The following is a 72,089-nucleotide window of genomic DNA, read 5'->3' as shown; positions in this document are numbered from 1 at the left end:
TATTCTGATGTATGAAAGTGTGTGTAGGCATGAATTCACGCATGTTCCGTTTGTACATCCGACTGAATGTGGAATTGAGCGTGGACCCAAAGTCCTCCTTGGCCACGTCCCATTTAAATATGCAGTTTCATGTAAATAGGCCCTTTGAGCAGGGATTCCCCACGACGTCACATCAGACAACATGAACACAGGAAGGAAATGATACTATATATGTCTGGAAATTACATGGAGACAGCAGGGACAGTTTATTCGGTATGCTGTTAAACGGGTTAATCATGAAACTGGAAAAATGTTTGTAGGAGTTACAGAATGTGTGTGTGTGTGAGAGAGGCCGACACAGAACAGCGCATACACACTGACATTAAAAAGGTGAGGCACGCCTCCGTTGACAGTGTGACATTCACAATTTACACACAAGTTTATTGACAAATACTGAACACAAGAAGCTTGTTAAAAAGCTCTGCAGCTCACCATCAAACAAAAATAAAAAAGCCTTTAATAATAAAAACATATTTGAATGTGTACATGCCCAAATGTGTCCACGCTGGTTTTCGTTTGGAACAATTACACAACTAAACTATTTAAACACAAGCTCCCCCCCTCATTGCGCACTGTGCCGCCTCCACATATGAATTGAACATTGATGGAATGAAAATGTTTCCTATTAATAGAAACAAATTCATCATGTGATGGCGCCTTTAATAGCTCTGATTAAATTCTGGCTCTTGCTGCAAAATGCGCTGTAATGTTGGAATGTACCTGATGATATTTGGATGATTGTGGCTCAGCGCAGTGTTCGCTTGACTGATCAGCCAGCTCCCACTGGAATGCCCCTGATGCCAGGAAGCCCACCCAGCATGGTCAGCACCTGTGTGTGCACACAACCCTTGGCTCCTTGCCATATTGGTCCACAAGATCCTCTAGCAACACCACTGTTAAGCTGCGTTTACACATAATGACGACAAGTCACGAATGCCACGAAGTACACATTCTTGGCCTTTATTTTTAATGTGACAGAGTTCAAGGGTGATCTTGACACTGTCAGGAGAACTGTTTGTGTACACACTGTGGACATACCAGAGCGCTGTCAATATTTTGTCAACGTTATGTCAGATTATTTATTTATTGCCCTCCAACAGCCTGGCGTCCGTCCAGTTTGTACCCCGCCTCACACCATATGACTGCTGGGAGAGGCTCCAGCTCTGTGTGTCCTGATCTTGGATAAGCGGTTGAAGATAAATGACACCATCTCATAAAAAATCAGATTTAAAAATACAGGCAGTGTTGCAAATCAGTGAACATCCCATCCATGAAATTTTACAAATTCATATAAAATAAAACATCAACTTTATAATTAAATTTGTCGTGTAAACATTGTCTGGTCTGTTTGTGGCAGTAAGGTACACCAATCGTACAGGGGGCAGCACTTCTCTACACATGTGGATCATATGCTTTTAGATTAATATTTCAGATGAAAATGGTACGTTATCATGATGGGGTTCTGGGAAATCTAGTATTGCATTTTGGAGGTTTTAGGTGTGTTCTTTTAAATCTTGTGTCTGTGAGCCGCTTTGAAATATGAATCAAAGCACTTGTCTCTGTGTTGTGGACACCCAGCAAATGGCAAGAGCAATGGACACGCCCACATGTCACCGAGGTGGTTACTTTTGAGAGGTGGTGGTTTCCCTGGTTGCACAGTTCCACATTGTGGTGGATGCAGCAATGTTCTACACAAACACGTGTTCCCAGAGTGTCTGTAATTCCTTCATACAATAACGCTGCTGTAATGCTGTAATCAGGACAAACACCACACTCTACTGATTTATTTGTAGGACAGTGAATGTTGTTCCTAATTTTATCCTTTGAACTACTTCATTGCAGACATGCAGCAGCTGTTAGTGAGTAAAGAAGTTGTCCTCCCTGAGGAGCAGGAACAGAATCTGAGTCTGGACCAAAAGGCCTCTCACCACCCAAACATTAAAGAGGAACAGGAAGAACTCTGGGTAAGTCAGGAGGGAAAGCAGCTTCCTGTGCTGGAGGAAGCTGATATCATGAAGTTCTCTTTCACTTTTGTCTCTGTGAAGGGTGAAGATGAAGAAAAACCACAGTCATTCCAACTTCAAAGCCAACGAGATGAGAGCACAGAGGTGGAGCTTCTTGCCAGCAGCTCGACTAAAGATGCAACAGTGAAGACAGAAGCTGATGGAGACTGTGGAGGATCACAACCAGTCAGTAACTCAGATCCATGCAGTCATTTAAAATCCGAAACTGATGGTAAGAGTCCTGACCTTTCTGACTGATGACATACAGAGTTAATGTAATGCCTAAATCCTAAAGTCCCCAGCTGAGTGCCGATATTGTGGAATATTCCCCAGTGAAGGAGAGACCTGCCTCAATGCAACTTCAAATCACAGAGAGGAATCTAATTTGTTTGTGCCTGTGTACCCAACAGCAGTTCAGCATACCAAGTCTCCTTGGAGACTCTTAAATCCTGGTCCCACCAAATAATGAAGGATGAACAGTGAGCCATGCAGCATGTTTTTTTTTTTTTTTGCTACAAGAGGGTTTCTTCAATTATTGTGGGAAAACAGTGGCTCTGAGAGGCTCTTAGAGGCATTATCTTCAGTTAACGAGGCTATCAGGCTCAATAGGCGGGATGGGCTGGACGCAAATGCACAACGCTGGAACACAGTTTAGAGGAGACGAAACATTTACTTGGTGAACAAGCTGGGGTCGGTACACAGAAAGGCAATCCAAACAGAGCAACAGGATCAGAAACATCAAGCGAGAAAGCGTGGTCAGAGTTCAAAGGCAGGAAGTCAAAAACACCGATGAGGCAACAAAACAAGGCTAGAGAACAAGAACAAGGCTGGAAGTGAAGGCACAAGGTGGCGAAGGACAGAGACAAACTCTGAGGCTTATAAGGCACCCAGGTGATTAATAGCAAACTCAGAACAGGTGTGTGGAGAAAGTCCCAGAACCAGGGTGTGGCCAGACAGAGAGAGACACCCACCAAAGAACCAGGAGAGAGAGGCAAGAAACAAGAAGACAGAGAAAATCCAAGCAGAAAGATAGAGCAGAGACAGAGCAAGAGATAGATGGAGCAACAACAACCACCCAGAAAACCAAGAACCTGACAGAGGCTCATCTCTGAGCGTGGCACGAATTTCAAGATGTTCAAAATTTAGCTCCAACAGCGTGGGGCAGTTTGTGTGGCAGCACCCTGACATTGGGGTGAATGTGAGGCATTATTGTAAAGCGCTTTGAGCATCTGATACAGAAGGAAAAGCGCTATCTAACTGCAGTCCATTTACCATTCTTTCTTTTTTATACAAATGAGAAAAATGACATATTTTACAAAAGCACATTTATTTGTAAACACCAACACGTTACATTGATTCACTTGTGTTGAAGAATGAATGAATGAATGAATGAATCAACCAATCAGTATGAGCGGAGGCTTAGTTTACCCATAATCCCTTTGGTGTGTTAATGTTCAAATCTTCAGAATTATTGCATTATTTTCAAATTAACAGATATGTGTTATATATCACTTTGTACATTTTAAGAGTTTACATTAATGTAGTTATTCTATCCGGACTAATTTTATTTATAAAGCAAAACCATAATTCAAACCTGCTTTCTATTTCAAGACCTCTGCCTCATCACTGGACCACTGTATCCTGTCAGGGTAAATGATGCTCTCCTACAGCAGGGGGCAGCATGCACAATGACAGAAGCGCGGGGTCGTTGGCTGTTTGGGTTTGTGATCGCTGTTGGTTCTATTAGAAGCTTTGGGGTGTTTAAACTCAAAATCAGCTTCTTAGTAGCTGAGACCGTATGGGAGGCAAAATTGAAAGTTATCAGTTATCTGTAGCTTCCGATAAGTTTTTAGACAGTTTATCAGTTTAGCGTTAAAAAATAACTTTTCAGTTAGCTGATTACCAGTTATCGAAGCTAACTTTTTGGTTAGCTGTGCCCACCACTGCACAGGGGGCCAGTGTGAGTGACCTGCTTACCGAGCCCGCAGACTCTGTAAGCGCACTGGAGGCAGTGAGAGCGAGGCCTTAGGCTCTGGCTGCTGACATCACTTACTTTGATGTTAATAACTATGAGCGTTATAGAATTTACATGCAATTGACATTTTTCCTGTAGCCAGGTATCACAGTGTTGTGATGACCTTCATCTCAGGTTATGTTATGCTGGGTGGCAAAAGTAAGCTCATTCCTGATTAGGTCAACCAAAAAAACATTATCCCTGCACCATCAACTGAGTAGCATGTTACTGAGTCACTGCCATTCAACATGCAGAGAATATCTCTCCTTCCTTTCTGTCTTTTTGCCACCTCCTCCCTTCTCGTAACAGTTTATCACCTTAGGAGCTCTCTTAAGGACTAAAGCCTCAGTCCCACCGAATAATAGGTCATAAATAATGAGCATGCATGGGTGTGTCAGAGATTATTTGAAGAATAATCCATGTTTTAAGCCGTCTCGTATCCGCTACTAAGGCACCTCCATGTGCCTCTCTGTACCTCACGTATCAGGTATCAGCCTCGAGTGGGCCATGACTTACCTGTCATTTGAGCCCCGTCCAGCCTCGAATGGCTCGTGTCGCTGCATATGATCCACGTCAAACCACATATGATCTATGTAGTGCCATGTAACATGACGTTGGTGCACTTTTAGGTATAGGTTGGGTCCACACCTCCACCCCTCCCACACTTGTTCCCTTTAAACTGTGGGTTTAAAGCAGGGATGGGCAATCACGTGCCATAAAGGGCCGAGACACTGCAGGTTTTCCGTGCAACCAGTCACCTCAGCAGGTAATTTCATTAATGATCAGGTGTCTCAGCAGGTGATTTCATTGACAACCAGGTGTTTATGTTCAGAGGAGAAGCTCATCAGCAACCCACCTGCTGAGGTGATTGGTTGCACGGAAAACCTGCAGTTTCTCGGCCCTCGATGCCCACCCCTGGTTTAAAGGGAACAAGGGTTTCAAAGCACTGCTTCGATCTACAAATCACTGCTTCGATCTGTGAATCACTGCTTCGATTGTTTCAAGGTTCAAAGCAAAGCCGCGCTACAGAAACGGTTGATTTATATGGAAGAAACGAAACATTTGCAGTAAAACAAAGTTATTTAACAACTACTTGATGACTAAATTAGTTGACAGCTATTTTAATAATCGATTAAATTGATTAGTTGTTTCAGCACTACTAAACACCTCTTTCTGTCAGATCCCGTTTGGGGTGTGTGTGTGTGGAAGGGGGGTTGCCTGTGCGATCTTTCAATATTATTGTTAGAGCAGAATTATGTTTTGCAACATTTATACATTCATTCTAATTATATTCTTTTACAACATGAATTGTATGGACATTAATAACATGCAACACAAAAATGTATTTAATGCCAGTTTTTTGTGGGCCCCCCCCCATGCTCTGGGCCCTGGGTACATAGTACCCTTTATCTCCCCCCCAGTCTGACGCCCCTGATCTTGACCCTAGTGTATTGAAAAACTATCGGGCGATATCAAATATATCATTTTGCTCTAAAATTCCGGAAAAAGTGGTGCCACGGCAGCTCGTAGACTGTCTTACTGAGAATACTCTCTTTGAGCCACTGCAGTCTGCTTTTAGAAAATATCATTCCACAGAGACTAAAGTGGTGAATGATGATCTGCTTGCAATGGATTAGGACACCACTACGGTTCTGGTGCTGTTAGATTTCAGCAGTGGTGGGCACAGTTCCGATAAGCCGATAACCGATAATTATCAAAGATAATGTTTTCAGTATCGGATTATCTTTTTAGATAACTTTAAAAACCTTTATCAGACTAATTATCTTGCGATAAATTTTTGTCTGATAATTTTTAGACCGTTAACGTGGTAAATAAATCCAAACAGCTACAGACATTTATAAAATTTAAAATCAGTTGAGCACCTACTTGTTAAATGTTTTGTAGCTGATGTGTAGTTCTACCCTCTACAAAACATAGAAGAGCTGCTTCAAGAAGAAACCGCTCTAGCCTCTGTAGGCAACTGGTCCCAAAAAAGAAACTCATTTCTTTTAACCCCATACTAATACGAGGGCAATATCACCCAAATCATCCAGAGGCATTCATTTTTAACTTGTTTCAGCTTTTAACCAAACTAATTTTGGACAAGTTATTTAATTTAATATCATGTCTGAAGTTTTATAAAGTGAAAATATCAGCTATATGTTTTAGTTTTAAAGTAATGCACTAATTTTTAAGGTTTTAGTGTGGATATATGCTGTGTCCAGGTGCATTATGGGTAGGATAGGGTAATCTCAGTACGTTCACGACATGAGAAATGCATTTGAAACACTGATCAGGCTCTACAGACAACAGCATTAAACTCTAGTGCCTAAAACTCTTGTAAATATATTCTCTGGGTTTATAGACATTGTTATTGTGTCTGCATTTATTAAATTCCATGCATCTTAAATGTAGCAGACACGGATTATCTGGAATTTTGTTTTGGCATGTTTTCAAGGTCTCTACTGCCATCTACTGGCCAGTAGTGTTCATGGCAGTATTGGCCCTGAAGCTGGGCTGATATACAGTAGTGTTCAGAATAATAGTAGTGCTATGTGACTAAAAAGATTAATCCAGGTTTTGAGTATATTTCTTATTGTTACATGGGAAACAAGGTACCAGTAGATTCAGTAGATTCTCACAAATCCAACAAGACCAAGCATTCATGATATGTACACTCTTAAGGCTATGAAATTGGGCTATTAGTAGAAAAAAGTAGAAAAGGGGGTGTTCACAATAATAGTAGTGTGGCATTCAGTCAGTGAGTTTGTCAATTTTGTGGAACAAACAGGTGTGAATCAGGTGTCCCCTATGTAAGGATGAAGCCAGCACCTGTTGAACATGCTTTTCTCTTTGAAAGCCTGAGGAAAATGGGATGTCCGAGACATTGTTCAGAAGAACAGCGTTTGATTAAAAAGTTGATTGGAGAGGGGAAAACTTATATGCAGTTGCAAAAAATTATAGGCTCTTCATCTACAATGATCTCCAATGCTTTAAAATGGACAAAAAAGCAGAGACACGTGGAAGAAAATGAAAAACAACCATCAAAATGGATAGAAGAATAACCAGAATGGCAAAGGCTCACCCATTGATCAGCTCCAGGATGATCAAAGACAGTCTGGAGTTACCTGTAAGTGCTGTGACAGTTAGAAGACACCTGTGTGAAGCTAATTTATTTGCAAGAATCCCCCGCAAAGTCCCTCTGTTAAATAAGACATGCGCAGAAGAGGTTACAATTTGCCAAAGAACACATCAACTGGCCTAAAGAGAAATGGAGGAATATTTTGTGGACTGATGAAAGTAAAATTGTTCTTTTTTGGGTCCAAGGGCCACAGACAGTTTGTGAGACGACCCCCAAACTCTGAATTCAAGCCACAGTTCACAGTGAAGACAGTGAAGCATGGTGGTGCAAGCATCTTGATATCGGCATGTTTCTCCTACTATGGTGTTGGGCCTATATATCACATACCAGGTATCATGGATCAGTTTGGATATGTCAAAATACTTGAAGAGGTCATGTTGCCTTATGCTGAAGAGGACATGCCCTTGAAATGGGTGTTTCAACAAGACGATGACCCCAAGCACACTAGTAAACCAGCAAAATCTTGGTTCCAAACCAACAGAATTAATGCCTCGCAGATGTGAAGAAATCATGAAAAACTGTGGTTATACAAATAAATACTAGTTTAGTGATTCACAGGATTGCTAAAGAAGCAGTTTGAACATAATAGTTTGAGTTTGTAGCGTCAGCAGCAGATGCTACTATTATTGTGAACACCCCCTTTTCTACTTTTTTTACTAATAGCCCAATTTCATAGCCTTAAGAGTGTGCATATCATGAATGCTTGGTCTTATTGGATTTGTGAGAATCTACTGAATCTACTGGTACCTTGTTTCCCGTGACTATCCAGGGTTCGGACCAGGAAGCAGAGTTGTAGTCTTACACACCTCTCTGCAGCTTCTCTCCCCCTGCCATCCCCTCATTACCCCATCCCCGTAGACACGGTGCCTGCTCCCAGACCACCAATAACCAGCAAAAATCTATTTGCATTTATTTCCTCTAGGCTGGACTATTGTAATTCATTATTATCAGGTTGTCCTAAAAGTTCCCTGAAAAGCCTTCAGTTAATTCAAAATGCTGCAGCTAGAGTACTAACGGGGACTAGAAGGAGAGAGCATATCTCACCCATATTGGCCTCTCTTCATTGGCTTCCTGTTAATTCTAGAATAGAATTTAAAATTCTTCTTCTTACTTATAAGGTTTTGAATAATCAGGTCCCATCTTATCTTAGGGACTTCATAGTACCATATCACCCCAATAGAGCGCTTCGCTCTCAGACTGCAGGCTTACATGTAGTTCCTAGGGTTTGTAAGAGTAGAATGGGAGGCAGAGCCTTCAGCTTTCAGGCTCCTCTCCTGTGGAACCAGACCCTGAACCATCCCTTAGTTATGCTGCTATAGACTTAGACTGCTGGGGGGTTCCCATGATGCACTGAGTGTTTCTTTCTCTTTTTGCTCTGTATGCACCACTCTGCATTTAATCATTAGTGATTGATCTCTGCTCCCCTCCACAGCATGTCTTTTTCCTGGTTCTCTCCCTCAGCCCTAACCAATCCCAGCAGAAGACTGCCCCTCCCTGAGCCTGGTTCTGCTGGAGGTTTCTTCCTGTTAAAAGGGAGTTTTTCCTTCCCACTGTCGCCAAGTGCTTGCTCACAGGGGGTCGTTTTGACCGTTGGGGTTTTTACGTAATTATTGTATAGCCTTGCCTTACAATATAAAGCGCCTTGGGGCAACTGTTTGTTGTGATTTGGCGCTATATAAATAAAATTGATTGATTGATTGTTTCTCATGTAACAATAAGAAATATACTCAAAACCTGGATTAATCTTTTTAGTCACATAGCACTATTATTTTGAACACTACTGTATTTTCAATCACTGTACTCGGCTACAGCTCAAACTGTACCACAGAACCGCATGGTGTAAAAGTTCAGAGCGCACGATTTATGTTCTCACAAACGTATGTCAGACTTGTGTTTCCAGAAGCAAAATGTAAACAGAAGCTTTTTTTTTTTTCAAACTTAATTTACAAAAAACTCTCGATGGGAGTACAGAACCCAGGAGAGGTCATTTAAAGTGATATTTTTTTCTGGCCATGATAATTTGCACACGTTTTCCTTTAATTGAGCCCACAAATTAATAAAACGTGCTCTTAAATTAATAAAACCTGCGCACGTTTTCCTGGCCGTGATAATTCGTGCGCACGTTTTCCTTTCATTCAAAATGAACTTCATAATATGACCTGAATTGTCATCCTAACAACAGGAAGATGCACATTTTACCCAGAATCCTTTGCGATCTGTCTGTGTTTGTTACAAAACTTCAGAATTAGTGCATTATTCAACATTAAAGGATATATGTTATATTTTAACTTTGTACAAATGACAGAATTGGCATTAATGGATTTATTCTATCAGTATTTATTTTATTTATACACCAAACCATAACTCAGCATTGCTTTATTTTCCAAGACCTGACGGGAGCATTGTGATTGGGTAGAGTTGAGCTTCATGGCTCCTCTCAGCTTGCTTCTGGGCTGGAAGCCATGTAGTAAACAAGAGCTTCCAGCAGGGGGCAGGATGTTCAAAGACAGAAGTGCTGGCTCATTGTTTGGGTCTGTGGTCGCTTTTGCTGCTACCAGAAGTGATCGTGGTGTTAAAACTCAAATTCAGTTTATTAGTAGTTGCAAATGTACCAGAGACAATACTGGAATTTATCGGTTATCTGTAACTACTGATACATTTTTGGGTGGTTTATCGTTTTATCCTTATCAAAGATAACTTTTCAATCAATCAATCAATTTTATTTATATAGCGCCAAATCACAAGAAACAGTTGCCCCAAGGCGCTTTATATTGTAAGGCAAGGCCATACAATAATTACGGAAAAACCCCAATGGTCAAAACGACCCCCTGTGAGCAAGCACTTGGCGACAGTGGGAAGGAAAAACTCCCTTTTAACAGGAAGAAACCTCCAGCAGAACCAGGATCAGGGAGGGGCAGTCTTCTGCTGGGACTGGTTGGGGCTGAGGGAGAGAACCAGGAAAAAGACATGCTGTGGAGGGGAGCAGAGATCAATCAATCAATTTTATTTATATAGCGCCAAATCATAACAAACAGTTGCCCCAAGGCGCTTTATATTGTAAGGCAAGGCCATACAATAATTACGTAAAAACCCCAACGGTCAAAACGACCCCCTGTGAGCAAGCACTTGGCGACAGTGGGAAGGAAAAACTCCCTTTTAACAGGAAGAAACCTCCAGCAGAACCATGCTCAGGGAGGGGCAGTCTTCTGCTGGGACTGGTTGGGGCTGAGGGAGAGAACCAGGAAAAAGACATGCTGTGGAGGGGAGCAGAGATCAATCACTAATGATTAAATGCAGAGTGGTGCATACAGAGCAAAAAGAGAAAGAAACACTCAGTGCATCATGGGAACCCCCCAGCAGTCTAAGTCTATAGCAGCATAACTAAGGGATGGTTCAGGGTCACCTGATCCAGCCCTAACTATAAGCTTTAGCAAAAAGGAAAGTTTTAAGCCTAATCTTCAAAGTAGAGAGGGTGTCTGTCTCCCTGATCTGAATTGGGAGCTGGTTCCACAGGAGAGGAGCCTGAAAGCTGAAGGCTCTGCCTCCTATTCTACTCTTACAAACCCTAGGAACTACAAGTAAGCCTGCAGTCTGAGAGCGAAGCGCTCTATTGGGGTGATATGGTACTATGAGGTCCCTAAGATAAGATGGGACCTGATTATTCAAAACCTTATAAGTAAGAAGAAGAATTTTAAATTCTATTCTAGAATTAACAGGAAGCCAATGAAGAGAGGCCAATATGGGTGAGATATGCTCTCTCCTTCTAGTCCCCGTTAGTACTCTAGCTGCAGCATTTTGAATTAACTGAAGGCTTTTCAGGGAACTTTTAGGACAACCTGATAATAATGAATTACAATAGTCCAGCCTAGAGGAAATAAATGCATGAATTAGTTTTTCAGCATCACTCTGAGACAAGACCTTTCTATTTTTAGAGATATTGCGTAAATGCAAAAAAGCAGTCCTACATATTTGTTTAATATGCGCTTTGAATGACATATCCTGATCAAAAATGACTCCAAGATTTCTCACAGTATTACTAGAGGTCAGGGTAATGCCATCCAGAGTAAGGATCTGGTTAGACACCATGTTTCTAAGATTTGTGGGACCTCTTCAGATACCTTATCTGTTATCGAAGTTACTTTTTTGGTTATTTGTGCCCACCACTTGATCTCAGTGCTGCATTTGATACCATGGATCATCATATTCTACTTGATAGGCTAGAAAATTATTTTGGGATCACTACGGTGCGCTTGCATGGCTGACGTCATACTTGAACAGTTGTTCTCACTGTGTTTTATACAGTAACACTACCTCTAACCTTAGTGACATGAAATTTGGGGTTTCACAGGGGTCTGTCTTAGGTCCCCTGCTTTTCTCCCTTTATATAGCACCCCTTGGGCACATATTGCGGTGTTTTGGGATTACCTTTCACTGCTATGTTGATGATACTCAGTTATACGTGCCGATAACTGCTGGTAATCTCATTCACATAAAATCCTTAGAAGATTGCCTTGCATCAATTGGATGTCTAGAAACTTCCTACTTTTAAACTCTAAGACTGAAATGATAGTTCTTGGGCCAGTGAGACATCGGTATCAATTTGACCAGTTAACGCTTAGCCTAGGCTAGTGTGTCATACATCACATTGACAAAGTGAGGAACCTTGGGGTAATTTTTGATCCTACATTGTTCTTTGACCTCCACATTAGAACTATTACAAGAACTGCTTTCTTCCACCTGCAAAATATAGCAAAGATTCGTCCCATCCTGTCTATGGCTGATGCTGAGACCCTGATCCATGCATTTATCTCTTCTGGATTGGACTACTGCAATGTTTTATTTTCTGGTTTACCGCATTCCAGCATTACGGCTCTCCAATTGGTTCAAAATGCTATTGCCAGACTTTTGACACGAAGCAGAAAGTTCGACCACATTACACCCATTTTGGCATCCTTTCACTGGCTTCCTGTCCCAGTGAGATCAGATTTTAAGGTTCTGCTACTAGTCTAAAATTATTCATGGACTGGCACCTCCCTACCTAGCTGACTGAATTAAACCTTACGTACCGGCCCGGGCTTTGCGTTCTCAGGGTGCAGGACTACTCTGTGTCCCTAGGGTGAATAAGAAGTCTGTGGGTCACAGAGCTTTCTCTTATCGCGCCCCTGTTCTGTGGAATGATCTCCCTGCGTCAATAAAACAGTCAGATTCTGTGGAGACTTTCAAGTCCAGATTTAAGATGCAGTTATTTTCCCTTTCGTATGGCTAGCATACTGGCAGAGTATAGTTCTGCACTTTTTACTCTTTTAATTCATTTTATTAATAAACGGAGCGTGCCGTGGCCTCAACTTTACCTAAATTCTGGGTCTTTTAGTGAAGCTTAGGGCTATTGGCCGGTTATCACCTTAGTATTTTAATGCTGACAAATTATACAGTATTTTTTGTCTTTTTGATGCCTGATTCTGTTTTTTCTCTCTGTTTAAGGTGCAGCTCCATCCAGAGATGGGTGTGGTATTTGTGCTGGAAACCCTCCTGTCCTGTGCACCAACAGCATTTCCTTCATATTCATTTTGTGAATTGTTCTGTAATTTATGAACAAACAGAGGGTCACCCCTTTGAGTTTGGTTTGCTTGAGGTTTCTTCCTCAGAGGGACTTTTTCCTTACCAGTCTTTGATGTCCTGGAGAACCAGTCTGTTGAAGCACTTCATTATTACAGGTGTATTACAAGGCAATGAATCTGAAAAATCAATCATGATTTTGTGATTGTTTCATTGCTGTTATATTGGAAAACACAAACAAGGCTGTAACTCTGCACAGCCATATGCAGAGATGACTCGTGACACTGGATTGTCTGAGACCAGGTCAAGTCTGCGTGGAAGATAAAACAGACATGCCTGATGTGCATTTCCCCAGCATCTGTTCCATTTATGCAATAACTTACTGGTGGTAATCTGAACTCACCATGTTGTTTTGTTTGAATGAATGCTGATCTAAGATTTATTATCATTCCAATTGCTGCTTTGCAGATACACAGCAGTTGTTGGCAAGTAAAGAAGAAATTCTCCCTGAACAGCAGGAGTGGAATCTGAGTGTTGACCAGGAGGACAATAAAGAACAAGAAAGGCTCTGGATACATCAGGAGGGACAGTGTCTTCATCAGCAGGAGGAGGCTGATACCACTCAGTTCAGTTTCACTGCTGTTCCTGTGAAGACTGAAAATGATGATGAGAAGCCACAGTCATCACAGGTTCATCAAAGCCAAAGTGATGAGAGCAAAGAGGCTGAGTCTCTGGCCAGCAACTCAACAGTACACAGAAAACTAACTGCACAAGCAGATGGAGAGGACTACAGAAGACCACAACCAGCGAGCAGCTCGGGTCTGTATAGTAATTTAAAACAAGATATTAATGGTAGAAGTTCAGATAGTTCTGAAATTGAAACTGATGACAGTTACGAATGGAAACAGACCAGAGAACTGAAAAACGTCTCTGTTTGTTCTAGTAGGTGCAGCATTACTCAGGACCAACATAATTGCTCTGAATGTGAACAAGCATGTGGTCACATGAATGATTCAAAGCAGTGTGAACGTGAAAAACCATTTAGCTGCCCTCATAGCGGCAAAGGGTGGAGACAAAAGGGCACGCTGAAGGAAGCCATGAGAATTCATACCGAGGAGAAGCTATTTAGATGTTCTGAGTGTGGTAAAAGATTTAGACTAAAGTGCTATATGAGCGCACACATGAGAATTCATACAGGAGATAAACCATTTGGCTGTTCTGAATGTGGGAAGAGATTTAGACAAAAGTGCAATCTGAACACACACATGAAAATTCATATACTAAATAAACCACTTGCCTGTTTTGAGTGTGGTAAAAGATTTCGACAAAAGTGCACTCTGAACACACACATGAAAATTCATACAGGAGAAAAACCATTTAATTGTCCTCATTGTGGTAAAAGATTTAGAGAGAAGGGCGACCTAAACAAACACATAAAAATTCATACAGGAGCGAAACCATTTAGTTGTTCTGAGTGTGGTAAAGGTTTTAGAGAACGGGGCAATCTGAACAAACACATGAAAATTCACACAGGAGAAAAACCATTTGGCTGTTCTCAGTGTGGTAAAAAATACAGACAGAAGTGTCATTTGAACACACACATGGAAATTCATATAATAAATAAACCATTTGGCTGTTCTTATTGTGGTAAAAGGTTTAGCGAAAAGTGCCATTTGATCTCACACATAAGAATTCATACAGGAGAAAAACCATTTGCCTGTTCTGATTGTAGTAAAACGTTTAGAGAAAAGGGTAATCTGAACAAGCACATGCGAATTCATACAGGAGAGAAAACATTTGGTTGTTCTGAGTGTGGGAAAACATTTAGACAAAAGTGTAGTTTGGTCTCACACATGAGAATCCATACAGGCGAGAACCCATTTCACTGTTCTGAATGTGGTAAAAGATTTAGACAAAAGTGCAACCTTGATAAACATACGGGAATTCACACAGGAGAGAAGGCATTTGGTTGTTCTGAGTGTGGAAAAAGATTTAGAGAAAAGTGCAATCTACAGAAACACCTGAGAATTCATTCAGGGGAGAAACCATTTTGTTGTCCTGAGTGTCCTAAAAGATTTACACAAAAGTGGAATCTGAACGTGCACATGAAAAATCACACAGGAGAGAAACAATTTAGATGTTCTGAGTGTGGTAAAGCATTTGGAGTAAAGGGCAATCTGATAAAACACATGTTTATTCATACAGGAGAGAAAACATTTGGTTGTTCTGTGTGTAGTAAAAGATTTAGACAAAAATGCCATCTGGACACACATGTGAAAATTCATACAGGAGAGAAACTATTTTGCTGTTCTGAGTGTGGCAAAAGATTTAGAGAAAGTGGCACTCTGAACAAACACTTTAGAATTCATACAGGTGAAAAACCATTTAGCTGTTCTGAGTGTGGAGAAAAATTTAGTCATAAAAGCAGTCTTAATACACACATTAGAATTCATACAGGAGAGAAACCATTTGACTGTTCTGAGTGTGGCAAAAGATTTGGACATAATAGCACTCTGAAAAAGCACATTAGAATTCATACAGGAGAGAAACCATTTGACTGTTCTGAGTGTGGCAAAAGCTTTAGACATAAAAGCAGTCTGAACAAACACCTTAAAATTCACACAAGAGATCTGTAAATATCTACATTGGAAAGTATGCAAGGAACTGGAGGTGGAAGTAGAGGGACACGTTTGGGAGTATGAGCCAGCACCAGTCTGATCCAATGGAAAAGTGACTGTCTTTTATGACAAAGAGATCCCAGCAGGAAGACATATCGAAGGAGGTGCAGTAAAACCTGATATTGTCATTTGGAACAAGCAAGAGAAGACAGCAAAAATTATTGATGTGACAGTCCCCAATGACTATGGCCTGAATAGAGCTGAAAGGGAGAAAATCACGAAATACCAAGACCTTAAAAATGATCTACGAATAACGTGGTCATTGAAAGAAATTGATATCATACCAGTTGTGGTGGGAGCAACAGGGCTTATGAAGAAGAACCTGAAGAAATATCTTGAGGCAATCCCTGGTCACCCAAGTGCCCATGAGGTGCAGATATGCGCAGTTAAAGGAACAGTTACCATGTTGAAGAGAGCCCTTGGATACAATGCCAGTAATGATTAATGATTAGGATGCAACTGTAGACCCCAGGTTTGTGGCCCATTGCACTCTGTAAAAAAGAAATTGAAGAGAAATAAAAGAGAGATATCTTGAGGCAATCCCTGGTCACCCAAATGCCCATGAGGTGCAGATATCCGCAGTTAAAGGAACAGTTACCATCTTGAAGAGAGCCCTCGGATACAATGCCAGTAATGATTAATGATTAGGATGCAACTGTAGACCCCAGGTTTGGGGCCCATTGCACTCTGTAAAAAAGAAATTGAAGAGAAATAAAAGTGAAGAGAGAGCTTTTGGCTCCTCTAGTGGGTAACTCAGACCACCATGTGGAGAACACACAAGATTTTGTGAACAAGATCAAGGACCTGCAGCTGGAGGCAGATGAAACTATGGTGTCATTTGATGTGACTTCGTTGTTCACCTGCATCCCCACCGCTGAGGCCATTTCAGCTGTGAGGGAGAGACTGCTGGAGGATGTGTCTCTACCTGAAAGGACCAAACTCACACCAGACCACATCTGCCAACAATTGGAGATCTGTCTTAACACCACGTATTTCCTGTTTAGGGGGAATTACTACAGGCATGGTTGTGCGATGGGGTCCCCGGTATCCCCCATTGTGGCCAATCTGTACATGGAGCGAGTGGAGAAGACAGCCTTGACATCATTCACGGGCATCTCTCCCAGTCACTGGTCCAGATATGTCGATGACACATGGGTTAAAATCAAGCAACAGGAGGTCGAGGACTTTACAGAACACATCAATTCGGTGGATTCCAATATCAAGTTCACACGTGAGGATGCCAGAAACAACCATTTAGCCTTCTTGGACTGTGATGTTACGATTGGAGAGAGCAGGCAGCTCCAGACAGGGGTTTACAGAAAACCCACTCACACTGACCAATATCTGCTCTTTGGCTCAAACCACCCCCTTGAACACAAGCTCGAGGTGATCAGGACTCTTCAACACAGAGCCCTACAGGTGCCCACAACTGCAGAGGGAAGGGCTAAAGAACAACAACTTGTACGGAAAGCCCTCACAGTATGTGGGTACCCACGATGGTCCCTGGACAAAGTGCAAAAGTCCCAGAAAACAAAGAGACCAGATAGACAGGAGACGGAGACAAGAAGAAGAGTAATGTCTCTCCCTTATTTAGCAGGAGTAGGGGAAAAACTACAGAGGATCTTCAGACAGCACAAAATCCCAGTTTACTTTAAACCGGTTAACACTTTGAGACAGAAATTAGTTCACCCTAAGGACAGGATCCCTAGCTACAAACACAGCAATGTAGTGTATTATATCAGATGTCAGGAAAACTGTAATGAACACTACATAGGTGAGACTAAGCAACCTTTAAACAAGAGGCTATACCAGCACCGCAGAGAGGTCGCCAGTGGACCTCAGTCTGCAGTTCATCTCCACCTGAAAGACACTAACCACACGTTTGAGGACAAGGAAGTTAAAATCTTAGCCAGAGAGAAGAAATGGTTTGAGAGAGGTGTCAAGGAAGCATTCTTTGTAAAACAGTTGAAACCCAGCCTTAACCGGGGGCGGGTCTCAGACACGCTTTGTCCCCTGTTTACAATGGGGTACTCAGGTCTAAGCAGTTTCAGTCTTTTGTTCATGGTAATGAGTCATTCACGTCATCAGGAGAATCGTCAAGGGAGCCATCAGGGGAGGCTTCCATCCCATCATTAGGAGAGTACACAATAGGTGCTAATTAGAGCTATTGTTTAGTCACTAGCCTATAGCAGTCGGCCTCTCGGTAGGAGGGGTCTGGTTAGGTTAAAAACTCCAGCTTTTCTTGGCTTCTGGTTTATTCTTCTCTACAAGAGTCAAGACAGAAGTCAGACTACCAGAGCAAGAATTTTAGCTGAGGAAGCTTCTGTGATTTGAAGCGAAACGTCCTCACGTCAAGCAACCCAGTCCAGTCGAAGATTCTACTGCATTAAAGGAAAATACATTGTTGGAGATAAACAACTGGATGGGAGGCTGGCAGAACACCAAGCCGTAGTGAAAGCCTCGGCTGCACAAATCAGGAACAAAGACAAGAAAACAAATGCAAAACAGATAAACAAGCGGTTTGCATAAAAACCAAGGCCAGTCTACAGGAACATGGCATATGACACAATTGAAGTGCAACAGCCACCTGGGAGAGAAGAAGTTGAAAGCTTCTGGAAACCATTATTTGAAAACCCAAAACAGCAACAGGAGACTGAGTGGATAGAAGTAATAAAAGAGAAATCCTAATACAAACAGCAAATGCCAGCAGCTGAAGAAGGGATAAGAAAAAATTCATGAATATGGAATTTCAAGGCACCTGGCACGGATAAAATCCCAAATTTTTTATTGAAAAGGTTCTCAGCATTGTATCCTCACTATGCAGTGGCCTTCACCAAAATACTGAATACAGAAGAGGACACGCCAGACTGGCTAACTATTGGAAATAATACTATTGTACTATTGGAATATTACCAAAGACCAAGGAAATACAGCTGCCCAATAGATAGAGACCCATCTGTTGCCTAACAACATATTCATGGCTGACAGGAATTATAGCCAATGCAATTTATGAACATCTTGACACTGGTGAACAGAAAGGTTGCATGAGTAAATGATTAGGAGCTAAAAGATCAGTTATTGACAAATAAAGCTGTCCCGGAGGACTGCAAAAAAGGAAGAGAAACCTGTGCATGGCTTGGATTGATTACAAATAGGCATTTGACAGCGTGCCACACTCCTGGGTAATGAGGTGCTTAGAATTCTACAACATCAATGAGGAAATAAGATTTTTCTTGAGGACACAAATGAACAAGTTGAACACTACCAACACTCTCAACCACACAGAGATGCAAATAATAATCTCAGACATACAAGTGCAGAGAGGGATATTCCTTTTATTCTCCTTAACCATAGACCCGTTTAGCAAGATCTTGATGGAGTATGGCTTAAGTAGAGGCAGAGGAAGGAAAAATAAAAAATTTGTGAACCATCTGTTGTACATGGATGACTTAAAAATCTTTGCTGGCTCTGATCAGAGACTCGGTCGGTTTGTGGAAGTATCCATAAGTTCTCCAAAGACATTGGTATGGAATTTGAAGTGGATAAATTCTCTAAATGCACAATCAGAAGAGGTAGGATGGTAGCAGCAGAAAACATACAGTTAGATGAGGGGAGCTACGTTGAAGATTTGGCTGAGGATTCCGCATACAAATAGAACATAAGAAAATGAGAGAGAAACACAAGAGTAAAAAAAACGCTTAAAAAGATCTGCAAATCGGACACCAAAGAACAAAATCACAGCCGTAAACCAGTTTGCAATATCAGTGGTGACCTCTGGGTTTGGCATAGTAGACTGGCCACAGGGTGCGCTTAGTAAGTTAGATACTAAAATCAGGAAGATGCTCACCCTCCACAAAGTTACATACAAAATTCAATGTATGGACAGAATATATCTCTCTCATAGAGAGAGCATCTATAATAAGCATTGGACAGTATTTAAAGAGTTCTGAAGAAGTCATGAAAAGGGGAACACAACATCACAATGAGACCTTATTCCAACAGACCTCAGTTATCAAACTGGCAAAAAACTTTGGCTTTAACTTTTTGACTCTGTGTTAAAATGTTCAACTTTTGAGCAGAAAAAAATGTTTACAGCCTGGTACAAAAATAGTTTTGGTCTCTAGTTTCTTCCTCCATGACAACTGTATGGTGGGGGGGGGTGGTGGTGGTGGTGGGGGGGGGTGTTAAACTTCTCACTTTAAGACTGTTTTATTAATAAAATCCTTTGAGTGACAGTGACTGGGCCCAGTGACGACGACTCCGACCGTAACAGAGTCATTTGCTGTTACATTGTTGCTGTGTCTGTTTGGAGTATGTTGCTATAAGCACCTGGAATAATATGACTTGTGCACTGAAACATCCTTCTGGATCATCTAAGATGTCTTTGTTGCAATATTCATGCTGAGAGAAACTCTCGTCTTATTTAATGTTGTATACTCACGTTGTTAGCACTTTTAGCAATTGTCAGTAGCCTGATCCGTGAGATCCACTTAATGCACCATTACTGAGGAAAAACGCGGCTCACAACCTTTACTGTCCACACAAAAGTAAATCGTTAGGAGAACCAACACACAAGTCTCGAAAAATATAGCTTAATAAACACCCAAACTGAGGTTAGCTGGTGATAAGGAGAGGGGCGTGTTCAGGCCTACGCTCCACCCCTTTACGCATTAATGAGTTCATCATGAATCAGTGCAGCGAGGGCTCTTAACATGGTGACCCCAAGACAAGGGTGTCATTTCGGCTGTTCTTGGCCTCTTCAGAAAACAGTTGATGATGTCATGCAGGCTATGTCCAGTATATATACGGTCTGTGATTATTATCATGATTGTATTTTTCTCTTACAACCCCTGGCAAAAATTATGGAATCACCGGCCTCAGAGGATGTTCATTCAGTTGTTTAATTTTGTAGAAAAAAAGCAGATCACAGACATGACACAAAACTAAAGTCATTTCAAATGGCAACTTTCTGGCTTTAAGAAACACTATAAGAAATCAAGAAAAAAGATTGTGGCAGTCAGTAACGGTTACTTTTTTAGACCAAGCAGAGGAAAAAAATATGGAATCACTCAATTCTGAGGAAAAAATTATGGAATCACCCTGTAAATTTTCATCCCCCAAATTAACACCTGCATCAAATCAGATCTGCTCATTGACATTGACCCTATGCCATGACATTGACCTTATGTGTCTTTTTGCAAGGAATGTTTTTGCAGTTTTTGCTCTATGGCAAGATGCATTATCATCTTAAAAAATGATTTCATCATCCCCAAACATCCTTTCAATTGTCCAAAATATCAACATAAACTTGTGCATTTATTGATGATGTAATGACAGCCATCTCCCCAGTGCCTTTACCTGACATGCAGCCCCATATCATCAATGACTGTGGAAATTTACATGTTCTCTTCAGGGAGTCATCTTTATAAATCTCATTGGAAAGGCACCAAACAAAAGTTCCAGCATCATCACCTTGCCCAATGCAGATTTGAGATTCATCACTGAATATGACTTTCATCCAGTCATCCACAGTCCACAATTGCTTTTCCTGAGCCCATTGTAACCTTGTTTTTTTCTGTTTAGGTGTTAATGATGCCTTTCGTTTAGCTTTTCTGTATGTAAATCCCATTTCCTTTAGGCGGTTTCTTACAGTTCGGTCACAGACGTTGACTCCAGGTTCCTCCCATTCGTTCCTCATTTGTTTTGTTGTACATTTTTCGATTTTTGAGACATATTGCTTTAAGTTTTCTGTCTTGACGCTTTGATGTCTTCCTTGGTCTACCAGTATGTTTGCCTTTAACAACCTTCCCATGTTGTTTGTATTTGGTCCAGAGTTTAGACACAGCTGACTGTGAACAACCAACATCTTTTGCAACATTGCGTGATGATTTACTCTCTTTTAAGAGTTTGATAATCCTCTCCTTTGTTTCAATTGACGTCTCTCGTGTTCAGTGGTGTCAAAAGTACACACATTTGTTACTTAAGTAGAAGTATAGATACTGCAGTTTAAAAACACTCTGGTAAAAGTTGAAGTATCAACTTGACCTCTTTACTCAAGTAAAAGTGAAAAGGTATGTGCTCCAAAACCTACTTAAAGTATAAAAGTATAAAGTAACCTTAAAAAAAAAAAAAGGGTACATGCCACTATATGAATTGAAAGCTTAATTTAAAAACTGATTCGTTCTACATGTAGCCCAAGACCCAAAACCCAAAATTACCCCCCAACACCACCTGCACGCAAATGTTTCAATTCTAGAAGCTCTGAAATGCAATCTGGGACTATTCCAGACAATAAACTGCAGTGAGTGCAGCATCCATTTAGTGAAGGAAAAACAAAAACAAACAAACAAAAAAAAAAAACCACAAACTTCCTTATTCAGATTCATTCCAGTAGTATTCTGCTCTTACTAGGATGCAGCAGTTTTCTAGTTTGGCAGATAGTTCTGGAGGAAATAACTGAAGAAATTAACACATTGAAAATATGGTTTGACCGAAACAAACTGTCATTAAATAAGACAGGGATGAAGTGGAGGAGTAATAGTCACTAGGTGTTCACAGGAAACACTTATTTATGTATGTAGGTATTTATTTATGTATGTATGTATGTTCATTGTTAGTTGCTTTTATATTTTCTGTTGTGTTTCTATTCAGGTTCTTTTTGCCTCTTTCTCTAAAATTGTATATAATAATCATTAGATTATTAATATATAAACAAAAATAAATTTAAGAAATATTACAATTTGAAAACAAATGCACCCGAACGTGACGGCTGCAATTGCTTAATGCTAAGTTTTAACATTGAAAATGCCATAGACATGCTAACGCGTTAGCATCGCTCCCGTTTTAAGTTATAAAATACATCTATCAGCTGTTTCAGAAGACTATAACAGGTCGGTTTAACATAGAAAAGGTAAATAATACTCACAGAAGTATGCTCTTTAGGGTTTTAGCGGGAGAAATTAAGCGAAAGAAAAAGAATAAACGAAGCAATAGGTCGAAGCATTGCTTCAATCTGCGAACTACTGCTTCGATTGGTTCACGGTTCAAAGTAAAGCCGTGCTGCAGAAAAGGTGATTACAGGCGCACATGACGTGAAATATATATATATAAACATTAAACTGAAGCCAAGAGTAACAAGGCTGTTTGTTTTAAAAATGTAAGGAATAGAAAGTACAGATACTTGTGTGAAAATGTAATGAGTAGAAGTCAGAAGTAGGCAGAAAAATAAGTAATGGAGTAAAGTATAGATACCTAAAAAGTGTACTTAAGTACAGTAACGAAGTATTTGTACTTCGTTACTTGACACCTCTGCTCGTGTTGGAGCCATGATTCATGTCAGTCCACTTGGTGCAACAGCTCTCCAAGGTGTGTTCACTCCTTTTTAGATGCAGACTAACGAGCAGATCTGATATGATGCAGGTGTTAGTTTTGGGGATGAAAATTTACAGGGTGATTCCATAATTTTTTCCTCAGAATTGAGTGATTCCATATTTTTTTCCTCTGCTTGGTCTAAAAAAGTAACCGTTACTGACTGCCACAATCTTTTTTTCTTGATTTCTTATAGTGTTTCTTAAAGCCAGAAAGTTGCCATTTGAAATGACTTTAGTTTTGTGTCATGTCTGTGATCTGCTTTTTTTCTACAAAATTAAACAACTGAATGAACATCCTCTGAGGCCGGTGATTCCATAATTTTTGCCAGGGGTTGTATTAACATAAGATGTCACAATACATGTATTTGTATTAAACCATACGCTTACACGTGACTTCGGTACTCATAATACACAGTCTCACTCTGCAGAGTCAGAATGTGACAGATCAGTGTAAAGTGAAACCAAAGTTCACATGACCCGAGGTCCACCTGGACAGCTTAAGCAGTGGCAAGCCTTAGTTTAGCACAGGAGCACTTGCCTATTTTGCGACAGATGGAGCCACCGACACACCATGTCAAGTGAAAAAGAAAGAGAAAGCAAACCTCTTGCACACAGGAAGTAGTTGAACATTTCAGGTTCTCCTTGAGCTACAGCAGCAGTGGAGTGTGTTTTGTGAATCATGCAAGACTGCATACTGATGGTGCGCCAAAATTAGTGTGTTAATGAAGATACATCACCCATTTACGAAAGAAATCTAGCCTTCCACATTTGCTTTTGTCTTTTTGTTGTTGCGTTTTTAACCCTCTGTACTGAACTCCTATCACACCATAATGTCTAAACACAAGTGTGAATCAAACCATGACTTCTGTGTACCTTGATGCCTCTATTATTAATATTTTTGTTCAGCTCGTGACAGGCTGCCGCTAAATCACCAATAGTTAGGCATGTATAGCAAGTCAAGATAAAGACAAAGAAATTGAGAAACATTTGAGACATAGACCAGCTGAACAAACAAAACTGACAATCGTGAAAAAAAAATCATTTAAATTAGGTTTCAAGACAACATAAATGCAGAACTGAAAAAAATAATTCCACAAGAACAAAAATGACAAATCACAGTTACCAACACTTTAATTGTATATAAACTAAAATAGATATAAACAGAAAAAAGAATAAACTGTTACTGAAATACGAAGGTTTGAGATTTTATCTGATGACAAATGGTCAAAAAAAAAAATCTTATGAAGTTAGAAAAATAGCTGTTTCCAGACAAAGTAGTAAGGTTAAGAAATGTGATTTTTTTAAACATGTTTGTCTGTAATAGCATAAGTTTATTAACAGGAATGTTTGTTATTGTGTGACAGGTTCAGCAGTTAACAGTTTATTGAAGACATTTTGAAAAATTTGCCCTGATTCTTCTTTACGCCTAGGTACTTAACATGTCTACAACTTCCAAGCGAAGGCAGTGTTGCAATGACCCAGATATTTTTTATGTATTTTTTTCATGATCAATGTTTGACATGAATATGAATAAAGTTGATTGATTGATTGGTTGCTTCACTTTACCACCTCAGAGATGTAACAGCAGTACTATGATCAAAAGAGAAATGATCTCTGAAAATTAGTACAAGAAGAAAAATTAAGTTTTATATGACTAATGTTCACATTTCAGAGAATATTACTCATTAATGATTTATTTTATCCACCCGTGATGTGCCGCCTGCATTTCTCTAATTGTTTGGGTCAAAACTATGCATAGCTTCTCTGAGTGCATGCAAGCAAATGGCCTGATAATTTTGTGTGCATGCACACAAGAGGCATTATTTTGTGTGCATGATTAGGTTTTGTATGTGATTCATGCACTGCAGTGCTTGAATGGGAAAGATGGAGTCGGGTTCCCACAAAAAAGGACCCCAAAACTTTTTTTTTTTTAAAGTACGTCCCTTTGGCTTCTCCTTTGTTTGGACTCGGGGTCACCACAGCAAATCTGAGGTGGATCTGGATGTTGGATTGGCACAAGTTTTACACCGGATGCCCTTCCTGACGCAACTAAACATTATGTGGAGAAATGTGTCAGGGGTGGGGTTTGAACCGCGAACCTACCACACTGAAACCAAATGCACTATCCACTTGGCCACCAAAAGGCAAACTGATCCCTAATCAGCCCAATTTTTTGTTCACTCATCCAGTTCTATCTACCTGCAAAATAAAACCCAGAACCACCCAATCTGGCAACACAAAAGCTCACAACTCCAGGAAATAACGAGCGCTCCTGACTTTTTCCAAGCATCTGCTCGGCAGGACCATTGGTCTGAATGAATTTGCATCAGTGGGTAGGATGGTTATAAATAACGTTACTGTTGTTCCTCTTTCACCAGCGATTGCAGACATCCTCATCTTTTGGAAAAATAATTTGAACTTAAGAACTTAGATACTGCTTCTATTACAATTTAATATAACAATTAAGCAAGTTACTTGTTTTCGTTGCTCATTAAGTTATTTTTAAAAATGCAAAGAAAAGCAATTTTTCTTTTGTTTAGTTTTTGCTCATCAGAAAATCATCTGATCCGTTACTTAAAAACTATGAACCATGGGTTTTGTGATGCTGTGGGATCCAGCATGATTGAACAAGCGTGCTTCTTGGAGGCTAACTTTGGTTCAGGTCTTTTATTGTCACAGGTGAGGGATCACATGGGAATATTTTGCATTTGCGTTTAATCATTCATTATAAATGGCAAAAAAAATGTTCAGTTTAAGGAAGGAACTCTTCATTATTTCATGATAATGTGAGGAATGCTGAAATGGAAGGGGTTGGCAATGGATGGGATTAAATCAAGTGTGCAACCGTGTGCACCTGTGCAAAAAATAAAAAGGACCATCCAGGCTGTTGTCCGCAACAAGCCCAAAAGCCAGGGTCTGTCATAGTATGAGGTTGTATGTTGTGTGTTGATACTAATGCCATTTTCCCCTACAGAACAAATCCAAATTCTGTTTTCCAGTTGTTGTCTTTTGAACAAATAAAAAAAAAAAAATCAGAACAAATTATCTAAAACTTCCCATTCCCCCAAAAGCTAAGGAAGTCCATTTCAAAGTTTTCTCATGTTTATCCCTCAAAAGATTTTCTCAGACATCGTTTTGCTACTGATAGTAACAATTGTTCATTTTGTGATGGGGACATTGAGTCGACAGAGAAATTATTTTATGACTATGTAGAGTAAAGTCCTGTGGGATGATGTGTAGTACTGGCTTTTCCCCCCAAGTTCCAAACTTAAATGAATTTTCTAAAAATATCATCTTTGGAACTCCAAGAAAAGAAAAGAAACTTGAAAATGTCATCAATGTAATAATTATTCTGGGTAAATTTTTCATTCACAAATGTCATTTTTTTTTTAAACAAAGCCATCCTCCTTCACTTTCGACAAATAACTCTGCCACTTCTTATCTGTAAAATGCATGGATTAAAAAAAAGCTGTAGAACTATATCAAATGATTAATGAACTGAACGTTTATGAACACCCCTAGTTGATAATTTGTTTTTTCTCTCTCTATTTTCAATATATATATTTTTTGGTCTTATTTTTACTTCTTTGTTCTGAAATAGCCTGTTCTGGCACTATGTTAAACTGGAGAACTAACTGTTATTTACGTCATATTTGTTGTGAATGTTTATTTTGCCTAACTAAAAAAAACAAACACTTCTCACTCCAAAATGGAGGCGAGTATCCGGCCCACTGATCTCTCTGGATAGCTCATTGGCCCACACAATTGTCAAATTTGATGACATCAAATTTCTCTGTTCGCTCTTGCATTAACCTATGAATTATTTGGGACCATCTCAAAATAAAAGTGAAGCCAAGAAAACTATATTGAACAGATTTCACTGATCTACTGCACTGAGAGATGGACACTAAGAGAAAAAAAGAAAGCAAGTGCTACAAAAGTGTCTGTTCTATATTTCTAATTCATTCATGAGGCAAACAAAATGTCAACAACACATGGTGGATGCAATTTGTATTGGTGGCCAGTGTTTGTTCTGTGTTCATCTTTTGGTGCAGTTTTTTTAATGGAGTGATACGTTAGTTTAAATCACTTTAAGTGATACACTGATTCAAATAACTTTAAGTATCTTTAAACTCTCTATAATGTATCTCTAAACTAATGTTTCACTCCATAAATGAAAACTTTTTTTATGGAGTGATACTTGTACATTAGTTTAAAGATTGAAACACACAAGTCAGACTCCAGTCTTAAGCATTAAATTGCCTGCATTTTGTGAGCAAACAGTAGATATTTTGGGGATTATTCCAACATCACTACCGTCAATCCAGTCCACTTTATTTATATAGCACATTTAACAACAAAAACATTCCAAAGTGCTGCACATACAGTAAGAATCACGATAGATAAAACCCCAATAGTCAAGAAATAAATTAAAAATAAGAAAATTAACAATAAAAATAACTAAAATGTGCAAGATAAATAAATAAATACATACAGCATACAAAAGATAAAACCAATAAAATCTACCAAAATAAAACAAAACCAATAAAACAGAGGACCACACAACTCATGCAGTGTTAAAAACCAGAGAATAAAAGACTCCACTGTGGGGGCTGCTCGGACATGGAAGGGCAGAGCATTCCAAAGTCTGGGGCCAGCCACAGAGAAAGCCCTGTCCCCCCTGGTTTTAAGTCTTGTCTTGGGTACCACGAGCTGGAAATGGCCCTCAGACCTCAGAGCATGCACCGGAGAGTAAATTTGTAAGAGGTCAGTGATGTATTGAGGGGTCATTCCATTCAAAGCTTTAAAGACAAACAGTAAAATCTTAAAATCAATTCTAAAATTAACAGGAAGCCAGTGCAAAGATGCACGAATTGGGGTTATGTGTTCACGCTTCCAGGCTCCTGTTAAACGTTGCGCTGCAGCGTTCTGGACTAACTGCAAATGGGAAAGAGCCCGTTTGCTAATGTCGAAATATAGTGCGTTACAGCCATCCAGACGACTTGAAATAAAAGAGTGCACAACTTGTTCAAAAAGGTTGAAAGATAAAAACAGTTTTGCCTTTGATAAAAGACGAAGATGACAAAAGCACGATTTCAAAACACCATTGATTTGTTTATTAAAATAGCTGTCTATCGTGACACCAAGGCTGGTGACCTTGGGACGTACAAAATCCTTAAGAGGTCCCAGGTCAACGAGGTCACTTCCAAACAACATAACCTCTGTCTTGCCCTCATTAAGTTTTAAAAAGTTCTGTGACAACCAAGCCCTGACGTCACACAGACAGTCGAGTAGGGGTGTCAGGGGGCAAAGGCTGTTTTTAGCGATAGGCATGTAGATTTGACAATCATCAGCATAAAAATGGTAGGCCACGTCATGTTTTTTAAAAATCTCTCTGAGTGGGAGGAGATAAAGAGCCAATAGGATGGGTCCCAGGATAGAACCCTGGGGGACTCCACAATGAAGAAGGGCTGATGACGAGGTAGAGTCCCCCAGCCTGACGGAGAAAGACCTCTCCGACAGGTACAACCTAAACCACTCCAGAACAGTCCCCCTGACAACCACACAGTCTCTCAGGTGGTCTAAAAGAATTGCGTGGTCAACTGTGTCAAAAGCTGCAGTGAGATCTAAAAGCACTAAAATGGCTGAACTGCCAGAATCAGTTGATAAAAGGAGATCATTAAAAACCTTTAAAAGTGCAGACTCAGTGCTGTGAAATGCTTTGTACCCTGATTGAAATGGATCCAATGTGCCGTTTGTATCTAAAAAAGGCTGCAACTGTGCAAAGTCGCATTTCTCTAAAATTTTTGACACAAGTGGTAACTTGGAGATAGGTCGATAATTTGAAAAACCTGTGGGATCCAAACCCGTTTTTTTGATCAGTGGCTCCACAATAGCTTTTTTATGAAAAGAAGGCACAGGTCCACAAGATAGACTACTGTTAATAATTTCTCTGACAAAAGAGCCTTGAATTTACCTTGAATCCACCATCGACACTACACCTCGTAGACGAAGTTGTCATCTCGTATGGCAATCTACGGGGGCAGGAAGTCTGCGCTGACTTGTGTGATGCCCCCTCCTCTTCCTGAGTAACAGATTGATCTGACTCTTGAAGTCATTTACTGATGTGGCACATGTGGCTCTGTCTGGTAAACTGTTCCACTCTTCTACAATGCATTGTGTGAAAAAGTACTTTCTAAGAAGGAGCTTAGACCTTTCCTTGAACATTTTGTGACAGTGACCTCTAGGTCCTTGGCGACCTCTCCTAAACTCAAACAAGACATCTGGATCTATGTCTTCCAGTCCATTCACAATCTTGAACACTTCAATAAGGTCTGCTCTAAGTGTCCTCATTATTAATGATATCAGGCCAGTCTCTTTCAGTCTGGTATCATTGTTAAGGATTTTATATATATATATATATATATGTTATCACTGTTAAACATTTGTACCTTTTGTCTTCTTTCTGATGAGAACGGTGTTGTGCTGTTTTGCACTTCACCCTGAGAACGTACGTGTTATTCAACCTTGTTTTAGCTTTGTCTTCTTTCTCATGAGAACGGAGATGTGCTGTTTTGCACCTGTCTTAATGCAATCCTGAGAATTCAATTTTGTTTTAGCACTCTGGGGTCAATCTGAACTGGGAATGAAGGACTGGATGTACTTATTGTTATAACATAACTTTGTTTTCGTAGCCGCTAACGACTGGGAGTAAAAGAACTGAAGGTTGAATTTTGACTGATTATGATGCTTAGTGTTCCAGGCAGATGCAAAACAGCTGATAACTGCAACAGACGAACGAGATGTGCTGACCTGAAGTGTTCTTCCTTACAGCTGCACTTGACGTATGCGTTTATGTTATGGGAAGAAACTTGTCTTGCGTCATTCCCCCCACCCTTAGGACAAGTTTTTGTTTATGTGATGAGGGATTCACTAATAAAAAGAGCGAAGCGCAGGCCAGACTTTAGTGTAGCCTTGGTGTACAGCCTGGCCGCACTCCGCGCGTAATATTTGACTTTCTGTCTCACTGGTGTTTCTTGACTCTGTTTGTCTTGTTAAAGGTTTTAAAAATGTTTGGAGGAGAAAATACCCAACAATCATAGTCCTTTTCCTGGAGGTTACTTATCATCTTTGTGGCTCTGCGCTGCACTTTCTCTATGTTATCTATATCCTTCTGAAAGTAAGGTCTCCATGCCTGCACACAATACTCCAAGTGCGGCCTGACCAGTGACTTATAAAGTCTGAGCATGTTCTCCTTGCTTTTGTCTTCATAGGTCCTCCCTGTTATACCGAGTACTCTGTTGGCAGTCTTCACAATGACTGCCACGTTTGATGGGACTGAGACTCTCGTGTATGAGGACTCCCAAATTTTTCTCCTCTTCTGCACACTCTATCAAGTCATTGCACATAAAATCATATCTGGGGTTGCCATGACCCACATGAAGACATTTACATTTCCCACTGTTGAAGAGCATCGGCCATTCAAGGCTCCAGTCGTAGAGCTTGTGTAAGTCCTCCTGCAGGGTGAAGGCCTGTTCTACAGTGGCAACATTTCTGAAAATTTTTATGTCATCAGCAAACTTTAGTAGGTCACTGGTTACTCCCTCATCAATATCATTGATGTAAATGATGAAGAGGGTTCGCCCTAGCACCGAGCCTTGTGGGACACCACTGGATACATTAGCCCAGTATGAGGACTGACCGTTCACCACAACCCTCTGCTTTCTACCAGTCAGCCAGGCTACACTCCAACAGCACGATGCTCGGCTTTTTGAAGCACGTAATCTAGCTGTTAAAATCTGGCGTAAGGCATCACATGATAAATCTGTTTCCGGGCCCAAAAACCTGCAGGTTTACAATTAAAGTTACATCTGTATGATCCCTTTAAGGATCTATAGTTTAAATTTAGTTTGTGTTTACAGTGTGTGCAAACCTCCGTCCCTCCGTTTAACTGCATTCTTCTGTTTCTAAGGTAAGAACACTTAATAACACGTTTTTCTTTTACTTTATATATTTTATTATGCACTGGTAAATATATACATGTCTGTTTGTTAATAAAAACATGTATTTATTACAATAAACAGGATGTTAAAGAGCAAACTTCCCCCCCGAACGACATGAACAGGAAGCGATCGCAGCTCGCAGCAACTCCCATTGAAAATAACAGAAACGACCTGAGCAATAACAACATCTAAAAACCCAGTTAATATATCCAAGAGAGTTTTAGGCACAAAATACAAAGAGTTTTATGTTGCGATGTTAAAGCTGCTGTCTGTGTGCAGCGGTTTAATTGCAGTTCTCAATGTTAATGACAGCGAGCCTTTTTTGTTTGGAGCCGGAAGTTAAAAATCACATGATGCGTTGCGTCACACTTAACAACCGGATACAACTTTATTTATTACCAGTACATTTTACCCAGAATGCAAGTGGGGGTCAGCGTTCACCTTTTGGCGTGTGTGTTTTGGTATGTCAATCGTACGATAATCGCGTGAATGACGTAGTTAGTACTGACTTTGTGATTGGCTGAGAATTTACATACCAGGACAAATAACATACTCGCAGCAGAACACCAGTTGTCGGGCTGCAGAAGCTGCATGTAGTTTTAGTTGTCGTAGTCTTAAAGAAAGCTAACGTCCATCTCAGCTGTTTGAAAAAAAAGAAATTTCGCACTTGAACAAGGAAATCGGGAATACAAAGTTCGTCCATCAGCAGGTTAGTTTACAGTTAATGTTCCAAGTTGACAATTAGCGTCAAGCTAAAGGTGTTAGCTGAAGCTAAATCCTGAGGAAGTTAGCTTGTTGGAGATGACGAAAACGTAGCATCAGTCTTGACTTTGTGCAAGTAAATACTATTCAGTATAAATAAATAGTATTATAATAATAGCTGGGATAAAAAGAAATATAAAACTATGTATGTAAGGATCGTTAACCAACTCACGATAGGTGGCTCTAGTTTACGTCACTTCCAAAGTTTCTGAGCACCGTTTTATACTGTTTTGTTGTATTTTAGCTAACTTGATATATATGTTCATTATTTTTTGCTGGTCATGATGACTGGATTACCGCGTTGAAATATGTCTCAGATTACGTGTAAAATTTAGTAACTTCTTTAATTTGACTCCCACTCTTTTCTGAGGTTGAAGTGGTTCCTCTAACTACGAAATCCTGAAGTGACGTAATTTATACCAGAACTACTTAAAGATTGTCTTTCAGTGAAGGCAGTGGCTGTTCGTACGGAGCCGTGTTATACAGACAGTTGCCCAGTTCCGGATCACCTTTTTTAAAGTCCCTTTATTGTGTATTGTTGTTTTGGGCATTTGGATGTTATTTAGCTGAAAAAATCTGGATGGGGTAGGCCTTCTACTTAAAGTGTGAAGCCACATTATGTGTGGTGCAAATATTTGCCAGATCACTTTGCCCATTTCCGGATCACGACACACTGTGTCACTTTGGGGTCATTCCTGGCATCTGTGCAGAGCCCTTCTAATGGAGAATGATACACACTGTGCCCAAGAATGTGTTTTGAACACAAAGTGATATAAATTAAACTTATTAAATAAGAATTTGCTTACTTTCATAAGGCGCCGTTATGTTTTTACGAGCAAAAAAAAAAAAAAATTAAGCGTTTTTAAATACGTTCAAACCCGCATTATTTGGTCCATATATGGTCATTAAGAAGTTGCTAAATTGAAATAAGTTTATTGAGATTCCACATTATTTCTGACAAAGCATAAATGTGCTGTTGCAAGAGCTCCCATAACAAAAGATCAACTTATTTCTCTATAGTATTAAACCGTATATAACTGGAAACAGCGTGTATCCACCATTCAACCTTCACAAACAAAATAATGCTTCTTTTTAAGGGGTTATTAGCTCACTTCATGTTTTATTTACAACTATGTTTAATACAGCCTTTAAATGACAAGCAGAAAAGGAAAAGACCATTTATCAAAACTGAAAGAAATGACAGACATTATTTTTATTGAAAAACTTTTAATAACTTTAATAACATCTACTGCTTCACATGGTGTCAATTATAACAATATCAAACGTTAGTGAAAGGAAAATGATTTCCAACAAACACATGTCAGGTCAGTCAGACAGATTAAAATGAAATCAGTCAGATAATCAGGCAGTCTGAGTCTGTGGACATTTTTAAGTCAAGACTCAAAACCTATTTTTATTCTCTTTCTTATGGATAGTTTTTATTTTTTTATTTGTTTTATTCTTTTACTTCTGTTTTATTTATGTATTTGAATTTTTTTAAATTCATTTTTAATTATTTATTCAATTTTATGTTGACTTGTTTTATGTAAGGCGCCTTGAGACGGCTTTTACTGTCATTTGGCGCATTATAAGCTAATTAAATTAAATAATTAATCTTGCTCTGGCAATTCACTTAATGTATGTAATGAGATAGCAGTTTCACTTTTGGATGAAAATTGTGAAATGATCACTATGTTTCAATGTTATGTTTTGCAATTTATGTTATGTTATATGTAATAACACACACACACACACACATATATATATATATATATATATATATATATATATATATATATGTTATTATTATGTTCTAAAAACATACTTTCCATATGTAATACTGTATATTGGGGCATTTTCAAGTTCAGTTCAGTTATTTTATCAAATACATTCATCTGCTTTGCAATTTACAAATCAGTATTTTTAATCTGCTGTGGCGACCCCTAACAGAAACAGCCGAAAGACAAAGAAGAAGAAGAAGAAGTGGTTAGGTTTCAGTGTGCATGGGCACACACCTTTTTCATACCAAGGACTGCTGTTCATTCGAAGATGAGTAAAAATTCTGCTTGCATGAAATAACATCTATATTTCAGTTCAGTTATTATTAAGAACAAAATTTGTCAAATGATGTTGAGTATAAAGGACTGAAAATGCATATTTCAAGACAATAACCATTTTATCACAAATTTATTAGACACTGAAAAAAAGCCCAACATTTTTGTAATGACACCAGCAGCATAGAGTGGACATCTGCTCATACAATGAATACAGAAATTACTTCTTTTCAGGCATGGTTTCACCCATTTTTCTGCAATATTCATGAACCTTGCTGAACATTTGATAGTAAAAGAACATGGAACAGCTACTCCTCCCCCTTGCTCAAGCACTGGTGGCCACGGTGAGAAACTCTGAGTTGGCTCACCAGTTGCCACTGCAGTTATGCTGGCCTCTGAATCTTTGTCAAAAATCTGTCGAAAAGCTCTAGCTAGTCCCCTTGGGACATGCCCTACTGGAAGCCCTGCAATATCCTTTAGCAGGAGCCTTCGTTTGTGATCAACGATGTCTTTATGCATATGAGCTGGGAATGTACTCAGCTCTGGAACCCACACCACACATGCTGACTCATCTTTAATATTTGAGTACTCCCTATCAACTTGTAAGGTTGTTGGAGGGTCGGTCATCGGAGGTCTCACTTTGTATGAATGGTACGCCTTGATTACACAGTTGTGAATGTGCATTGTCTGGAAAAAAAACCCCAGAGAAAACAACTTTAGGAGGTTAGTGAAATAAGTTTAGTTCTCAGATTTGTACAGGTGAAAGCATGATGATACACTCATTGGATGCAGCAACAGGTATGTTGAAGAAAGTTCATAAACTGACGGAATCTGAAACTAATGCCATGTGGTCACCTGTCGCAACAAATCTGAAACTAAACTTATTTCCCACATTTTTCCATTCTCTTTACAAGTCCCATTGATACAAAAAACAGTTGTAAAACAGCTTTTCATGTACTAGTATTAACTGATCAATCCCCAGAAGCCCACAAAACAGAAATATTTAATCTATAATTTAACCATCTGAATCCCCACTCAGTTGCAACATTTGTGACAGAGAAAATCAATGTCCTCTTCCTCTAGGCCATCTGTGTTAATCCATTCAGGGATGCAAGTATCATGGATCCACTTCTCACACATGGCACACTCTACCTATGTGCGTTCAGTGCTCATGTCCTGATCTTGAGACCATTTTACATTGCAAACAATACATTGTTCCTCATCCTCAGTATCCTTTCAAGTTGAGGGATTGCCATCAAAAGTGACAGATTTCTTAGATGGCTTATCACTTTTCTGCATTTGTTTCAAGAATGTTATTTTTGCTTTTCGTTCACGTTCTGCAAATTTCCGTGTGAACTCTAGCTGCTTTAGTGCTAACTGTCTTATTCCTTCATCGGATGTTAAGTTATCAGGCAAAGTATTAACCATCCGTCGTCATTTGATGACAGGTTCTTTTGCCTTCGGAATGATGAGGGACTCCTGTAGCACAGGGGAAATGGAACTGACATCTAATGTGCTCTTTTGTGTCTCCATGCTGGTACTGGAGGTATTTGTACTTGGTTTCGGAGTATTCAATCCTGGAGGTGATTGGGCAAGGGCAACATTAGCCAACAAATCCAAAGCAGCAATGTCTGCTTTTAGTGACGTCTTCCCCTGGCTCTTTCTCACAAACTTCTGATATGCATCAAACCAAGGTGATGCACCACCAACATCATAATTTTCCTCAATGCGCTGCTTATACTTCTGGCGTACAGGTGTGGTCAAGACACTTTCATACACTTCCAAGGCTCCCTTAGCTTTCATCATCTCATCACTTGAGCTAGCTTTATCCACTTGCTGATCAACTAATGTACTGGCACTGTCATCTAACTGATATGTCAGGCCTGGCTTCAAAGCATCATCATCTATTTGTGCTCGGTCAACTGGGTGTACTCTTGTTGCTTTGAAACTGTTTATGATAGTGCGTGGATTGTAGAAGTTGTCATAGGCTACCTTCAACATACCAGCAAAGTTAACTTTGGTGACTTTAATTCCTGGGGTTTCTCTGTAGTGGCTTCTGAGTACTTTGTACCATGATTTCTTAAGTGGCCCAGATATGCCTTGATCTAGTGGCTGCATCAAGTGTGTAGCATTTGGCACCAGCTGGTAGAGCGCAATACCTCTCTCCTTGGCATACATAAAGGGCTCTAAATCAATGTGGCTGCTGACGGAGTCTACAAGGAGGATAACCGGACGTTCCTGAGTTGCGTGCCTATCAAAGAACTTGATAAACTTTCCAAACGTATCTGCATCCATCCATCTTTTATTGGTGTACTCAATTTCGGTGCCCTTTAATGCTCCATTCAGTGGATTGCAGCCAGAAGGTTTTGGTCGTGGGTAAATCAGGAATAGAGGTAACATTTCCTCGTCTGCATTACAACACCACATTGTGGTTAATCCTTCCTTGGGTGAACCACCAGACACATGAGGTACTTGCGATTTGGAATCTTCAGACTTAACAGGTCCAATAACTGTGCCAGCCTTACTGCCCATGACAGAACCACTCTTGTTCGCATTGTACACACATGCAGGTTTGTCCAAGAGATCCAGAGAAACCATATAGTTCATGAATTTAATGAACCATGAATCTACCTGATCTTTTGTGACTTTTGATCGACTCAATTCTAATGCGACCTCTTTTCGACACTGCACTATGTGGTCACTTCTGGCCATGAATGAATAGTACCATTTATATTCTGGGTGACTGTCCTTGAAAGAGTTTGTCCGCTTTTCTTTTACGATTATTCTTTGCACTTTGTCCAGAAATTCACTGGGCGTGAGACCCATTCCCCATTTAGCCATTTCTCCCAGCCATTCTGCCATAGTTTCTTCCTCAGCTGCATTGAACACTGGTGCAGGACTACTGCGACTATCTAGCTCCACTTCCCCAGTCAATCTTCTGTGCAGAAACCCATATGTCAGGCCACTTTTTTTTGCATCCGAACGAACAGATACCTTTTGTTCCTTAACGAGAAACAGCCCTTGCTGAATCCTGCTGGGCCTTGAAGGAGATTTGGAATAACCAGCCTTCTTATAGCGCTTTTTAACTTGCTTTGCTTTCTGCACAGGTGGACTGGCAACAGTGCCCTTCTTTATGGGTGACCTTGCAGCAGCTTTCTTCTTTTTAGATGGCATCTGAAAAAAAATGCACTGCCATCAATCATAAAGTGGCATCATTACAAGCACAAATTGCATTTGCAAATTATTTCTTCCAAAACACTTTTTTATTTATATGAAATGATTAATTCATTTACTTAAATTGGGTGCCATTCCTTAAATTAAGATAATATAAAATCTGTGGTAATAAACATTCTTCCATTTTGACATCTCCCCCTAAGCTTTTAACTCAATGAAGTGGGTCAGGATAGCATAAGATTCCCCAACTTGCTGTCATTTTGCACCTTATATTGTTAGAGATAAAGAGCAAAGGAGGGTTTTAAATGTGTTTTAAAATGTGTGGATGTGAGATTTCTCCCGAATTAAAAAGTAAAAGCCCTCACATTCATGCCCATTCATGATTTTGAGATGACACCCAAAGTACACAAGGCTCACAACTACTGACAAAAGGCTGCTGCTTCAGTGATCCGCAACTGGCAGATTTTCGCGTCGGAGATAAATGCGTGCAGCAATTAAACAGCAACACATAACACACTGACATTTTCTACCCAAGTAAGTATTTTCCCACTCCAGAACCAAAAACACTGAATGGCTAACTCACCTTTTGCTACGTTTTAGAGATCATTACTTTAAAACTTGCAGGAATGATAGTAGAGAAGCTTGAATCTTCGACTGGACTGGGTTGCTTGACGCGAGGACGTTTTGCTTCAAATCGCAGAAGCTTCCTCAGCTAAAATTATTGCTCTGGTGGTCTGACTTCTGTCTTGACTCTTTGTAGAGAAGAATAATCAAGAAGTCACAAAAGCTGGAGTTTTAAACCTAACCCGACCCCTCCTACCGAGAGACAGACTGCTATAGGCTAGTGACTAAACAATAGCTCTAATTAGCACTTATTGTGCTCTAGTTAGCACCCTCCTAATGACAGGGCAGCTGTCCCTCCTAATGATGGGATGGACCCTCTCCTGATGGCTCCCTTGACGACTCTGCTGATGACGTGAATGACTCATTACCATGAACAAAAGACTGAAACTGCTTTGACCTGAGTACCCCATTGTAAACAGGGGATAAAGCGTGTCTCAGACCCCCTCCCCGGTTAAGGCTGGGTTTCAAACATTTCACAAAGAATGCCTCCTTGACCCCTCTCTCAAACCATTTCTTCTCTCTGGCTAATATTTTAACTTCCTTGTCCTCAAACGTGTGGTTAGTGTCTTTAAGGTGGAGATGAACTGCAGACTGAGGTCCACTGGTGCCCTCTCTGCGGTGCTGGTATAGCCTTTTGTGTAAAGGTTGCTTAGTCTCACCTATGTAGTGTTCGTTACAGTTTTCCTGACATCTGATAGAATACACTGCATTGCTCTGTTTGTAACTAGGGATCCTGCCCTTAGGGTGAACTAATTTCTGTCTCAAGGTGTTAACCGGTTTAAAGTAAACTGTGATTTTGTGCTGTCTGAATTGCAGGAATGAGTCAGTGAGGAAAAACTGCACACACCGCAGACACCGGATGTTTTGAGTCCTCTGCTGATCACAAGGATGGCTGGATCCGGGCGAGCTTGTGGTCATTTGTAGACAAAACATCAGTGTTTCCATTGGTACCAAGTATTAGCTAATTCGCGCTGATTACGAGAAACGGCGGCGCAAATACTACAGCAGTGATCCGGAACTGGCAATGATCCGGAACTGGGCAAGTGACTGTACTGAACTTCTATTGGTGCATAGCATCTGTGTTATTGGTCAATATAGGTCACATAATCATGAGGTTACGTACTTGTACATGCATTTGTGATTGATATGTAGATTTTGTAACTACTTAACCACAACCACTAATCCTAACCTTAACCCCTAACCACAACAATAACTCCTAACCAGGCCATACTGAAATACGAAATGTAATGAAATGGAGCCTAAAATTATGGTACATTTTGAAAACAACCTTTATATCATAGATTATTCACATAGCAAGCACCCTGCTTTAAGCAAAGATAGCTGTTATTTACGTCTGGTGGCAGTACTTTGTCCTTAAAGGAGTATTATCGTGTGATAGAGTTTCATGGCCTTATATGGGTTCAGGTGGGCTATTAAGGTATTCATAAAATTAATGTTTTTGTCCCCATTTCGTGATTATTTACCCTGATTTCATATTATCAGTTCCCATTTCGCTCCATTTCAGTATTTTAGTATAGCTGTTTCTAACCATAATAAGGCTGTGCTATGTATGAACGTTATTAATGTGGTTACGTATGAATAGCCACTTCCTTCAATAAATGACAGAAGAAAAGTGAGTTAGCTGGCTTTAGCTTTTCTACAACCTCTATCATCATGGACTAGATTAGAGATGAAATAAAGCCTAAAGTTCCACAGAACAAGATTTCTATAAATCAATTTCAATAGACATTCTCAAGAAACTATCATTGCATTCTATATAAAAGGATTTCTATAGAATTCTATTGATTGAGTTGCTTCAAAATACCCCCCCAAAAAATGGCACTACTGAGCAAACAGCAGCACATCTGAAAAATCTCACCACCCATCATGTCTCATATAGGTGCAGGCTCAACCATATTCAGCTTCTTCTTCTTCTTTGTGATTCGGCTGTTCCCGTTAGGGGTCGCCACAGCAGATCAGTCGTTTCCATCTCACGCTGTCCTCTTGCCTATAATTACTTTTCTTGTGGGAAATAAGAATTTTGATGTGTCAAACTAACCCACAACACGATGTGGTGACATGCAGATGGAGGATGTCTGTTGCTGTTCTGCGTTTGATCCGATGTCGCAGAATGAGTACATCTGGTGTGAAGAAAGTGCTTCAGTGGAAAGATTTGAGTGAGTTATGGCTCATGTTCACTTTCTTTGAACTGCATCCACAATCAAGGCAAATATGTGGATTTCACCACAGAAGTATAGAGACTGGAATGCCAACTCAAGATTTTGTTCCGTTTGTGAGCTTGCGACCCCGAGATTTCAGCCAATCGGCCGCGAGAGTTGGGGTAATTCACTTCCGGTCGTCTGCTAGCAATAACACCAGATGCGCTTGTCAAGGACAGATTCTGTGTGTTTTCTTGCATTTTCTGCCATGGCTTCAACAAGTTATCCCCTCGAAGTATGTTCAGAGTGTCTTATTGATTTTAAATTGTATTCAGGACAAAACTTGCTATTAACGATCTATATTTTATTTAAGATATATGTTAGCTGAATAATTCCCCTTTCAACCTATCCGGTTGTTTCCAAACCTCTGCAGCAATAACAGTGCAGCACCAACGCATTTTTATTTGGAGAGCAGCAAGACTTTGTGAGCAATAATCGGGGCAGCTACAAAATGTAAGGCTTGGTAAATTATTCAGATAAATTGATGAATACCTTTAACGTTTTGTGATGTTTCATATCATCGATTCCCAGCAGAAATTGGAGTTTATAATACCTGTGAACAAAGCGCTGGCTGCAGAGCAAAAGACCGGAAGTGAAGAATCCAAACATCTCTCGCTCATGCGCGGCACAACCTCAGCCCCCGAGATCAGAAGTTGGCATTCCATCTCTCTGTTTCTGTGATTTCACCTACTGTCTTTTGTGAGTATAGCTAACATATAATTTTCTTCTTTATTAAATTTAGGGAAGATTGCCAAAGTTACTGGTGTTGTGGTCTTGGGGTGAGTTCCAAAATCACATGGTTTTCATGCTCTGTTGTCAAATAGGAAGTATCTGTCGGTATGTAGGTTTCTGTACTAATTCTCACTAATTTGTGCAGCCATACTGCTTTGTGTGCACCTGATCCTGTCAGATTGTACAAGTGAAGCAGTCGCTCCTGATTTGTACTGACACCACCAGAGACTGTGTGGGTTTTAGGGCTGAAACTCCAATTACAAAAATGTTTGAGGCAAATTCTGTGCCTTGAAGCTTTGTTTAACATTGTAGTACATATGCCAGGCCTGTGTGTGGTGCTGTCCCTAGAAAAACAAAAACAAAAGAAAACTAGCGCATGCCCATAATCATGTAAAGGCTGATCCAAGAGTTACCGCTTTCCAGCATGACACACAGAGTAAAATAAAGCCTTTTAAGAGAAAGAGTCCACGCTGATCATCTGAAATAGACTGACTGCACATTTAAAGCAAACCCAAAAGTACTTTTTATCCGATTGCTCAATTATTCACCAGAATAATTGGAATAAAAGGTCTGGGAACCTTCCAGTCAAATTGAAAGCACAGATCCATGCCCTTATAAAGACTGCAGGTAAGATCATGGGCCACACTCCTCCCAGTTTCAAGAACTCGCTGACAGAGCAATCATTACACAAGCAAAAAATATCTTAATGGACAGCTCACATGTTCTGCACTCAGAGTATACCTTGTTAAACTTGGGAAAGAGATATCATGTTCCTTTGTGCAAATGTAACCGGTACAAACACTCATTTGTTCCGTTGTGTATTAAACTTATTAATGGACAAGCTTAAATTGTACTTATGTCATAGGATAAATTTTGTACTTTTTTCAGTTGAATGGCGAGTGGTAAATGGCTGTGTAGTTTTAGTAGTATATAGTGGGTTGGTTACAGTGATTTTTTTTTTTTTTTTTTTTTTTTTTTAAAGGTTATTTTTGGTTATGTATGTTATTTTATTGTTGGTGATATTTATTTTTGTGGCTTTTACTGTGTAAAGGCTGGTCCTGTTTTTATTGTCTGTGCAGGTGAGCCCCCTCATGCACCAAACTAAATTTCTCTGAAAGTCAATAGAATACTCAATTACTAAAATAATCGATAGTTGCAGCCCTAATATTATTGTTATAATTTATAAGCAAAAGCAAAAAAGCTTGTATGTGATATGTCTATGTCCAATTTGATATGTATGATTATTTTATTTTCTCATTGTCCGTTGTTTAGAGGCTGTCTGTTTATTACTTATGAAGTGATAACCTTGGGCAAGGCTGTGACCATTGACACTAGTGCAATTCTTCAAGAAAAGTACAAGTCTTGCATCTATCTAAAAGCCACACCCTCTGATGAAAAGGAGAATCTTGCTGCAGGTACTCAACACCACTCATGTTGAATGTCATGGTCAGAATGGGAAATCATTTTTCTTTTTTTTTTTAATCAAATGTAAACCTTCAAAGAATGACACTACTTTTATGACTCAGTTTTGAGGTACTTAGAATTCAGACATATGTGAGCTGCTTTATATCCCCAATGAGCGCATTATGATACAATCATTTCCAAATGTCCAGTGACAATTGTCATCATATTCATGAATATCATTCCTTCTGTCTTTCCTGCTGACATACCTCTGTCTTTCTGCTGACTGATCTCACTTCCACTGGTCAAGGTTATTTAAATGAAAAAGTGGTAAATCAACCTATAGTATACTAGATAGTAACTAGTAAATATTATTGAGGAGTTTGTTTTAACTTGGTAATTGGAACCAGTGATGTGCAGGGGTGAAAGTAAGATGGAATGCCGTACCGGAAAGAGATATAGAGTCCTCTTCAGCGCTCCCCTCGTCTGAGATGCAGTGGCAAAACACAGAATGTACTAATACACTTAGATCTGGAATCCAAATAAATAAAAATCAGTGAAAAATACAGTGACTTTTTTGAACACGGTCTATCTTTGATGAGTTGAAAACTCCCAAATAGGATGCTTTGCTGATAACAAGAGAAAGGGGAGCTGCCAGACCGGCAGGATGTTTATGTACTGATCCACACATGTGCACTTATAAATGGGATTACTCAGACTGGGGGACTGCTGAGACTGTGGAAGATGTCTACAGTCTTTCTTTTTTTTTTCCTTCTTTTTTTTCTCCTTATTTGCAAAGTTTTTTTTTTTGGTTTTTTTTGCTACAAAAGCATTTTGTAAAAGGTAATTGAAATGAGCAGAGTTTTTAATGTATAACAGGTCTCCTTACGAGATGAGCTACCCATTGAGAGGAGCACCACCACACAACAGCTCTCTCTACCCCGGACGTTACACCTTTTTTTTTTTTTTTTCTTTAAATTTAGACAAAAAGTTACATGGAAACCTTACATAAGATAAGATACAACATACTCAATAACAGGTTAATTCAAAAAACAGATCAAGGCTAGGGGGGATTTTATTTATATATATATTAGGGTGCATCAAACTGCCCTTGATTTTCAAAATGTTTTTATATTCTTACGGCTATATAATAAAAATGTACCTCATGAAAAAATAATTTGGTCAAAATTTCACAAATTTTGGTTAACAATTACTGGGTCCACATTGAGACTGAAAATATGGAAAATAATGATAAACTCATGAAAAAAGAAAGAAGTAATTTAAAATGTTCACATTTTCTTGAACAATGCATATGACACTAAAAATAATTAAAACATAGCAACTTTAAGTTTTCATTAAAAGTTACTAGTTTATATAACCATAAAAATCCAGAAAGTCGTTCTGTTTACACGTGTAATCGTGTATGCACTATTCGGTTTCCTCTTCCGGAGGTTTGGTCTCTTTTTCCTGTCTGTTTCCACTCCTTGTAGGACATTCTGAAAGTGCTCTTCTGACTTGGCAACATCAGTAAAGTCGGCACTTAACTTCACCCCTCTTTCTGCACAGTCATTAATGATGTTAATGGCACTGAGTTTCATTTTTGAAGAAAGATAAGACGGCAGCTTCATCCGCTCACTAACTTCTTTGGTCAGTAAATCACAGCCCAGAAGCAGCAGACTAAAGATTAACCAGGAGTCATGTGCAACAAAATCTGCTAGTGTCGTAGACTGGGTGATGTCAGTTGGAAAATGTGGCTTCCCAAAACCTGTACCAAAGCGATCTCTAGGTGTGTTGTGGATGTCACCTTGTTCAGGTTTCACTGCCAAGAGCCTCTCAGCCAAGTTGCGCCGCTCATCAGATGAAGTTGCATCACTGAAGAGTGCAAGTGGTACCATTTCTGTAGTTAAATACCACAGGTGACGGGATAAAGCAGTTATGGCACTCTTTGATACAGTCGGATTGACTGCCTCCTACTGCAGGCATTTCTTAGACAAACACAAGTCATTCCACGGCGCATCCACAGCTTTAGCACAAGTATTCCACCGTGAACTGTAGATCAAGCACACAAATGTGACAAATTCACGTAATTTCCCACTCTGTTTGGTAGCATTGGTTCCAGGTGGCAAGGAACTGATCTCGTGTTGTAGAAGAACGATTTTGGCTGAATACAGAAGTTTGGCCATCCATCTGGCTTTATGCAGTGCATTACGACACTTGAGACTCAAGTCTGTTTAATTGAGGCCATCTAAATACAACAAATACAGTTCTGAGAATTCCTTGTAATCATCACGCTGATGCTGTGTAGAAGCTGAAGTGTTTCACTTCTCCATTCCTGCACCAGAGTCTTTGTTTCATCAGAATATGAACTTGAATCGAACAGTGTCAGAGTTTCTTTTCTGATATGGCATACATTATCAGAGTGTTTCCTGAACCTGCTGAACACAGACACTTCAGGTGATTTAGAAGCTTCAATCTTCAGGTCGGTGAATATTTGTCAGCATACCATACATGCAAACAGTCAAGAATTTCATTCTTCTCCCAGAGGTATTTCCACTCTCCATACAGCTGTTTACTTAAACGCTATAGAGGTTTCTGGGATTGGGAGAGTGGAGAACTCCTACTTCCTGTTTCAGCAGCAAATAAATGATCTGGGATAGGACTTAATGCCCTGTTTACCACTCTCCTAGAGACTCCATGCAGTCTGTAGGCTAAAGTGATTGTGGCAGTGAGAATGGGGGGACACTTGTTACCACTTAAAATTCTGGGAAAATGAAAACAGCGCTTGCAGTAGTTTATAATCACCTATGCCAATGTTTCGAATATTGCCATTATTACATCTTTTCATGGCCAATGTGGACCTGCTAGAATATATATATACATATATATATATATATATATATACACACACAAAACTTTCCAAAGGTACACATCATGCAGATGTAAACAGACAGCAAACTGGAGCAAGGACAGAAACACCCAGATATACAGTCCTCTACAGCCGGTACACTGGGGTTAGCCTTGGAAAAGCAACTTTCATCCCTGCAATTTTCAAGCAAATTTCTCAGAAATAAATGTAAATTTGATGAATACATGAAAATCAACAGACTGTGCTGCCCGTGATGTGTTGAAGTAGATTTTAGTGCACCGATGGTTAAAAAGCAGGTATTTAATATCAAGGATTTGAGAAACATACTGGATGATTATCATCCTTGTTTATGCATAGTACAAAGTACTATGCATAGTACCTTATAGTGTTTTCTCTGTTTGTGTTCAAATAAAAAGCATCAGCAGGACTCTAGAAGCAATCAAAAAGCCTGCACTAGCATGACTCTGTGCCACCAGCAGCTGGCAGTGCAATTTCCCTTTCTCCGTTATTTTCAGAAAAAGAACAGATTGTTGTTTTGTTTAATGATGATGTTGTTCTGATGTTATTTCCCCAAAAAATTATGTTTGCACTTTACCTGAAAATAAATGTTTTGCCATAAATTCTGTTATGTGTCTAACGTCATACATCATGTACTCAAGGATGTGCACAGAATTTAAGAATCTCAAAGTCAGAAAAGGGCAAGCCTTTAACAACTTTAATGTGAGCGCACGAGCAAAAAAAAATTTTGAGTAACACAGAAACTGCAAGAATCTAATTTTACTTTCACCCCGGTGATGTGTGGGTTGAGTCAAACAAATATTCCCTGAAATATTGCGCATATCTGCTCCACTACAGGAAGGATTTACAAAACATTTAGCTTGGTGATCGCTGACAGCCACTGCACTTTAAATGTTTAAAGACTGCATTAATCAGGTGTGATCACCCTTATCAGTTAGGTCATCTTTTACGTAATTATTGTATGGCCTTGCCTTACAATATAAAGCGCCTTGGGGCAACTGTTTGTTGTGATTTGGCGCTATATAAATAAATAAAAATAAATAAATAAAAATGATCACACCACAGTGACGGCTTTAAACGTTTAATCATCACAGTGCTTCTGTGTGATCAGAGCGCACAGCACGGGCATGAGAAACGCACCTGCAGCAGGAAAAAAAACAGAGGGACATGCTTTAAAACGCTGCGTTTTCAGTCACAAATTAAAGGATATTCTGAGGTCATTTTCAAAAATCAGGAGCTGTATGTGGATTCATGTCCATCTGTGATGGTGAATTGGACTGAAATGAACAGGTCAGACTTTATATTTTTCCGTGTGTGAATGAAACAGTCATTCTGCATACGGACCACATCTTTTAGCCAATCAGTGGCCAGCATTAATGGATGGGTGAGTAAATTACAAAAAACATGTGCCAACAATCAAACAACTTACCTACAACTTATGTCCAGCATGTGTGGGACATGCGAGTCACACGTTGGCACTTGTTGAATGTTTTCAGCGTGCCCAAAATGTTTTGAGGAGCTCAGCTTATCAGGATGTACATCAACGTGTTTCATCTTGCTCTTAATGTGTAACAAAACTTACCCTTAACTCACTGGAATTATGCCAGCGTTTTTTAATATGGTCTGCATACGCTGGCTAAATTGCTGTGTTGTGACAGGGCTTTTAGTGTGCTGACATCACGGGTTGGTAGCAAAACTCTGTTTTGTTTGTGTGTAAATATATCCTCTTTGTCATATATTATTATACTATACTATTGCAATGCACTTTATGTTGGTATCACTCAAGGCTCTCTAAACCGACTCCAACTGGTCCAGAATGCTGCTGCTCACCTGTTGACCAACACCAGGAAGCACAGCCACATTACTCCTGTACTTTACTCCCTGCACTGGCTTCCAGTCCGTTTTAGAGTTGATTTTAAACTGTTAATGTTTGTTTTTAAAGCTGTAAATGGCATTGCACCTTCTTATTTATGTGACCTGTTAAAAACACACAACCCTGTCAGAGCACTTCGGTCTGCTGACCAAAACTTTCTGGAGGTTCCCAGGTCCAGGTCCAAACAATGGGGTGACCGTTCTTTTGCAGTAGCAGGTCCTAAATTGTGGAATGCATTACCTCCTGAACTGAGGTCCATTAACAGCTTGCCTCTGTTTAAAGCTAAGTTGAAAACATACTTGTTCAGGGCAGCTTTTTGCACATAATTGCTTTGACACTTTTTTTTTGTCTATTTTTATTCTATTTTGGATGCTCTTATTGTGTTTTATTGTGTTTTTCGTACTGTTCTTTTTATTTTATCTCTAGCTGGTGCTATTGGAAAGCACTTTGGTTCAGTGAAAACTGTTGTAAAGTGCTATAGAAATAAAACTTGATTATGTAAAAGCGAGTGAGAAATAAACACTTCTAAAACTGAAAATGCTGTTTTTAGAACTTAATGATACATCTGAAGTGATTTAAAAGACATTTAGCAGACATTAGCTTGTTTACTTTTTTGAGTGGTGGGGGTGACAGCCAATCAGCGTAGAGCTGCACCATGACATCACAATCTGGTTGCTAGCTGCAAACTCAGGTTTTGGAACCTAATAATTACTTAAACAGCTGCAAATTATGCAGAACACAATGCTCATACAGTCGAGGGTATTTTAGCATTGCGGTATTTTTAATATTTGGGTCATTTTGCCAGCGGGTCAGTGAAAATAAATTTTAAGTATATTAATGAAACACTGCCTAAAGCCTAATATTGGTGTCAATGTATAAGAAATATTTTTTGTAAACATCATTTGTTGAATACCTCAAATTGTGAAAAGATGCAGTGCATGTTTATGACAGACACCTTTGTGATTGGAGAACGGATGTGGAGACGATGCAGAAAAATTTAAAAAGTGTACACCTCAAAAAAAGTTAGGTGTGGGAGTTTATGTACCTTGCAGCAGTAGGTTTTTGTTAAAACTGGGGAAAATTGGGAAACAAACCTATTTCTTTTTTTTTTGTGCAGATGCAAGTAAACAAGCAGTTTTCATTTTTTCTATACATTATTATTATTATTATTGTTTGTTTTGATGAAGATGATGAAAACTTTTTATTTGATTAGCACTCAACCCCGCAAATGAAATACAATTACATATATACATACATACACACATTCAACAAAAACATTTCAACAAAGGATGACGCTAATCAAAAAGGTATAGGCTGAAGCTCATGCTTATTATGCCTAACCTTTTTTACAAAAAGAACTTCAGCAAGGTAACATAAAATATAACAGAAAAAAAGAAAAACCTGAAGCACTTTAGAAAAATTAATATATAAATAAATACAGTTCCATAATAATAATACAACCAAAAGTTACATAAATTACATTATCATTTTTTCATAATAGACAACAGAAAACCTAAAAAACGATCAGTGATGTAACTCTTAAATACTGGTAATACAGGAATTAAATACTAAATAATGCTATGTGGGAAAACTGTGTGTACGTGTGGGACAGATCAAGAAGTGAACAATGTCTACCTTTCGAAAAATTCAGTCAGTGCATCAAGAGTTCTGAGTCTGAATGTTCATGAGCTAAAGACTTTGCTAAATTTATTGTTGTTGACAATTAGGTTATATCATTTTAAAGCTGTACTTTGCACTAAAAGTCATTCTAATGTCCACTAGTTTACTCTTTGAATTAAATTGAGTTAAACATGAGGTGAGTCTGTGCTGCTTGTGAATGCGCCTGTGCATAACTGGTTGATACACATTTCTTCAAAGCATTATTTGCAGTGTATTTATTCAGGTTTCTATGTACGTACTCCAGGGCTTACACACAAAGCAAGAAAGGAGCTTCATAAAGCTGCGAGGCGGTTTCTGGGAATATCGCCTGGGGTTTTGCTGAAATCATTAGACGGTAAGGAAAGTCGTCATTGTCGCAATTCACCTGCAGAACACAGCAAAAGTACAGCTTGAAATGTGATCATTTCCATAAATGCTTCGTGCACCAGACAGCAGAAGTTAAGAGTGAAAGCACAAACATGTAGTGTCAGAAACGTGCATTTGCACTTTCATATCACTTCTGTTGAGTGTGTACATGAGGCCAAGGAAACATCTGCCTTATTTTACACATCCTCTTCTGAATGTTGTCAGTTTGTGTGCTCGTGCTGAGTGTTTAGCAAATAGCATGAGAGACTACACTGCATGCACAATTATTAAACAAATTGTATTCCTGATGATTCATTTTACTGTTGAAGAAACATAGTGCTTTCAGTCACGGCAAAAGTTGTTTAACAAAGGAAAAGGGAGTTTTGACTTTCTCAAGGGAAAATATGTGTGCCCAGTTATCAGCCAAGTTAGTGTGCAGAATTAGTAAGCAACTAAATGAAAAACTAAAATTTTTCTAGGTCACTTGTTTATCAAAAGCTCATGTAAACACACACGCAAGGCCTCCTGCAGACATCATTAAAACATAAATATTGATTGATAGAGGGGCTTTATTGAATGTGTACAAATTGTATGTAAGACAATAGGATCTTAATAATTAAACAACTGCAAATGAATAAAGAACACAATGCTCATACCGCCGAGGGTATTTTAGCATTGCATATTTTTTTTAATTTATTACAGCAAGTATAATGAATAAACAAGTCAAAATTAACCCTATCAAGACCAGAAAGGGGGGGCTAAAAGTGCCTGCGCCAACTTTCATGTTGTATAATTTCTTAACAACTTATGCTAAGACTACGAAACTTGGTGACTTTTCCTAAAATTTAGTTGGCTACAATTTGGTACCAAAAACTTCACTCCATCATCTTTGTCCTTTCCATGGCAACGGTTTTCTGACAGGTATGTTTGACCCAAAATCACCAATCTGTTTCATCAATGTAACCTCCATATTGTCTACTTAATATATACTTATTCCATTATATTAACGTAACTTTACCTAATTTAATGTCAGCTTTGTTGATTAGAATTAATTGCTAATGCTTATTTGATGACATCGTTATGACACCATGCCCTGAAAATTTGGTAGTAATATGTCATTAAGGACTTACAATTTACTGTCATGTTATGAGTAATTTGAAGCCACTTTGCCATATCTATGATGTCATGTTATGACATCATTTTGATGTCTTTTGTAGTTGCCATTTGCAGCAGAAATCGTTGTGAACATTTAAGTGCTCTAAAGCACATAATCAGTAAAACTGAGATGCATAACCTAAATTTGTAGGAAGATACATTATGACATTTTGGTCAATACAATCAGATTATGACATCATAATGATGTCATATTACATTACAACGAAACAAAAATGACGCCAATGATTAAGTTTCACAGAATCCCCCAAAAATCCCGGTCTAGATAGGGTTAACAAACACTTTTGACATTTCAATAAAATACTGTGACCAATATAACATTTTCTTTTCAATAACTGCCTTGATTCTTCCATCCATGGAGTCTGTCAGTTTCGTGATCTGTTGATGACCAACTTTTTGTGCAGCAGCAACCACAGCCTTCCAAATACTGTTCACTGACTGGACAGCAGAAAGAGGGCCTAACTGTGGAGGACACATCTTCTTATGGAGATAAGGTGGTGATACAGATGACAAAAAAACAGTAGAGGACAGACCACATTCACAGGATTCTGTGTTAAAGTGTCCAACTTCAGAGCAGAAAAAAACCATGTTTACAGCCTGGTACAACAAATGGTTTTGGTCTCTATAGTTTCCTCCTCTATGACAACTGTAAAGTGGGTGATTTCTCCCCCCCCCCCCCAATTTCTTAGTTTAAGATGGTTTAATTAATAAATAAATTAATTAATAAAAGTCTGTATAATTGTGGGCATGGTTCCTTTGAGTGACAGTGGCTGGGTCCAGTGACTCCTCCCCCGACATACATCAACAACATAACGTGCTGTTATGTTGTTCATGTATCTGTTTGGAGGTTTTTTTTATTTTTATTTTTTTTTTTTTATAAAGACCAGGAATAATACATCTTGTTGTGCAGTGAAATGTCTTAACATATCATCTAGGATGTCCCTGTTGCAATATTCACGCTGAGTGAAACCCTCGTCTTATTTAATATTGTATGCCAACGGTATTAGCATTTTTAGCAGCTGTTGGTAGGTATGACTTGCATTTACATTGGGCTGCTCTATCCATCTGCATCAGAGGCCATGCCAGGTGCTCACTACATACCAAGAGCAACTGGGGATTAAGGATTTTACCCAAGGGCCCTTAGTGATTTTCAGGTCTGGCTGGGTTTTTAAGGTCCACTTAATGCATGATTACTGAGAAAATGTGTGACTCATAACTTTTACTGTCCACACCAATAAAAACTGTTAAGAGAATCACCACACAGTCCCCAAAAATATGATTTAATAAACACCCAAACTGAGGTTACCTGTTAGCTTCAGCTTTGGACTTGGTCTGGGCTTTTTTTCATCACACACTGAGCCACCCATGCTCCACCGTTTATGCATTGAGTTCATTGTGAATCAGTGCGGGCGGGGCTCTCAACATGGTGATGCCCAGAAAAGGGGGTCATTTTGGCTTTTCCAGGTCTCTGTAGTAGACCAATGCTTGATTTCACACAGGCTTTGTCCAGTGTGTATATATACAGTCTATGGTAATGGAGCATTGGCTTGTATAAAAATCATGGCCTTCTTGAATCTTGCAGACATTTTCCTGTCCCACTGCTTCAAGAAAGTATCTCTTAAAAGCTGGAACTAGGTTTGGTATTTGATTTTTATTTATTTTTTAAGTCCAACTTCAGCCCAACAAGGTCGAACTCGCTCATCCTTAATATTAACAGCCAAACCATATGGTCAGTCAAGAGTCACTCTCATTTCTCCACGTTTCTTGCATCCCTGTTGACAATTTGCAACATTTTTTTAAATTGCCTTTTTACCTCTATCTTTGGGAGCTGTCATAACGGTAAACTTTCCCCACTGTGGGATCAATAAAGTTTATCTTAAATAAGCTGCTAATAATTATGCCTATTATGATGTAAGGTGTTAATCACTTTAGGCCACACCCTCCCCCATTACACACTATATATATATATATATATATATATATATATATATATATATATATATATATATATATATATATATATATATATATATATATATATATATATATATATATATATATGCAGCATTTTATCGGTAAAGAAAATGGTCAAAGCATATGTCTAGGAAATAAATGTATGGCTGGATAGAAAGCTGAAAGGTTAAAGTTTTTCATACCAAAGTCAATATTGGCCCTGCATTTTGTCAGTCTAGCATAAAGTCACTGCACCTGTTTGACACTCTTGATCTGGAGCCAAAACCCAATCATTTTTGTTTACTGTAGTATGATTAGTCTTGGCATTATCCTGAGTCTTGCTTGGCATCAACATAAACCTCAGGGTCTCTGCAAGTAAAAAAGAAACATAAGTGATTAAGTTTGTAGCATTTAAGGGTCAAACCAAGTGTTTTAAATGTTGTATATTTTGTTTGGGTCTATATATATATATATATAATCTATCTCATAAAGTCAGAATTCTCACTTGCCTAATAATTATGCATGCATTGCATTTAAAGAATATGACATTACAATGCAACTTCTGACATTTTCTGTTAGGAAACCTGATTACTAAACCCTCATCTCTGTCTTAGTACAGATTTGGATTACCACCAACAGTGGTAACAATATTTTCAACAGTTGTTGAAAATATTAAGAAGCTGAGTTTTAAATGGTGGTATTTACTCACGGTAATAAATAAAGTTGATCAACAGGCCGTTTCTGTCCTTTTGGACGATGATGGCACAGTGTACTGTTTGGTGTTTGTCTTAGAGCACTTCAGTCACGTGGATGCCGACCCACAAGAGGTGGCATTATGGGTCCTACTAAAAAGGACACAGGCGTCCAAAAAGGAGACCAGGCTACAGGCTGTACAGGAACTTGCAGACAATCGCCACTGGCGTGGTAAAATACACAAAGCCTGTTGTACATTTCTTTAGGTTTATTAAAGTAGACTGAACTCTGAATTAATTGACTCCTCCTCTCGATAACACAGACTACCAGTACCAGACAGCAGCCCAAGTTATAGATCCCGGAACAGCAGTGGGTCTTGCCCGGACTCCTGGAGTAGATCAGCGATTCTTCTTGTCCCTGCCTACGTTGCCTAATGTGGAGGATGTAATTATATCCATGAAATCACTCTCATATGAACCTTAGCACCAGAGGCTTGACTTATCTTTCATACAGTTTTACGATTTCAACTTATTTTACTGACTGTGCTTCAGCTTTACATCGCAAGTGTCTATTTGATGGCAACTAATGTTTATTACCTTCTTCACAGGGTTTCACAGCAGAAGATGGGCTGAGGCAACTGCTGGCATCTCTGCCTCAGTCTGAAGTGGACAAATGTGTTCAGTACTTCACCTCACTGGCACTCAGAGAGAGCAGTCAGTCTCTGGCAGCACAGAGGGTAAAAAACAAAAAACAAAGGATGAGTGCACACATTATCAGCATATCAATAATAACTACAACAAAATGCTGAAAATTTTATGTGTTTGTAACTACTTGCTCACACCAGTGCTGTCTCATATTGCAGGGTGGACTGTGGTGTTTTGGCGGTAATGGGTTGCCCTATGCCCAGAGTCTCACCACGGTTCCCTCTGAGAATGTGGAGTCCTTCTGCCTGCAGGCACTCGTACAGCACTCAAAGGTAGTGGTGTTGATCGGTGGTCCGCGTGGATGGCCTCCCACAGTTCATTACACACATAAGGCCTAGTTCAAAAATAATGAAGCCAAAGTGTGACATAACTATCAAAATTTAAAAGTGGTCTTTTTTGTGAAATGTTATCATTTTAGGTATGGTTATATATCAGTGTTTCAAGATTTCTACTGGTCTCGGTTCAGTCATTGCTAGAAATTATTAGTGCATATATACTATAATGTGCTAGAGTGTAACGCTTGCGACAACAGTTGGAGGTATCTTGTTTAGTCTGCAGAAACCTGAAACTGTCATTAGTTCCTGGTATTATTGAACAAGTAATATTATTATTCTATTGAAGCAGAGTAGGAGATATAGCTAAGGTTTTAACACAAATAAATCAAGGACTTATTCTCAGCGTTAACGCTTGCGACAGTTTTACCTTGCTTTAGAAACATGTTTTTTTTTCTAGGAAATGACATTTCCACCTTTACAAAATGTATTACTGTGTGTTAGTATGAAGCACAAACAAACTGACAAAATACAAGGTTATTTCTTTAACATTCAACTTTAAATGATAATGCTAAATATCAATATCACACAAAATTTATGAAAAAAGTGCTATTTTGGGGGTAAATTTCGTGCATATCTCTGGAACCGTGTAGAATTTTTCCATGAAATTTTCAGTACCTGTCAAAGAGACTATAGGCAACTCACAGATAAATCTGGATGGTGCTAAATAAAATAATGGCTTGTTCATGACAAATGTAATGCAGATCAGCAGTTAGGCTTCATTATTTTTGAACTAGGCCATAAACTGCGAGTTAATTACAAAGTTTTACATCATAGTGTGAAATACAGATTACAGTGAATTGTTTTTTGTTTTTGGCTTCATAAACTTCAATGCAGAGTTGCAGTGAAGTCAAAATGTAAGTAAGGGCACTGTCACACCTTGATGATTTAGCTAGTGTATGCTGACAGCCCCGTTTCTGCCAAGCGGTCCGGGTCGGTACTGCACAGTATGGTGTGGGTTGGAATGGTTAAGTCTGGCTTGGCTTCTATTTCCATTGTATTTTTTTTATTTTATTTTTTTTTAGAACTTAGATTTTTATTACATTTTTATCAACAGAGAAAACCACATAATACACATAATACATCACAAATGGAATTTAACATACATTTGAGCATGCTATAAAGACGTTCAATAAAATTAACATTTCAGCATTATATTTCACAGCATGTTACATGTGGTTTCAGTATTACGATATATTCATGTTAGAAAAGTCAACTTGAAAGTGAGAGATCTAAGGCACTCTACATTACAGTGACAGAGGAAAAAATGTTAATGTCTCAAATGTACTGATCAGGCCTTTAGATAAATAAGGCTTCTGCGCAGCCCCGCTATAGACAAACAGTAGACCTTTGAAGTCTTAATGAATATGTTATTTTTCCATTTGGTACAGGTCCCCTACTTTTTGAACCCAGGCGCTGTAGGAGGGTGGCTGGAGTTGCATCCATTTCATTATAATGCATTTCAAAGCTGCTGTAAAAAGAACATTTAAAAGATATGATTTAGCCCTTCCTTGTAGACCTGCTGGAACTATACCTAGTAATGTCACTGTAATATCCTTTGGTATGAGCTCTTCAAAAAACTGGTTTAAAGCCCTGTACACTTCATCCCAAACGTTTTGTAGTTTAAGGCATGACCAGAAGATGTGTGTGATGTTTTTCTGTAATTATTGTATGGCTTTTGCCTTACAATCTAAAGCGCCTTGGGGCAAGTGTTTGTTGTGATTTGGCGCTATATAAATTAAATTGATTTGATTTGATTTGATTGGGCACTGCTGTGCCACAGTTCCTCCAACACAGGTTTGGTACTCTAGTGTCCATCTTCGAAACTACATCTGGTGTCCTGAAATATCTACTAATAATTTCCATGTAAATTCCCGCCATGTATTTGAATTTGTGGTTAGATGTGCTTCTGTCCGTGCTTCCGTCCACATCTCATCGGAAATGGTTTTGGCCGTTTCTGCCTCCCATCTTTGTTTTGTCAAACTGGGCCCATGCTGACTAATTGATAAAAATGCCTTGTATAACTTTATCAATTTTTTATCCCTTTCACCTTTTCGGAATTGGATTAGGAGGTTCTCTATTGGTGTGGGGTCTAACACTCTTTCCCATTCCTTGTGTGTAGTCAGGAAAGAGCGTAACTGTAGATATCTAAAGAAATCAGTTTTCTGGAGTTGGAAATGTCTACGTAACTCTTCAAAGAACATAAGATTGTGTCAATTCACTGATGCATAAACGATCAGCTCATTTTGCAAAACCCTTATTTAAGCTACTGGGGGTGAAGGATTTAATATGTCCTATACTTGATAAAATTGAGAGCGCTTTTGGCAACCAAAACGCAACTTGTACTTTGTTTCAAATGTTAAGTGTGGTTCTAGTCCACAGTGACAAGCTCTTCATCGAAATGTCTAAGAATGGCATTACCTTTAATGGTTCAGAGCACATTATTTGTTCAATACTCAGCCATCGTGTATGAGTGTCATTTTGAATCCATGAGATTAATGGCTTTAATTCGGGCTGCCCAGAAATAGTACTTTAAAACAGGAAGATTAAGTCCCCCTTCTGCCTTGCTTCTTTGGAGCGTTATGTATTTTATGCTTACTTTGGCATATGAATTTTTTAGATCATTTTAGCCAGTTCAGCAAATTCTGGATTTTAGTATTCCTATTGGTAACATTTGGAACAAATATATCAGTCTTGGGAGAACATTCATACATTTAGTTTCAATGCAACCAAGAAGGAAGAGTGGTAACACTGACCTCCGTTCTAGGTCAGTTTTTATTATGTCCAGTATTTTACTGTAATTAGCTTGAAACAAATCATGTCAAGAAAGCGGGACATTGATTCCTAGGTATTTAATGCCCACTCTAGGCCATCTAAAACCACTTTGTTGCTTTATTCTGAGTGTGATATTGCCATTGACATCCATAGCCTCTGTCTTATCAATATTTATTTCATAATCAGAAAAATAACCATATACAGAAATTATTCCCTTTAGGTGTGGTATTGATGATATAGGCTCTGTCAGATACAATAAAACATCATCGGCATAGAGTGAGATTCTGTGTTCCTCTGTGACGATCGGAATCCCTTTAATGTCATCATCCTCCCTAATGAGTTGGGCCAACAGCTCAATTCTAATTGCAAATAAAAGGGGTGACAGAGGGCACCCCTGTATACACCCCCACTCCAAGTTAAAACTTGCTGATCTAAAGCTATTGACTCTGACAGCTGCCTGTCGGGATGAGTAAAATGTGCATATCAAATCTACAAATTTGGGCCCATATTTAAACGTCTGAATTAGGTATTTCCATGACAAGTGATCAAATCCCTTTTGGGCATCTAAAGAGATTATAGTTGTTGTAGTTTTGTTTGCTTTCTAATGAGATATAATGTTTAACAAACGTAAATTATTTCCATAGTACCTGCCAACAATAAACCCGGTTTGATCTGTATGTATGATTTGAGTTATTATATTGTTTAATCGCCTAGCGAGTATATCAGTTAGAATATGTACATCTCCTTAAGCATAGATAGTGGTCTATATGAACCACAATCGGTAGGGTCTTTACCTTCTTTATGTAATACTACTATTGCTGCATCAGACCACGATGGTGCCATTGTTTTGGTTTCTAGAGCATAACGGTATGCTTCCAATAAAAGAGGAGTAAGAATATCTGTAAAACATTTGTAGAATTCATTTATGAAACCATCTGGGCCTGGACACTTATTATTCTTAAGAGATGAAATGATCTGTTTTATTTCCCCTTCTTGAATCGGCTCATCCAATTCTTTAGCTACTGTATCAGATAATTCAGGTACATTTATATTTTGTAAATAATTTGCTGTACTAATTTCATCAGAATAGGTATCCGTGTCTTGGTATAAAACTTTATAAATGTCTGCAAATGTTTCAGCTGTTTCTTTTGGTGTTATTATAGATTTATGACCTAATTTTAACTTTTGAACTACATTTAAGGACTGCTGTTTTTTTAAGTTTGAAGCCTAAGAGTCTGCTTGCTCTATTTCCAGTCTCATAATACTGTTGCATGGCAAAGTGTAAGTTTCCTTCAATCTTTTCTGATAGCAAGTGTTGAAGCTCCCTGGGAGGTGTATTTAGATCATTCAAGATTTTAGACGCCCTACTCTATTTATGTTTGGCACCCAGCTCCCTTATTCTATCCTCTAATTCTTACTGTTTGGCTGCCTTCTGTCTTTTTTTGTTGTTGCATAGGAAATAATGCTGCCTCTTAAATAAGCCTTTGCACAATCCCACAACACAGTAGGAGATGTTTCGGGTGTTCTATTAGTGTCTAAATAATTTTTAAACTCTGCTTTAAGGAGAGCAATAAAATCCTTATCATTAAGAAGAGAGGCAGTCAATTGCCATTGCTTAATTAATTGAGTTAGGCCTATATCCCACTGGAGTGCAACAAGAGCATGATCAGAAATTGTAATGGGCAATATTGCGATATCTTCAATTCTGTGTAATTCAGCACCATATATCCACTAATCCAGCTTCTGCAGATAGATTTTTAAGCATTTTACCCAGTTTGGATATGGGAGTTTGAGGAGGTTGCCTATCTAAATTTGACATTACACAATTAAAATCCCCTCCCACAATCAGAAGCCCAGAACTGTACTCTGCAGTCATATTAAAAACAGACTTAATAAATCCTGGCATATCTTTGTTAGGAGCATATACATTTACAGATGATACCGCCATTCCATCAGTTATCCCATTTACCAGTATAACTCAGCCCTCTCTGTCTTTATGTAGCAAAGTTTCAGTGAAATTAATTTGCTTATGTATTAATATGGATACACCCCTTTTCCTTCCAAACCAATGTGAGGAGTAGTAAACTTTATTAGCACAAGACATTTTTAATTTCTCCTGTTCGTCATCTGATAAGTGCGTTTCCTGTAGAAGGGCTACCTGACACTTTGATTGTCTGAGATGCAGTAATATTTTCTTTCTTTTGATTGGGCTATGGAGACCCTTCATGTTATACCTTATTACAGTTAATGTACTCATGGATATTCTACAGCGTATATAATATTAATATGATAGAGGCAGAGACGGCCAACTGACACAAAGGACCAGACATTTGGGTATAGTAAATGCTGAAAAACAAAGTCATGACATAAGCTGTAGATACATTGCTGTGCAATATTTTCGAGCTTGACAAGACTAACATAGAACTACTCTGTTCTTTTAAGTGTGGTCAGATCCTCGGGGGACAGAAAGACCAGAACGGATCTTTATCTTCAGGAGTGCACTGCCTCGTGGATCTGGTGTTAGCTGTCAGCTGCGATGTGCTACCATCGTACTTGAATTTGCTAAGTTTATCCGTCATTAGCAAGTAACACGTGGAGTTATTTATCTATTTGGAGCTCAAAACGGTTAACCATTGAAATTAAGTCACGTTTTGTAAGAGAGTCATGATTCATTTAAAAAATTGGAAATCTGCAGGAGCACTGAAATACACGTCTTTACTCCATTGTGGCTCACTAGTGCCCCCCGGCGGAACCATTTTGTTTGGCTGGTGGACCAGTTAAATATTGAAAACCACGTCATCAAGCAGCATATGCTGTTGTGTGGCCCCACCCTTACACAAGGAGGCCAAACGGAGTAATTTAACATTATTTTGAAATTTAACTTTATTTTATTTTTGTCTTGATGTACCATGGGACGTATTTTCATTTTTTGCAGAATGCCGAAGAATCGACTGATGTCTGTGGTAAACGCCGACTTGAATGAATGAGGCGCTGTGACTCTTTTTTTTTTTTTTTTCTTTTTTCAACAAGTGCCCACGTTCTCTGGTTCAGACTGAGAAATGCAGAAAACACAGAGAGACTTCTTTTAAAATGCTACGTTCCTTCTTCAGCCAAGAGAAGGAATTAAAGTATTTTCAGATGTCGTTTTCCAAAATCAGGATGCTTTATGTGGATAAGTTTTCTTCAGGCTGTGATGATGAATCAGACTGAAACGAACAGGTAAGATAAGACTTTTTATTATATGGCTACGATGGTACACGCGCTCTTATTGGCTTATTTCCGGTCTGATATTTTCCCATATCAGACCGTTACCATGACAGTTGGTCCAGATTCTGTATCAGATTTGCGACTTTGTTTACATTTTTCACGGCGAGAAATGAAAAAAACAAAAAGCGAACAAAGAAAATGGAGGAACTAATTGCAAACAAGCTCAAAGTGGACGTGTAAAATGAAGACCAACAAGATGAAAACACAGCTCCGAACAGTTAAGAACAGATTGAAAACTTTGTTACAAACCACCTGCATAACGCAGTGTAAGTCAATCCCTGTAGAATCCACTAGATGGAATTTGAAATATCTCTTGCTGAAACTGTAGTTTTTGCTCATGATAAAGTGAATGAAGTCTTTAAACTTACTGAAATGTTCCTCTGCAGGTCCAGAGCCACTGTGAACACATTGTTGCCAGCGGGGGCCTGCAACTCCTCCAGAGGGTTTATCAGCTTCGTAGGGACTCGTTAAAAATTCAGAGGAATATTATTCGTATTATAGGAAACTTGGCGCTCAATGAGAGCATCCACAAGGCCATAGTAGAGTCTGGTAAGTCTGAAACATGATGTTAAACACTTCATTCGCTAAATCACAAACATCAATTATAGTTTCAACAGGAAATATTTCATGAACCTTTACAAAAACTTGAACAAGTAAATTGTATCTTGTTCAAACTCATCACATAAATTTAAGGTTCTTTACAGTGTCTTGTGTATTTAGCAATACAGTTCAAGAATGACCACAAGCTAGTGCTGAAATCTTGCACAGGCCACTAAAATTATGATTTTAAAAGTGATGTTTTGTATGGACCCATCATGCTACAATTTGAGAAATGTTTTTTTTTTTTTTCCCTCAGGATGACTGCAAAATTGCCCCTAAGGGGTTTGTTTTGGCAAAAAAAAAAAAAAAAATCATTTGGGCAAAGGTCAATGAATTTGAATTTCAACCTGATTTAGACCAAATTTGGCGCACACTTGGGTGGATTTGAGAATTGCCCTGGCAAGGTCAGCCAAAGGTCAATTATTTAGGAGAAGGTCAGGGTCACTGGAATCAAATTTCAGATTACCATAGCATTTTTCAATTTCAGTTTATTTTCATTTATATAGCGCCAAATCACAACAGAGTTGCCTCAAGGCGCTTCACACAAGTAAGGTCTAACCTTACCAACCCCCCGAGGCAGCAGTGGTAAGGAAAAACTGCCTCTGAGGAAGAAACCTCAAGCAGACCAGATTCAAAGGGGCGACCCTCTGCTTGGGCCATGATACAATGATACAGAACAATTCACAAAAAGAATATACAAGAAATGCTGTTGGTGCACAGGACAGGAGGGTCTTCAGCACAAATACCACACCCATCTCTGGATGGAGCTGCACCTCAAACACAGAGAAAAAACAGAATCAGGCATCAGAAAGACAAATACTGTATAATTTGTCAACATTAAACAACAAGAAAAACAGAAGAAATACTAAGGTGATCGCCGGCCACTAAATCAAATCAAATCAGTTTTATTTATATAGCGCCAAATCACAACAAACAGTTGCCCCAAGGCACTTTACATTGTAAGGCAAAGCCATACAATAATTATGGAAAAACCCCAACGGTCAAAACGACCCCCTGTGAGCAAGCACTTGGTGACAGTGGGAAGGAAAAACTCCCTTTTAACAGGAAGAAACCTCCAGCAGAACCAGGCACAGGGAGGGACAGTCTTCTGCTGGGACTGGTTGGGGCTGAGGGAGAGAACCAGGAAAAAGACATGCTGTGGAGGGGAGCAGAGATCAAAGGAAAGTTTTAAGCCTAATCTTAAAAGTAGAGAGGGTGTCTGTCTCCCTGATCCGAATTGGGAGCTGGTTCCACAGGAGAGGAGCCTGAAAGCTGAAGGCTCTGCCTCCCATTCTACTCTTACAAACCCTAGGAGCTACAAGTAAGCCTGCAGTCTGAGAGCGAAGCGCTCTATTGGAGTGATATGGTACTATGAGGTCCCTAAGATAAGATGGGACCTGATTATTCAAAACCTTATAAGTAAGAAGAAGAATTTTAAATTCTATTCTCGAATTAACAGGAAGCCAATGAAGAGAGGCCAATATGGGTGAGATATGTTCTCTCCTTCTAGTCCCTGTCAGTACTCTAGCTGCAGCATTTTGAATTAACTGAAGGCTTTTAAGGGAACTTTTAGGACAACCTGATAATAATGAATTACAATAGTCCAGCCTAGAGGAAATAAATGCATGAATTAGTTTTTCAGCATCACTCTGAGACAAGACCCTTCTAATTTTAGAGATATTGCGCAAATGCAAAAAAGCAGTCCTACATATTTGTTTATGCGCATTAAATGACATATCCTGATCAAAAATGACTCCAAGATTTCTCACAGTATTACTAGAGGTCAGGGTAATGCCATCCAGAGTAAGGATCTGGTTAGACACCATGTTTCTAAGATTTGTGGGGCCAAGTACAATAACTTCAGTTTTATCTGAGTTTAAAAGCAGGAAATTAGAGGTCATCCATGTCTTTGTCTGTAAGACAATCCTGCAGTTTAGCTAATTGGTGTGTGTCCTCTGGCTTCATGGATAGATAAAGCTGGGTATCATCTGCGTAACAATGAAAATTTAAGCAATGCTGTCTAATAATACTGCCTAAGGGAAGCATGTATAAAGTGAATAAAATTGGTCCTAGCACAGAACCTTGTGTTACTCCATAATTAACCTTAGTCTGTGAAGAAGATTCCCCATTTACATGAACAAATTGAAATTGAAACATGAAAAATTGTAATCTGTTAGATAAATATGATTCAAACCACCGCAGCGCAGTGCCTTTAATACCTATGGCATGCTCTAATCTCTGTAATAAAATTTTATGGTCAACAGTATCAAAAGCAGCACTGAGGTCTAACAGAACAAGCACAGAGTTGAGTCCACTGTCTGAGGCCATAAGAAGATCAATTGTAACCTTCACTAATGCTGTTTCTGTACTATGATGAATTCTAAACCCTGACTGAAACTCTTCAAATAGACCATTCCTCTGCAGATGATCAGTTAGCTGTTTTACAACTACCCTTTCAAGAATTTTTGAGAGAAAAGGAAGGTTGGAGATTGGCCTATAATTAGCTAAGATAGCTGGGTCAAGTGATGGCTTTTTAAGTAATGGTTTAATTACTGCCACCTTAAAAGCCTGTGGTACATAGCCAACTAATAAAGATAGATTGATCATATTTAAGATCGAAGCATTAATTAATGGTAGGGCTTCCTTGAGCAGCCTGGTAGGAATGGGGTCTAATAGACATGTTGATGGTTTGGAGGAAGTAACTAATGAAAATAACTCAGACAGAACAATCTGAGAGAAAGAGTCTAACCAAATACCGGCATCACTGAAAGCAGCCAAAGAGAACGATATGTCTTTGGGATGGTTATGAGTAATTTTTTCTCTAATAGTTAAAATTTTATTAGCAAAGAAAGTCATGAAGTCATTACTAGTTAAAGTTAAAGGAATACTCGGCTCAATAGAGCTCTGACTCTTTGTCAGCCTGGCTACAGTGCTGAAAAGAAACCTGGGGTTGTTCTTATTTTCTTCAATTAGTGATGAGTAGTAAGATGTCCTAGCTTTACGGAGGGCTTTTTTTATAGAGCAACAGACTCTTTTTCCAGGCTAAGTGAAGATCTTCTAAATTAGTGAGACGCCATTTCCTCTCCAACTTACGGGTTATCTGCTTTAAGCTACGAGTTTGTGAGTTATACCACGGAGTCAGGAACTTCTGATTTAAAGCTCTCTTTTTCAGAGGAGCTACAGCATCCAAAGTTGTCTTCAATGAGGATGTAAAACTATTGACGAGATACTCTATCTCACTTACAGAGTTTAGGTAGCTACTCTGCACTGTGTTGGTATATGGCATTAGAGAACATAAAGAAGGAATCATATCCTTAAACCTAGTTACAGCGCTTTCTGAAAGACTTCTAGTTTAATGAAACTTATTCCCCACTGCTGGGTAGTCCATCAGAGTAAATGTAAACGTTATTAAGAAAGATCAGACAGAAGGGGGTTTTCAGGGAATACTGTTAAGTCTTCAATTTCCATACCATAAGTCAGAATAAGATCTAAGGTATGATTAAAGTGGTGGGTGGGCTCATTTACATTTTGAGCAAAGCCAATCGAGTCTAACAATAGATTAAATGCAGTGTTGAGGCTGTCATTCTCAGCATCTGTGTGGATGTTAAAATCGCCCACTATAATTATCTGAGCTAAGCACTAAGTCAGACAAAAGGTCCGAAAATTCACAGAGAAACTCACAGTAACGACCAGGTGGATGATAGATAACAACAAATAAAACTGGTTTTTGGGTTTCCAATTTGGATGGACAAGACTAAGAGTCAAGCTTTCAAATGAATTAAAGCTCTGTCTGGGTTTTTGATTAATTAATAAACTGGAGTGGAAGATTGCTGCTAATCCTCTGCCTCGGCCCGTGCTGCGAGCGTTCTGGCAGTTAGTGTGACTCGGGGGTGTTGACTCATTTAAACTAACATATTCATCCTGCTGTAACCAGGTTTCTGTAAGGCAGAATAAATCAATATGTTGATCAATTATTATATCATTTACTAACAGGGACTTAGAAGAGAGAGACCTAATGTTTAATAGACCACATTTAACTGTTTTAGTCTGTGGTGCAGTTGAAGGTGCTATATTATTTTTTCTTTTTGAATTTTTATGCTTAAATAGATTTTTACTGGTTATTGGTGGTCTGGGAGCAGGCACCGTCTCTACAGGGATGGGGTAATGAGGGGATGGCAGGGGGAGAGAAGCTGCAGAGAGGTGTGTAAGACTACAACTCTGCTTCCTGGTCCCAACCCTGGATAGTCACGGTTTGGAGGATTTAAGAAAATTGGCCAGATTTCAGAAATGAGAGCTGCTCCATCCAAAGTGGGATGGATGCTGTCTCTCCTAACAAGACCAGGTTTTCCCCAGAAGCTTTGCCAATTATCTATGAAGCCCACCTCATTTTTTTGGACACCACTCACACAGCCAGCAGTTCAGGGAGAACGTGCGGCTAAACATGTCACTCCCGGTCCGATTGGGGAGGGGCCCAGAGAAAACTACAGATTCCGACATTGTTTTTGCAAAGTTACACACCGATTCAATATTAATTTTAGTTACCTCCGATTGGCGTAACCGGGTGTCATTACTGCTGACGTGAATTACAATCTTACCAAATTTACGCTTAGCCTTAGCCAACAGTTTCAAATTTCCTTCATTGTCGCCTGCTCTGGCCCCCGGAAGACAATTGACTATGGTTGCTGGTGTCGCTAACTTCACATTTCTCAAAACAGAGTCGCCAATAACCAGAGTTTGTTTCTCGGCAGGTGTGTCACCGAGTGGGGAAAAACGGTTAGAGATGTGAATGGGTTGGCAGTGTACACGGGGCTTCTGTTTAGGACTACGCTTCCTCCTCACAGTCACCCAGTCGGCCTGCTTTCCCGGCTGCTTGGAATCTGATGGAGGGGAACTAACGGAGGCTAAGCTACTTTGGTCCGCACCGACTACAGGGGCCTGGCTAGCTGTAGGATTTTCCCAGCCTGGCCTCCAAAGCTACGAATAAGCTACACTTATTACAAGTACCATTACTGCTAAAGGAGGCCGAGGAATAACTAAACATTTCACACCCAGAGCAGAAAAGTGCGGGAGAGACAGGAGAAGCCGCCATGCTAAACCGGCTAAGAGCTAGTAGCTGCGCTAAGCTAGCAGATTCCTAAAAACACACAAAGTGAATAATGTGTAAATAATTTACAGGTGATTCAGCAGAGGGAGTGCTTTAGTTAAGGCACGTGAAGATTACAATGTGAAACAAATCGTTATCTAGTTAACTAGATCAGTCTAACTGCGCAGATTAAACAGCTAACAGATACAGCAAAACACCGCTGTGCTCCGGAACAGGAAGTGATACAATACCGCAGTGAGAGCCAACCACCAGTAGAGCTACTGCATCCATTACAAGCCCTGAGCTTCACTAAAAGACCCAGAATTTAGGTAAAGTTGAGGCCGTGGCCTGCTCCAATTACTAATAACATGAATTGAAAGAGTGAAAAGCGTAGAACTATACTATGCCAGTATGCTAGCCATACCAATGGGGAAAGTAAGTGCGTCTTAAATCTGGACTTCAAAATCTCCACAGAATCTGTTTTATTGATGCAGGGAGATCATTCCACAGAACAGGGGCACGATAAGAGAAATCTCTGTGACCCGCAGACTTCTTATTCACCCTGGAGAAACAAAGTAGTCCTGCACCCTGAGAACGCAAAACCCAGGCCGGTATGTAAGGCTTAATTAGGTTATCTAGGTCAGGAGGTGCCAGTCCATGAACAATTCTATAGACTAGTAGCAGAACCTTAAAATCTGATCTCACTGGGACAGGAAGCCAGGGAAGAGACGCCAAAATGGGTGTAATGTGGTCGAACTTTCTTCTTCGTGTTAAAAGTCTGGCTGCAGCATTTTGAACCAGTTGGGGAGCCCGAAAACTGGACTGTGGTAAACCAGAAAATATAACCTTGCAGTAGTCCAATCTAGAAGAGATAAATGCATGGAACAGGGTCTCAGCATCAGCCATAGACAGGATGGGACGAATCTTCACTATATTTTGCAGGTGGAAGAAAACAGTCCTCGTAATATTTCTAATGTGGCGGTCAAAGGACATAGCATAGCTGTTTTCATTCCCATGAGTACTATTGCCTACTTAAGCATAGAAAATAGTACAGTTATCACATTTGCTCTCAGCTCCTGGTAAATATTGGGTTATTTGAGTCATTCTACCTAACAAAGTGCTGAGAACAGCAATGTCACACCCACATTTAAAAGTATCAGAAATGAAGAGAAAATGTTACGCAGGGTTTTCAGTAAAATAAACACTAAAATATCTGAACTAATTTCCATAAAATGAGTGATTTTCTATATAGTAGCACAGGGCCAGAAATTTGACTTTGACCTATGGCCTCGACTGTTGACTGATCTTCACAAAAATCAAATTGCTTCTTCCTATCTAGAGGATCAGTGTACCTGCCAAGTTTAATCTAAATTTGCTAACATACAAAAAACACACAGTAAGTAGAGACCAACGCAGTCGCAAGAGCATATGCCTAATAACCACATAACAGAACCCAATCAGAGGTAATTTTGTGATGTTTTTCAGCCCAACCTTATACTTCACATTTTGAATTGGTCTGTAAACCCGTCATCTGACAGGTGTGGAAAGTGAGTGATGGACAGATGGTAAATATGAGAAGAACTGTCCAGCCTTACTGAGAGGAAAATACTGTGCAGTTTAATGTTGGCGATTATTTGAAATGATCATACTTTGTACTACGTACGTATGTTTTTATGGTTTCACCTGTTTATGAACTGGACAAGGGATCAAATGAATTTTCTTTTGCCTGTGTAAAAACTTTAGGATGGCTGTCTGTGTTGGCTGAGATCATGCGGTCCCCTCATATCATGCAGGCATCTCATGCGGCTCGCGCTCTGGCCAACCTGGACAGGGAAACGGTGAAGGAGAAATACTCAGATGGAGTTTATATCCTTCATCCACAAACACGTGACAAGTAGGAAAACTGTCAGTTTTTTGTCATTTCTGTTGTTACATTTTAACACAAATGTATTTTCCTCACCACATTTATATTTAATAACAAAGATTTGATTTCCAGCCAGCCAATCAAAGCAGACGTGCTGTTCATCCATGGGATCTTGGGCGCGGCCTTCAAAACATGGAGGCAAAAGGACCGCAGTATGTTCCACGAAGTCAAAGAGGCTGGAAACAGGGATGGCTACACCGAGTGCTGGCCAAAAGTAAGGCGTTCACTTGAACTGAGATTTATAAATAATTGTTAGTGTCACTAAAAAGTATCTAACCACTTTTTATCCACCTCCTATTATACTATAATTTAACGTGTGTGTGTGTGTTTGCGTGTGTTTGCTTCCACTTCCACTTTTTAGAGTCGCTTGGGCCTATTTCTAATAAAATTGCTGTGTGCATGTAGGTTGACCCCATAATTCACCTTAAGGGGTTTGTTTTGGTAAAGGTCAAGGTCATTTTAGGTCAGAAGTCAATTTTGGTTTATCTGCTTGTTCCTCTACTACTCCCAAGTCCTTTGGTCAATTTCTAAACTTAACATGGGATGACAGACAACCCCATAATTACCCTTAAAGGGTTTGTTTTGGAAAAGATTAAGTTTATTGGGGTCAAAGGTCAAAATTTCAGCTTTTCACTCCAGTTTGTACCAAACATGGCACACATATGTATATGGGTTCTGGAATTGTCCAGGCTATTGGGGTCAGTATCAGGGCTCCTGTAAGGCTATTTTATTGATCGGTAAACTGACTCCCCCTGTTGATTTTATTTATTTATTTATGTATTTATGTATGTATTTATTTATTTATTTACACGTGATATTTGCCACACAAAATCTATCAAAAGAAAACAAAACAAAAAAACCTGTCTGTGATAGTGGATTAGACAGACGCTCTGTTCCTATTGAGGGTGAGTGCACTTTTCTGCCAGAAAACAGTGTGTGGACCCAGGGTGTAACAAGTTTCCTGCAGTGTAATGGCTGAGCCACGATGCTTTAGCTAAAAAGTTTTATTTGCTAATCTGAAGGTGTATCACTTGACTAGACATTTAAGTATTATAATGTGTTCCTCACCAGCCGGTGAGTTGAAAATAAACCTTTTGCTAGTGAAGCTGTCCATGTTTTTCATTGAAGAAGGTATGGCAGATTAGATATTCTGGGTATATTTATGTCACCATTATCTTCCTCAAATTACAGCCAATATGCATTTAGAATGGTGGTTTTGAAGCCAAATTAGAACATTTTTTTCCACCCTCTGCACCCCTCAGGCACTTCCCATGTCCAGTAAAGGCTGTCCCACTGATGTGTGTTTTGTTTTTGTTTTTTTCTTCTTTGTCCTGCTGGCAGGACCTCTGAGCGATCAAAACTGATGTTTTTCACTCAAACTAGCACATATATGGGGCAGGCTTAACAATTGTCCAGCAAGGTCAAATTTGCCAAGGGTCAGCCACTGGAGTCAAGGTCATGTCTGTTTGGTGACTTGCTTCTCCCAGGTCCTTGTGCTGATTCCCTTCCACCTTGATATGTTAGTGAAGGTTGGCCCCAAAATTGCAGCAAAAAGTGTTTTGTTTTTTTTTAAACAAAGGTCAAGGAATTTGATTTTCTTCCAAAAATTGGCCCAGTTGTGGCACACACCTAGGTGGATTCCAGAACTGTGGAATGATCAGCCACAGTTCAATATTTGGGTGAAGGTCAAGGTCACTGGGGTCAAATGTCAGATTTCCGTAGCAGTTACTGTCTTCACGTCCACGGGTATTACCTTTATAACATTAAAACTTGGGAACAGCTAGTACTTTATTTTAATGGGAAATGTGAAGTTTCAAACTGTTTCACTGTGACTGTTTTTTTGTGTTTTCTTATTTTGACAGTCATGGTTAGCAGCTGACTGCCCAAATTTGAGAGTACTGTCAGTAGAGTATGACACTCACCTGAGTGACTGGATGGCCAAATGTCCAGCAGAGAATCACAGGTGAAAAGACTGTCTTGCACAGCTGTAACAACAATAATCAATTTATTTTAAGACCCTTATTATTTTTTTAGTTTTGAAGATGGCTCGTTACTCTGCACCATTAGGAGCCAATGTATTTTCACCTTGGTTTACTGGTGTTGTCTTTCCATTGTCTGTATCTGCTATCCATCCAGCATATGATTATAAAAAGTAAGACTTGGTCTTTTTTTGTTGTCATTTTGTTTTAATTCCTACAGGAAGTCCTTGGCCTACAGGAGTCAAGAGATCCTGAAGAAGTTAAAGTTAGCAGGCGTTGGAGAGAGACCTGTAGTCTGGGTAGCACACAGTATGGGAGGTACATTTCATCATTACTGGGAGAGAGTTTTTATTGTTGGTTGTGTTTATAGGGACAGTAATATTCCGATTTTAATTTGATTTCTACTGTGTTCTGAATAAGATGCTGCCATGAAAATAGTTTCTGATTACCTTAACCCGAATAAGGTCATGCTCAGAATAAGCAATAATCCAATTAAAACATGGAGTATTCTGATTTTATTCTGTTATTGAACTGCATTGTGGACATGTAAACACCTTAGTCAGCATATGATGTCCCATTGTAGTAGCATTTTGGAGCACATAAGCCACAGAGACTCATTAATCAGACTATGCTCTTTAACATGTAAACAGCTGGGTGAATTTGTTCAATTTCATCACCAGGATTACTGGTGAAGAAAATGCTGCTGGATTCAGCACAGGACCCAGACATGCACAGACTGTTGAAGAACACCAAAGGTGTTCTGTTCTACAGTGTTCCTCACCATGGCACCTCTATGGCAGAGTACTCCGTCAATGTCCGATACCTCCTCTTCCCTTCCATAGAAGTCAGGGAACTTTGCAAAGGTCTGTCAATAAAACGTCCTGGTCAAAGCTGATTTCCATTTTGTAGAAGTTGTTTAATACTTATGGTGACTTGTCCATGTGTTTTGCAGACTCCCCAGCACTACGCAGTCTGAACGAAAACTTTTTGAACATCGCCAAAGAAAACGAATTCAAAGTACTGAGCTTTGCAGAGACTGTCCCAACAAATATTGGTCCTATGATCAAGATACTGGTGGTGCCAATGCAGTCAGCGAGTACGTGACCCTAATGCACACGAGAAATAAAACCTCTGTGTTGCATAGCTTAAACCATGCAGCTTTGATGTTACAAGCTAATACCTTGTATGTTACCTTGAGCCTAATGTGGTTTCAGATCTTGGCATTGGGGAGCTTATTGAGGTGGACGTAGATCATCTCAACATCTGCAAGCCAGAGAAGAAAGACACGTTCCTGTACAAGCGCAGCCTCCAGTTCATACAGGAAACCCTGCAAAGCATCGTCGGCCACTGAAAAGGAAAAAAATAGGAACATAAACAATATGTTCATTAGAAGGGGAAAGAGCACTGTCAGTCAAATGAAAACTTTGCTGCCCTACGTGATTGCACATTTGAAGAAAACAGCCACTAAGGTGATCTTAGTGAGCTTGGGCAATTTCAGTTTATTTTGCAGTGGCATTTGTGAAAATTTGCCATATATTGGAAGAAACTATTTTATTTGGTTCTCCTACTCATTCTTCTGTATTGGGTTTAAACTGGTCTTGTTAATTTTTGATTTACAGTATATATGATAACAAAACTATACTCAAGTTTTGCATTGATACCAGTTTCCTTGCTTTTTGAGTGTAGAATTCCCATCCTAGCATACTGTATGACTGTCATAATGTACCTTCAATATGTTTGATTACAGTGACTGAACAAGATGTTATTTTTGTAAGTACACATTTTAATTAAAACAGGAGTATGTATAACTGTCGTAAATTGTGCCAAACCATACTCCCTTCCTAGCTTGTTTTAAAATATTCGTTCAAGTAATGTTCTTTATTTATTTACATATTTCCACTGGCATTGAACATAATAAATACCCTGGAGGACACACAGTGAGAAGGTCGCAGGTTTGCTTCCAACCAGGTTCTGTCTGTGTGGAGTTGACATGTTCTCCCAGTGTTTGCGTGGGTTCGGTGAATAGGGTCCAGGATGTACCCCTGGACAGCCACCACAAAGAGGTATGAATGTCACTGCTGAGGTAAGTGGATGTCTCTTGTAGTTCAACCAATTTGCCACATGATGAATGGAATAGAGATTTCACTGTGTTGAATGTTTAGGCTTCATAGTAAAGGTCAAACAACGTGGACCTCTATGATATATGTAATGTGATAATACATGACACATGATGCAAACTATTCCTTTTTAAAACCCTATTAACCAATAATTTGCATTACTTTTTATCAAAGTTTGAGCAGTTTTAACTTTTGTCCGCTGTATAAAGTGAAATTGACCTTTGTCACCATTCTTGCTGTTTTTACCCCATAATGTTCAGTCATAGATAACTAGAACAAACTATACCTTTTTGGAATCTTTACAGTCAGAGAAATAATGTGTAATATTTGTCAATATGATTGGAGCCTCTTTTTTTTTTTTTTTTTTTTTTTTGACCCCTGTGTGATTGTTCAGTTGACCTCTACTTGGTTGTCTTGAAAATTCAAGTGGCCAGTTGTTTTTTTTTTCCCAAGAGTAATGTTGAAGGAGTATCGATATCAAATTTGGTGCTTGTTTCACCATTTCAAAGATTCCTTTATAAATGTTCTGCTGCACTAGCATGTGGGGGCCGTACAAACTACTGTAGTAGAGTAACATTTTCAGTTGCTGCAGTGAAATTTTGGCAGAATGGACAAGCCTGCTGCATAATTTTCTCACTTTGATTTTCAGGGTGTTTTTAAATTCAGCCCTCTGTCTGTTGACAGTTTTCATTTCCATCAACTGATGCGGCATCCTTTCGTTCCTAACACATTCCCCAGTCTCTCTCTCGATAGATAGATATGCAAAGATATTAGCATGATCCCTTGAGATCTGATGTTTTCAAAAAGAAACAAACGTGAGCACACAGTCATAATTAACTCTTTGCACACACATTTTAAAAACTCCACTTAAAAACTCTATTGAGCTGAGTATTCCATTAACTTTAACTAGTAATGACTTCATATCTCACCCATATT

General features: G+C 39.2%; 2 protein-coding genes across 6 annotated transcripts in view; both read left to right on the top strand.

Moving 5' to 3' along the window:
* Nucleotides 1-15,405, top strand: part of LOC117500797 (gastrula zinc finger protein XlCGF57.1-like) — a 16,663-nt gene extending 1,258 nt beyond the window's left edge. Inside the window, exons 2-5 of one of the 2 annotated variants that reach the window (XM_034159581.1) lie at nucleotides 1,882-2,003; nucleotides 2,085-2,274; nucleotides 13,223-13,612; nucleotides 13,724-15,405. In XM_034159581.1, the coding sequence (XP_034015472.1) occupies nucleotides 1,884-2,003; nucleotides 2,085-2,274; nucleotides 13,223-13,612; nucleotides 13,724-15,390 (2,367 nt within the window). In that variant the 5' untranslated portion in view covers nucleotides 1,882-1,883 and the 3' untranslated portion in view covers nucleotides 15,391-15,405. The remainder of the gene's footprint in view (nucleotides 1-1,881; nucleotides 2,004-2,084; nucleotides 2,275-13,222; nucleotides 13,613-13,723) is intronic. The other variant, XM_034159588.1, reaches the window with a different exon arrangement.
* A 15,842-nt stretch (nucleotides 15,406-31,247) lies between these two features.
* Nucleotides 31,248-70,657, top strand: serac1 (serine active site containing 1). 4 transcript variants are annotated; one of them, XR_004557858.1, is made up of 18 exons: nucleotides 31,344-31,514; nucleotides 39,505-39,596; nucleotides 40,381-40,417; nucleotides 41,643-41,785; nucleotides 48,453-48,542; nucleotides 52,472-52,603; nucleotides 52,695-52,816; nucleotides 52,980-53,108; nucleotides 53,235-53,348; nucleotides 59,837-59,999; nucleotides 66,877-67,027; nucleotides 67,130-67,271; nucleotides 68,920-69,020; nucleotides 69,257-69,354; nucleotides 69,717-69,899; nucleotides 69,989-70,132; nucleotides 70,251-70,437; nucleotides 70,479-70,657. XR_004557858.1 is itself a non-coding variant. In XM_034159618.1 (17 exons), exons 2-17 carry the CDS (start codon nucleotides 39,512-39,514, stop codon nucleotides 70,385-70,387), a joined length of 1,971 nt encoding a protein of 656 aa, XP_034015509.1. In that variant the 5' UTR covers nucleotides 31,248-31,266; nucleotides 39,505-39,511; the 3' UTR covers nucleotides 70,388-70,657. The 4 variants fall into 4 exon arrangements, 3 of the variants coding, with proteins under 3 accessions (XP_034015509.1, XP_034015489.1, XP_034015501.1); XM_034159618.1 differs by lacking the exon at nucleotides 31,344-31,514 and adding an exon at nucleotides 31,248-31,266 and having other exon boundaries at nucleotides 70,251-70,657; XM_034159598.1 differs by having other exon boundaries at nucleotides 70,251-70,657.
* Nucleotides 70,658-72,089: the final 1,432 nt, after the last annotated feature.

The sequence above is a fragment of the Thalassophryne amazonica genome, chromosome 2 (assembly GCF_902500255.1).
Source record: "Thalassophryne amazonica chromosome 2, fThaAma1.1, whole genome shotgun sequence".
NCBI lineage: Eukaryota > Metazoa > Chordata > Actinopteri > Batrachoidiformes > Batrachoididae > Thalassophryne > Thalassophryne amazonica.
The sequence above is the reverse complement of the archived record's forward strand: the minus strand, read 5'-3'. Positions and strand labels throughout refer to the sequence as shown.

Bases quoted from the DNA above. Each gene is read 5' to 3' on its own strand.
- serac1 (XM_034159618.1), top strand. From the start codon at position 39,512: ATGTCTGTTGCTGTTCTGCGTTTGATCCGATGTCGCAGAATGAGTACA. The intron at 53,109-53,234 runs GTAAAAAACAAA...CTCATATTGCAG, and splicing joins AGTCTCTGGCAGCACAGAGG to GGTGGACTGTGGTGTTTTGG. The intron at 69,355-69,716 runs GTACATTTCATC...TTTCATCACCAG, and splicing joins GGTAGCACACAGTATGGGAG to GATTACTGGTGAAGAAAATG.